General features: G+C 43.9%; 1 protein-coding gene and 1 long non-coding RNA gene across 7 annotated transcripts; both read left to right on the top strand.

The window, feature by feature from the left end:
* The first annotated feature begins 1,142 nt into the window (after positions 1-1,142).
* On the top strand, positions 1,143-45,132 carry stk35 (serine/threonine kinase 35). 6 transcript variants are annotated; one of them, XM_078950051.1, is made up of 3 exons: positions 1,143-3,091; positions 4,293-5,119; positions 44,413-45,132. In XM_078950051.1, exons 1-2 carry the CDS (start codon positions 2,599-2,601, stop codon positions 5,033-5,035), a joined length of 1,236 nt encoding a protein of 411 aa, XP_078806177.1. In that variant the 5' UTR covers positions 1,143-2,598; the 3' UTR covers positions 5,036-5,119; positions 44,413-45,132. The 6 variants fall into 6 exon arrangements, with proteins under 6 accessions (XP_078806177.1, XP_004086386.1, XP_011471280.1 ...); XM_004086338.5 differs by lacking the exon at positions 44,413-45,132 and adding an exon at positions 15,617-17,905; XM_011472978.4 differs by lacking the exon at positions 44,413-45,132 and adding an exon at positions 15,614-17,905.
* Positions 45,133-55,980: 10,848 nt separating this feature from the next.
* LOC111947631 (uncharacterized) lies at positions 55,981-56,769 on the top strand. The gene is made up of 3 exons (XR_002873490.2): positions 55,981-56,111; positions 56,410-56,472; positions 56,663-56,769. It is a non-coding gene; the product is annotated as an uncharacterized LOC111947631 (long non-coding RNA).
* The last annotated feature ends 4,179 nt before the right edge of the window (positions 56,770-60,948 follow it).

Genomic DNA, 60,948 nt, shown 5'->3' with positions numbered 1-60,948 from the left:
CTTCTGCTGGGTTCCTGCTGGTGGGAGGGCAGAGGCCTCACCCCGAACCAATGCTCCTTTTGATCACATCCACAAATACGGCTTTAGCGGCCACTGGGCTGCAACAATGGGCATGTCGGCTCTGTGAATCCAGCCAGACTGGTATGTGGGGCCTTGAATGCAGCCCAGCATGCACTGGTACAAAAGAAGAGCCTGTTTTTCTCTGTCACTGCTGGCTTTTAGCACTGCTGGCAAACGACATAGAGCTCCATCCAGGACAAGCTCAACACTGACAACTCTATATGCCTGATTGTGGAAAACCCCAGACAGACAGATTAGCAGATGTCCCAGTGATTCTGAATGACAGCTTTGTTATCCTGCTTTTACCTTTAAGCTGATGCGGAAAACAATTATTCTGAGGCCTAAAAGGGAATGGGAGCTGAAATGAACCTCATCATGCATCAGTGTCAATCATTGTTTTTTTTAATACATTTTCTATTCTATTTGTTTGTTTGATCTTCACAGCTAAGCTAAATAAATTGGAGTGAAAATGCTAGATTTTTTTTTATTTTTAACAGCAGGAACACGCAGGTTAATTCTGCTGAAATTAGATGAAGATCAGCTCTAATGCGGGAGGAAGATCACCTTTACAGCCAGAGAGCCTGTAAAGGCTGTGAAAACAGTGGAAGGTCCGCTCTTTCTTTCTGTTTTTGTACTTGGATTGTTTTGGTCCTGCGTCTGCTACCACGCGCTCCTGCTTATTTGTGTAACGATCCACAGGAATAGTATTTGTGTAGTTTAGAAAAATTAATTCAAAACGTTTTTTAAAGAGATTCTTTTACATTTTTTTAAATAGCTGGGGTTGAAAGATGCATAACAAGTTTCCTTATCTCGAATAGGCTAGTTTGATTCAAGCATTACAAATAAATAAATAAATAAATAAATAAATAAATAAACAAACGAACAAACAAGCTACATTGTAACATAAATGCGCGTGACGCATGCGTCCTGCAGAATAGTGAACGAATGGAGTTTTTTACAGCAGAACGATCCGCGGAAGCTGAGAAAAAAACACCGCTTTTTAAATGGCCTTCCTGTCGTAGCCTGTGTTAAGGTTTTTTGCTTTTATGCTTTGTTTTTATTTATTCTTTTTTCTTACACACTTTAAAAGTCGTAATTATTGATCAGTGATTTGAAGACTAACGCATCATGACACGAGCGTCTGTGCGCCAAATCTGCTTTTGCGTGATATGATGGAATAGGCTTATTGTGTTGTGTTGTTCTTAAGAACAAAACTAAAAATGAGGAGAGCAGCTGAACATTTCCACATCAGGAGAACTTGAGAGACAATAGTTTAAGGGAACAAAGATGTTCTTTTTCTTTAGAATTTAAAAACAAATGAACTGCGGTTAACTAAGTTAAAAAGCTCCAATCGAATCGAAATTCGTTCAGAATGTGAAGTTTTGTGCTGATGATGCAATTAAAAAAAACCTCAACCGGGATTTTAATCTCTTTGTTCATCAGAGAATCACGTAGAAACGGAGGCTCTCTCTCTCTGTGCAGGCTAATCTTTGCTGACAATTTGCAGCAAATACGTAAAAGTTAAAAAAAAAAAATAAAGAACAGAAAGTGGCTGGTTGTACTCTGTCTTTTTTATTTCTAAATTCGATCCATGCGGCGAATTTATGGGGGAAAAAAAGTTTTTGATTGGCCTTAGATTCTGGAGGTTTGTGCCCAGATTGTGATGACAAACATGGAAAAAGACTAACATCAAAATCAACTGCCAGATGAAATTATTTAAAAGTAAAGATTAAACTTTGATTTATTCCCAAACAAGAGGACTTCTAATTATTTATTATGGCTGTTATTTATGATTCTGGTTTGTTCAGTCAGGTAAATAAATCAACAATCGGTAGGTAACAATTATATTTAATAAATGAATGAAAAACAGATGCAATTGAACAATAATATTTAGACACACACACACTAGTTTTGCTTTGGCTGACAGATGAAAACAATAAAAAAACAAATGTAGTTATTATTAAACTGCGCTTTAAAAATCCCTCAACGAACATCTCTGTCTTCCTCGTTAAACGTGTTTGGTTTTCCATGACTTAAAGGCTGTACCCCTGTTCCTTCAGGGGGCGTGGTCTGCATGTTGATACTGAGTCAGCCGAGGCGTGCCAGCACGCACGTGCTCCCAGCGGAACTGCTGCGGATTTACCGGATGCCAGGAAGTCTCGCGCACGTTGCCTCGCGCCTTATCACGGAACTCCGTTAACAGATACTTTGCGGAGTCAAAAGCTCGGACGAACCGTCGCTCGCTCGCTTTCTTCGACGGGCAGAACCCCGCGAGCCGTTTCCCTCTCCGCCAATCAGCGCGCCTCGGAGCGGCAACAAAAGCCACGCCCTCTGTTCTCTGCGCGAGCTGGAACATTTTGTTTATGACTCCAAAATAGTTGTTGCAGCGGCATCACTTTCCGTGCGGCGCCCTAACGTTTAACGGCAGCGAACACGGCCAGGCAGGCGAAGACACGTCGAACTTCAACAGTCACGAGCTTAAGTAATGACAGAAAAACACGGCCTCGCTTCGTGCTTTCGCTCGATAAAAAAGAAGTTATGGATATTTGCCACGGAAAGAAGAGAAGAAGAAAGGTAGGCGGCGGCAGCCGCACCGTGACCGCGAGGATGAAGCGGGAAGCGGCCAGAGTCCTCCGCTCTCTCGCGGCGAAGAACAACGGCCGCATGGAGGACGAGGACGACGACGACGGCTTCGCCATCGGCTTCCTCCGCTCCGGGGCCTCTCTGGTCGGCTCCCCGCGGTACAGCCTGCTGCGGGAGGTGGGTCGCGGAAGCTACGGGGTGGTGTACGAGGCCGTGGCCCGGAAAACGGGGGCCAGAGTTGCTGTGAAGAGGCTCCAGTGCGACGCCCCGGAAAACGTAGAACTAGCTCTGGCCGAGTTTTGGGCCCTAACTAGCTTGGAGAACCGGCACCAGAACGTGGTCCAGCTGGAGGAGTGCGTGCTGCAGAGGAACGGCCTGGCCCAGAAGATGAGCCACGGAAACAAAAGGTCCCGGCAGTACCTGCGCCTGGTGGAGATGTCCCTCAAAGGTACAGCTATTAGCAGAGCAGCTTCACGACTGAAAAGGAGCTTTACGGCAAAGGCTACACATGCTGTGACTGCACACCTTCAGCATGACACCATCTGATTTACCTTCAGCGTGACACTGATTTAAGACGTGAATGTTTCTGCAGAGTCATGTCTTCTGGCCTGCGTGCAGCAGGCGGCGAGGCCCAGCCTCTGAGGCCTGCTGTGAGGCTTTAAAGTGGCACAGATTTCCTGTCTGTGTCTGACAGCCACAGCACCTTCAGGAGGCGCAGAGCTTCCTCAGCCCATGAAAGAACATTGTGTTCTACACAGCTGCGTGCCACATCAACCTCCTTGCATGCACCTGTCCTCACATGGAAATGCCAGCAGTGCTTCCACCAGATGCACGTCTGTGTGTTCAGCAGTAGAGGGATGAGCTGGTTGTAACCTGCAGACGGTCTAACTGGGCCAGACCACCCTGCTTCTTTTCCTTTAATAGACAGTCAGTTGCATAACTGTCACCCTCTGACTATAGGTAAATTATGCATCTCTGAGCAACACACGGTTTCAGTCTCACTCAAAGGCTGCAGGTTTGAGCTACAATGCAGAAGACTTGCTGCTATTTATATGTTGTCTCAGCTTTAGTCTCAGTTCATTTAACCCAGTTTCAGGGAGCAGAGTGACGCAGTTTGTTGCTGTGGCACGACAGTGATTACCAGGGCAGGTCAGTGCGGGCAAATGACGCCACAATGCCCATATCCTTTAATGTTCTAAAAGGCGTTCATGTTAATAAAATGACTGCTGCAGCTTCAGCCTCATTTGGACAGAATTTGTGTTTTAAGTTTGCCATGTTTGCTGTGCAGTGTCTGTTTACTTGTTTACTCAGCCTGATTGCTGATGGATTCATTAGTTTGGCTGTGAGTTGCTCATAAACAGGAATTCACTGTTTTAAAAGCTGAATTACCAAATGAATGTTGACTCCCCTGGCAGTCTGACCCCAGAAAAGCAAAGATGAACAGACTGTAGTGTGACACAGTGCTGGTGGCATGTTCACGCAAAGGTGTGGGGGGGCCTAGCATGGTGAGCATCGTGTCACACGACGGTCTGTACTCAATAGACCACGTAACACCCTTTGAGTCACCCTGGGATGGGGAGGCCAGGAGCTCTGAGACATGTGTTGGTACCGAATGCTTCTAACTTCTGTTCTTTGCCTGGAATCTGCAGGAGAGCGCGTCCTTGGTTACCCGGAGGAGCCATGTTACCTCTGGTTCGTCATGGAGTTTTGCGAGGCCGGAGACCTCAACCAGTACATCTTGTCTCGGCGGCCCGACCCTCAGACCAACAAGAGCTTCATGCGTCAGTTGACAAGTGCTATTGCTTTCCTGCACAAGAACAACATCGTCCACCGAGACCTGAAACCAGACAACATTCTTATCTCACAGAAGTCGGGTACTCCTGTGCTCAAAGTCGCCGACTTTGGCCTCAGTAAAGTTTGCGCTGGCTTGAACACCAAGAGCAATGAGGAACACCCCATGGTAGTGTCTGGCAGCAAAGGAAGCAACCAGAACAACACTGTCAACATCAACAAGTTCTGGTTGTCCTCAGCTTGTGGGTCAGACTTTTACATGGCTCCTGAAGTTTGGGAGGGTCACTACACGGCTAAGGCGGACATTTTTGCCCTAGGTATCATTATCTGGGCCATGATAGAGCGGATTACTTTCATCGATGCGGAGTCAAAGCGTGAACTGCTGGGCACCTACATCCGGCAGGGCTCAGAGATCGTACCGGTAGGGGAAGCTCTGCTGGAGAACCCCAAGATGGTCCTCCACATCCCCCAGAGGGCCCGGAGCTCCATGTCTGAGGGGGTGAGGAACCTGCTGCAGGACATGCTGGCAGTCAACCCTCAGGACCGACCAGACGCTTTCCAGCTGGAGATGCGGATGGACCAAGTCACGTGTGCGGCGTGACGGACTCCTTCACCCCCACACTCCCCACCCTATCTTTTTGTTTTTTACCCCAAGCAGTCCAAGAAGGAACCCTTTCTTTTCCAGGTAAGAAGATCCCATTCCTTCATTACTTCTAGTTTTTTTATCCATATTCTTTGGCTAACCAGCTGCAGCTAAAGAAAGTGTTTGGTTATTTATTCTTTTTCTTTTTAAATCAGAAAGTCTCATAGGGCGGGGGGGTCAAAGGAATGAACTGCAGCTTCTGTTGCTGCATTGTTTAAAGAGGAATGCGCTCTGAGACGGCGCTCACTACCAGGTTAACTGGGAACCTGCTAATCTCTTCTGACGCAGCTCGTCTTTCTTGTCCTGATCAATGTCTGGAAGGTTTCTGAGTGAGACTGCAGTTGGTTTCCGTTTCCTGCTCTGTTTTGCATGATTCAGCGGTTCAAAGCTCCACCTTAAGGAGGAATGCCAGATTGTGTCGGCTCCAGCGGTCAGACTGGTCAGGACAAATCAGGGTAAAGTCTGAGATAAGAAGCTCTGTCCTTTTCCGTGACTCAGTGATAGACAGGACTCACACTTGTGATCACTCAGTCCATTGTGAGCCCATTTTGTTTCATGTTTTCTCAAAGAAGAGGACAGGGCCATGAAGCTAAGGAAAAATATCACCAGTTTTTTTCAAGTTTTCATTGTAAATAAAAGTAGATGGAAGGGCAGATTTACTTTGATTTATGCAAAATAGATTAAAAACAAGTACTGGTGGCAAATGACCCATTCTGCTGCTGCTTTTTATCTGTTCGTGTTAAGTTGAAGGAGATCATCAGCATTTCCAAACCAATAATGCTTTTGGAGTTCATGCTGGAGTTGAATACTTTCAGGAAATGGACAAAACCCAGATGTTCTCAGTATTTTCACAACCCCTAGAGCCGGTTGATGCAAATGCATGTCAAACCACTTCAATTAACTATCTTAACTCAGTTAAACATCTACTTGAAAGCAAAAACATGAGTGAAAATTTATTTTTATAATTTGTAATAAATTCAGGCTTTAAGGGGGTTAAATGTGACTCATGGCAGCGTTAGTTCTTCCAGTGTTGTTCTGTAGTGTTGCCTGTGCTTTTGCCCTGTTTGGGGGGATTGTCCATCTTCATACTCCATACTTTCAAATCTTAAATCCTTTCCAAATCGCTGATCAAAGCTTCTCTGCTCAACCACATCACCATCTTGGTTGGTTATCTGTTCAATTCAATTTTATTTGTAGAGCCCAAAATCCCTGCACGGTGGCGCAGTGGTTATCGCTCTTGCCTCACAGCAAGAAGGCCCCTGGTTCAAGTCCCGGCTGTGGGACATGAAAAACAACATCAACGGGGGACCTTTCTGTGTGGAGTTTGCATGTTCTCCCCGTGTACGCGTGGGTTCTCTCCGGGATCTTCGGCTTCCTCCCACCGTCCAAAAACATGCTTCATAGGTTGATTGGCAACTCTAAATTGACCAGAGTGTGAGAGTGAGAGTGAATGGATGTGTGATTGAGGATATTCTACCCTGCAACAGACTGGCGACCTGTCTAGGGCATCCCTTGCCTTCGCCCAAGTGCCCGGGATAGGCTCCGGCAACCCCGTGACCCCGAAAGGGAATAAACGGTATGGAAAAAAAAATGAATGAATAGACCAAAATCCCAACAGTCGTCTCCGTGGGTTTTGTACCGGTAATTGTAAAGCAAATGTAAAATCAAAAGGATCATAAATGCATATAATTCAATAAGAAGATTCTAAACTAAACTGAACAGACTAAACTAAACTGGCATCCTCCCCCTTAGACCCTCCTTCCCTGTAATGAAAAATTACAAAAAAGAAAAAACAGATTCAGGAAATAAAGAAGAAACCTCAGGGGTGTCAACATGAAGGAGGGATCCTCCCCCAGGACGGACAGGCGACATACCAGAACTCTTAGATAGAATTAGCTTATCTAAATCTACAACTACACGTTTGAAAAGTCCAGCTGTTGAGCTTCATCCAGATGGAGTAGGGGGGCAGCTGGGGGCGTGAGACGAGCCGGAGGCAGGATCCACGGCCAAGTGTAGGAGCATAGGAGCGCTGTATATGAAGAGAAGATCCAAAATGAGCTGGGCAGCACATTTCATGTCATAATGGAACCTCACAGTTCAAGTCTTAAAACTTGATTCTTTTGGTTTGTTTTTCTGCATAAACCACAGATGGAGCTCTTGCTCCGAGTTTTCTGCTTCACAAGGCAATTTGATCACTTTGGTAGCACCTACTCGGAGCTCACCTGTTTCTCCTCCTGGTTTATCTGTGTCATGGTGGAGGTAAATACACTGGCTCAAGAAAAACCAAGTCAGTTCGGGCATTGGAGTTCAATGCCAAACAAGCCAAACTCATCTGCTCTCCATGACCCAACAAAGGTGGGACTGGCATTGACAGCAGCTGTGTAATCAGAGGGGAGGAGGCCCTCTAGGCTGGTACTGGGAACCAAGCAGGGTACAGCAGGGCCCTGAGGGCAAACCGCCTGACTTTGGTTAGATGCACAGTGGATGTGTGTGTGTGCGCATGTGCGGGCGTGCATGAAGCACAGAACAAGTTTCAGAGATACAGAAACTGAGCAGGCAGGTTCTGTGGCACAAAGCTAGGTTCACATTAATGCCATGCAGGGTGATGGAGTCCCAGACTCCCAGCTGCTTCCCTCCAGCCCTGCTTCTGTTTTTCCCTGCGTGGGCTGGTGTTCTGCTGCAGGAACCATACAGCGTTCTTTGGGTTAGCACAAGGAAGAAAACAGTTTTTAGGATTCTGTGTTCAAATTTTCTCCACGTTAAACTAAAACACCTGGGCTGCAGACCTGTACTGGTCCGTGGGACGGTCGCTACTTGGCTTTAGAGAAAAATAAAACGTTTTCTCCGTTTTATTTCTAATCTGATTGTGAAGGAAGTTTTATTTTAGAAAACCACTGAATCATCTCCACCACATCAGACTTGTTCTTGAAGCATGTATAGTTGTTGGGTCGCGTTTCCACGTGCACCGTTTACTAAAACCCCCACGCTAGCAAAGTTAACACAAAGAAAATATGTTTGGAAAGTTTCTTTTCATAAAAAGTCAGTGTGGAAACTGAACAAGAGTCCTCAACTTTAAAGAAAAACTAAATCTGCATTTAACAGAAAAACCAGGAGTTTTTACTCCACATATGGAATTATTGTGACAGTTGTTCCCACAGACCATAATAATAATGAATAACATTCAGTAACTGGTGGTCTAATGTTACGACGCTGCTAATAAAGTTGTTCAAACAATGGGTCCCATTTATGCTTATATTCAGAACTTTTTAGTTTCATTTGATAATTGTGCTTTTTAAACCGAGAATTCCTCTTTTAGTAACCATTGAATTTTTTGTATTTATCCGTTGCACCAGTCAGGCAAGTCGGTAGTTGGGGTCCTTTCTTATTTTTATTTTACCTTCCACTTTGACAGTAATGAGGAAAATCTAGTAATGAGGAAAATGAGAATATAAACGTGGATCTGTTTTCCTCTCATTTGGAGCGCATTCCTTTCCCGAACTCGTCCAACCCTGATGAACTGGTTTCTTTTTATAATAACAGCCTTTTAGATGGTCTTAACAATTTCGCTCCTGTAAAAACATGGTCTGTTTCGTTTGTTAAATCTTCCCCACTGGTTCTCCCCTGAACTCCATAAAATGAAAGCCAAATGCCGCCAGTTGGAACGGCTCTGCAAAATAACTGGCTCTCCCCTTCATAAGGAAATCTACAATGAACTTATTCTACAATACAAGGACTTGGTTTCTAACACTAAAACACGAACTACTTCACTCAACTGATTGATGCAAATAAGGGAAATTCCAAAATGTTGTTTTCTCTAATGGATAATGTCTTTCAACCCCGTAACAGTTTTCCCCCTCATTTTTATTCAGATGAGCACTGTAATTCTCTTCAGTTATTCTTTAACCAGAAAATTCTAGATATCAAACAGCATCTCCATTCCTCCACCTCTCCTCCCACCCAGTCTGACTCATTTTCTGTAACTCATATATTCACTTCCTTTCTCCTCCCAGATCCCAGTGAAATTTCCCGCCTCATCCATAAGTCCAAACCATCCACATGTTTGCTCAATCCCCTTCCAATATCCCTGGTTAAATCCTGCCTTCCTTCTCTTCTTCCCTTCATTTGTGCCATTATCCACTCCTCATTGACATCAGGTATTGTCCTCTCACTCCTCAAGATCGCTGCCGTCAGACCCATCCTAAAAAAACCCGGCTCAGACCCTAATTCCTTTCATAATCTTCGTCCTATTTCCAACCTCCCCTTCATCTCAAAAATTCTTGAAAAAATAGTCGCCTCCCAACTTTCCCATCATCTCACCCAAAATGATCTTTTTGAACCTTTTCAATCTGGTTTCCGTCCCCTTCATAGCACAGAAACTGCCCTACTAAAAATCACCAATGACCTTCTCCTTGCAGCTGATTCTGGACTCATCACCATCCTCATCCTCCTCGACTTGAGCGCAGCATTTGACACCATATCTCACTCCATCCTTCTCCACAGACTTTCAGCCCTCGGTATCGAGTCCACCCCCCTCCGCTGGTTTCATTCTTATTTTTCAAGCCGCACTCAGTTTACTCAACTGAATTCTTTTAAATCCCAACCCTCACTCATTTCATCTGGTGTTCCTCAAGGTTCTGTTCTCGGTCCCCTCCTCTTCATTACCTACCTGCTATCCCATGGCAATATATTTCGTAAATTCAATATTGATTTTCATTGTTTCGCGGATGACACTCAGCTCTATCTGTCCAGTAAACCCAACTCTTTTATTCCACCTGCCTCCCTCTCCTCCTGCCTGTCTGAAATAAAAACCTGGTTCACCCTAAACTTCCTCAAACTTAACAGTGATAAAACCGAATTACTCCTCGTAGGTTCCAAATCCACCCTTTCCAAAGTTTCTAATTTAACCCTTTCCATCGATTCCTCTCCAGTTTTCCCCTCCCCTCAAGTAAAGAGTCTGGGTGTCATCCTTGACAGTACATTATCATTTCAATCCCACATCAATAGCATTACTCGGTCAGCCTACTTTCATCTACGCAATATTAATCGACTCCGCCCCTCCCTCACCATCCACTCCGCCTCCATTTTAGTTCATAGTCTGGTCACTTCTCGTCTCGACTATTGTAATGCTCTTCTCTATGGTCTTCCCAACAAAACTCTAAATAAGCTTCAGTTGGTCCAGAATTCAGCTGCCCGCATCATCACCAGAACCCCCTCCTTCCATCACATCCCTCCCGTTCTCCAGCAGCTGCACTGGCTTCCAGTAGCCTTTAGGATTAAGTTCAAACTCCTTCTCTGCACTTTCAAAGCCCTCCATAGCCTGGCTCCCTCCTATCTCTCTAATCTCCTCCATGTTAACACTCCCTCTCGCTCTCTTCGGTCTTCTTCCTCCCTTCAGCTCTCTGTCCCTTCCGACCGTATGGTCACCATGGGGAGCCGTGCCTTCAGTCGCTCTGCTCCCCAACTCTGGAACCCCCCCCCAACCTCCGTAACACTGACTCCTTTTTGATCTTTAAATCCAGACTAAAAACCTATCTGTTTAAGCTTGCATTTCCGGAACACAATTTCACATTTTCTGTCAGCTGATTTTACTAATGAATCCAATTTATTTATTGTTTTTAACATGTTGTGATTTTATTGTGTTTTACCTCTAACTTTGTACGGTGACCTTGGGTGTTTTGAAAGGCGCTTTTAAATAAAATGTATTATTATTATTATTATTATTATTATTATTATTATTATTCAGATTCTAATGGTTCCTACATGAAATCCAGAGTACAACTCATGTTTAAAGCAGCTGCAGATATTTTAGAGGATAAAGATAAACTTTACCCCTCAAGGATTATGGAAACTGGAGGCTAAAAAATCAGATGGCCATTTGAGCTTTGTACAGACTGGTCTTTTTATGTCCATGGCCTGAAATGGGTTGGGGACCACAGGTCTAAAACATGAAAGGGGGTTGGCTGTGTCAGGTACACAGGTGTGGCGTCACACCTGTAGACGTGGATCATGTGGCCTGTGGATGTTAACAGCATTGGTTTCGCCTCCGTACATTTAATCAGTGCTGCGGTTCTGTCCCTCTGGGAACTGAGTAGAACGGTATTGGTCCTCTCAAAAGCTGGATACTCGTCCAGTCGGCTGTAGCCAGAATCCGCCGCAAACCCAGATGAGAGCAGAGAAGAAAAAACGTCTTTCTGATCCTCCACCCAGCTTCACCTCCTTGAACGGCCTTAATGGAGGCGTTTGTGTTGAAGATTGTTGACAGACTCGGACAAATGTGACAAATGTCTTTGAGTGCCGCTCATGGTGGGGAGGGTGGGGTCTAAAGTGCACCCCCCGTTCCAACACAACCAAGTACAGATGGAAATAAAATTCTGTTTATGAACCTTGGTACAAGAAGGTTAATTGCAGACAAGAGTGTTTGGTTGGTGGGAATTGAACACAAAAAATGAAAACATGTCTTAGAAAATACAAAATGATGTAGATGGAATATAGAATTGGATTCCTACAAAATAAAACTATTGTTTTATTTAATGATACAACAACATGACTACATGTAACAATAAAAAGCTTTGTTTTGATGTTAGTGAAGTAGCCTATTTTTTAAAATTTAACAATTTTAGTCATTCCAAAATATATTCTGATATATTTTTAAATTCTAAATTTATTTTTACAATTAAAGATACAAATTAAGAAGGCAAATTTTATTAGCATCTTGTTTTTTTTGTTTATTATTTAATAATGGGCACCTTTAAAAAAAAAAAGTTTTAAAAAATGTAAATATTTTTTCATTATTGTTAATGTTAAAAACTTTCAAGATAAAACTCATGTCAGTGTGGTTATTGTGTATGAAAGACGCATTTCTAGTTTAGTTTGCTGAGTATTTTAGTTCACAAAATGCAATTTACTATTCATTCAAAAATGAATGGTTGGTTGTACAATTTAATTTTTAGTTTTATTTTTAGATGTAGAAGAAAGTATGAAATTGTAGGAACATTATTAGAGGTGCTAGAAATAAATGAGTTTTTTAGTGATACATTTCATTTCCTGTAATGTTACTCTGAGGGGACAAACGATTCATCTGCAGGCCGACTTTTTCATTCTTTTTCTTTCTTCAGTCACAAATGTTAGGAATAAATCTTCTGAGCAGTGAGTAACTCCATATATCCCCAGAGAGTGTTTTTGGAATCTGAAAGCGGGTTTTTCTGCGTTTGGTTTGGTATTTGGGGCGTAAACTCCTTCAAAGAGCGGCTCAGTGACCCGAGTCGCCCGGCGTCATCTGCCTCAAGCGGGCCTGAGCGCCGCAGCAGTGGTCTATTCACGCCACAATCGCCCCTCCGTTCGCCGTCCTTTGTCATCCTCTGCCGCAGTGACATAACACCCAGCTGTGGGGGGGCATGTTGGCCTGGTTCTCAGAGCACGAAGGGATAGAACGTTATGCAACAGGCCCACAGGCCGGCGGCGGCTCAGCAGAAGAACCCGAAGGATTAGTGACCATCAGCACGGTGGGGGGGCGACGTATGCACTTGTCTGCAGTTCAAGAGCTGCTGCTGATGGATGAAACACTGGATTTGTGTTGGTAAACTAATGTGTGTGTGGGTGTGTGTGTGTGTGTGAGGGGGGTGTGTGCGTGATCCTCAGTCTCTGGAAGAGTTTGGAGCTTCAGAAGGACAGAACCAGTTCAGGGACCAGACGTCTTCCATCTCCATGGTTTCAAACTCCTGTTACCAAAATAAAAGATTTGTTTTGGTGAAAACATTTGTGTGTGTGTTGGTGTATGTGTTGGTGCCGGCATCTGGGGGCAGATGCAGTGATGCACATTAGACAACAGCCTGAATGAAGTCTTATGTAACCCGATCAAAAAGAGAGGTACTGCTCTGTAAATTCAGAGGTTGTGTTGAAATGAAAGGCATTTACTGTATGAAATAGCTGACCGTGCTTCATGCACCATGCGCTCAGCGTCCGTCATCCTCATGTAGTGGGTTAGCAGCAGAAGAGCCCCGACCTTTGAATTTTCTGAGAGCTAGCGTACGTTTGAAACTAAGATCATCACGATGGCTAGAAGAGCGGTTCAAACACTTTAGACTGAACGTTTATTTTTAATAGTCTTTTCAAAACTCAGGATTTAATGTTGGCATAAAAACAACTGACAGACTTTAATTCACCTGGGTTAATATTTTAGGAAAAAGTAAAACCTCTAATAAAGGCTCCAGAAACACTTTACAACAGACCGCCTTCCTAACTGAACTACTGTGGCAGCTTTTCTGCAGAATTTCACAGTAAAAGCATAACAAACAAAAGAAAATACAGGTTTTCCTGGAAACGCCACATTAACCATTACTTCTCTAGAGTTTGAATCCCACATGACAAAAGTCAGCAGTTCAGCATTTATGTTGATAGTTTAAGGAATGGTTGTGGTGAGTCAATGGAAGAATCACAACAAATTCTGTGTTCACTGGATTTTTGTGAAAACTGCAACTAAAGCTTTACACCCCCCCCCCCCCCCCCCAGCTGGACACTAGCAGTTCTGCTGCTGCGGTTCAGGGCTTACAGAGGCTTTGGTCAGGAACATTTTGTCCTCCCCCCTGTGCCAGCCATGTGCCGCCTCTGCCTGAAGCAGGCTGGGGCTCTGTAAGCTGCAGCCCTCCCCATGTGCTCACTTCAGTCCTTTTCCAGTAATTTTTTGGTTTTTGGACAGCGTCGGGTATCTTTCTGCAAACTGTGGAAGTTTGAGGGTTCTGTTACAACTCTGCTCGGCCCAGTTCAGAAGCCATGAAATGCTGGGGGACTGAATTCATAAGACTTGGTACATTATGTTCTGTAGCAGCTCAGTCAGCGGGGGTATACGGAGCAATGGGACCACCTCGCTCCCATCCTGGAAGAAGGGGGCGTGGCCTCAGCGTTTTGTAACAGGCCCATAAAAGTCAGCTTTCAGTCAGAAGCTTGTAAATATTTCCTCTGGGCCCCGGGGTTCAGAGCCGTAAAAACAAGTTGTTACGTAAATCTGCAGAACACCTCAGTGAGGGAACAGCCAACCAGAGAGGAAGAGCGCCCGTCACACGCCCCCCTGTCCAGAAAAGCCGCCACAGCACTTTAGAAAAACATGGCTTCATCCTCCTCGTTCATGTCGTCTAACAGGTTTACACGGTGGTAATCTGCTGCGGCTCAGCGCTGCTGTGTGCCGCTTTTTCAGTCACAGCATCATATTGAGGAGAAAGCAAGCTGAAGAGCTTCTTCCTGAAGTGTAAATAATGAATGGAAGGAGGCGTGGTCAGCATTTGACACAGGAAGCCATGTTTGACAGCAAAAACAAAGGAGGATCCTCTAATCCATCTTTGAATTGGAGGAGTCTTCTGCTGCGTTCACAGCAAACGCCATTCAGGCGGTGAAGTCACGTCTGCTGCCTCAAATCTGCTGCTGAAGGCTGGTCCAAAAATGTGAACTCTCTAGGCGCGTGTGGGAGGAGCTACTGGTTTGGCCTCATCACTACATAGAAGCATTTACTGTACATCTCGATCAGATTCATGTCACCGACATGTCGTGGGCCAGATTGGTCCCCGGTTGGTTGACACAACACATCTTCTTTTCTGCGACGCCTACAACAGGCCATATCACTGCACTCAGAGGGCACCGCATGACCACTGATGGCGTCTTTACGTTGACTTAGCATTAAGACTGGATGACCCACGAATGGATGCCACACGAATCGCGTTCGGTGTGAATGCAGCTCAAAAAAGACACGATTGGGACATATTTTCAATTTAATGAAAGTTAGTTCTGGTGTCAATGACTAACACTGTCACTGCGACACCGCTCCCCCTGCTGGTTCATCACGGCGGTGAACAAAAATCCCACACAGTCACAGCTCTATTTGACACATTAATATGCAGCCGTTTCTGGTTTTGGTTCCTTTTGTGTTTGTGCTCAGTCCAGACTGCAGCAGTGATGATTGTCCTGGTGTGTTCAGTGGGTCTGATGCTTTCAAACCACCTGACTTGAGTGCTTGGTGCTTGATATCTTCCTGTAAACCTCACTGCTGCTGCTCCTCGCTGTTGCTGCTGCTCCTCAGTCACTCCGAGCATCCAGGGTCATCCTTTTGTATTTTTGCTGTTTTCAGAGCAGTAAAATAATCCACATGGTCCTAAATGTTGTTAGACGTCTGAGAAGCCCGTTTTTCAATCGGCAGGTTAATCTTTACTCAGAAGTGCATTCTGGGTAAGCATGTACAGTGCATGTGTGGAGGAAGCTCCTGCTCCTCATTCATGCTTCCAGGCTTCGTGCCTCCTGCTAAGCTTGTTCAGGTCATGTTATGCAACTAATGAAAGCGGAACAAAGCACAGCCCGACTGAGCCGTAGCGTGCAGCCGCTTGGCTATTATTAGAGCCAGCTCCAAACTGTAGCTGCACGGTTCCTGGACTCAGACACTGCTGCACTTGGTTTGAGGATCTGCAGTTGTGCTCCTGTCTGTCACCTGTGGTTGTTGTTGTGGAGGTTTGGTTGTGTGTCAGTTGTTGACCTGCCCGTCTCTTTGTGTGTCAGCAGGTTCCTCCGTGCGGTTGTGGACTCTGAGGAAAAAGGGACTCCAGTGAAATGAACTGTGAAGATGCTGAACCTGCACATTATTCCAGACATCAACCGGACTGCAGCAAAGCCCCCCCCCTTCAGCGACTGTGTGTGGGCGGGGCCTCGGTGCTGCTGATGTTTTGGTTTTGACCCGCTCTTCCTTCCGTGTGCATGTACTCCACTGTGATTGGTGCAGACTGAACTGCACCACTGCATGGCTGCCTGTCTGTGCCCCCCAACGCCTCGTGCCTTAACCCCCCCCCCCCCCCCCCCCAACACACACCAAGTGCGATCGGGTCCTTCTGTGAAAGGGTTCTGTTGGTCATGGAAAGGATGCGTGAACTGTGCAGAACCCAGAAAAAGTCCCTTCTGTCTTTAGCTTTGAATATGCACCTTTTCATGGAGCGGCCATGATGTCACAGAGAATGTTTGAGCCCCCACTGTCCTCACAGACACACAACAGCATCGGCTTCTGTGGAAGCACGTAGTTTACCGTTGGGTGCCATATTTCAGTGGTGGGGGTGACTTGAACAGGTCTAATTTCTGGAGGTTAGAACTTAAACCTGACCCCCCCACCCCCCAACCAAACAATGTGAGCGTGTGGACCAGTCCTGCTGGACGTTCGTTCCTGCTGATTCCAAAGAGTGCTTGTAGAACCGTGAGCGAGCGAGTGGTCGTCACGGAAGAGCGACGACGGCAGAGCAGTTTAGGTGCTTTGAATGTTTACCCAGGTTTGAGGTCAAGCCCATGACCTTTTAGAAGCTGCAGCCATCAGGAGACCCTAGAGCGTCATGCTGCTGGTTGGGCTCAGGGTTAGCAGAGAAGCAGGTGGTGCAGCTGCACCACACCACAGCAGGATTGACACAGGAAATGAAGAGGTTGACCATCTGGAAATCAGCCACCGTCTGCCTCCTCTTCCCTCCTTCTTCACTGCCGTACTCTGAGCTGTTCAGTGCTGAGACGTCTGTAAAGTCAAATTCTGGGCTGAAAAACCTCCCAGGAAAAAGGCAGAATGGAGGGGTTGAGGTAGTTTTCTGGTGCTTCAGCCCAGACTTTGGTTTTGTCAGCTCCTCAGGGTAGTAGCTGTAGATTTAGAGGCGTGTTTGTTTGCTCTGCACTCGCACATCTTTAGAAAGTTTCCTCCTAGTTTCTGATAGCAGGAGCCCTTCACCCAGACGGGAAAGACTCTTACCTCAGGCCCCGTCTTGGTTTAAACAAACCTCGAACAGCCATAGCTTTTCGTTTTGGGTGTTAAAGCTTGATGTCTGCTTTTTTCATTGACGCGTGCAGTGTCCTCTCCTTTAACTGTCGCATCCAGCCAGACCCCCGAGGGTGTCCAAAGCCGGGAGCTTCTCACTTTTCGTTTTTGATGCCATCCGGTGGCACAAAGACTGAGTTGCAACAAATGGAATAGCCTCCATCTGCCACCAGAACATAGGGCTGCTGTCCAGAACAGACTCAGTTCTTCAACTCAAATGCTTGTTTGCTTTTTCAAAAAGATGATGCAATATTTAATTTTGTGCAATTCTTGACAAGGGAAAGAAAGTCTTGAAAATGAAAACCTTTAAAAAGTCTCTTTGACTGTATTCCTTTAGATGTTTCTTTATTATTTCAAAGGGTGAATTGGTGACATTTTTCACAGACAGACGGGTTTTCTCATGTTTGGAAGCTTCTGAAAAAGCTGCTGTTTGACAATCGGTCTGTTTCAGTTCAAGTTGGACCAAACGCGTTAAACGAAGTTGACTTGAAGGTTCACGACGGTTGCCTCCCTTCTGAATTCAGCCAAAGCTTGGGAGGGAAAAGGTTGAGCTGCAGATGCTGGCTGCTGCCGGCCGGCCTTTCAAATGTGATGGTGTGCTCTCAGGAGAAGCTGTTCTCCTTCAGGATGTGCTCAGCGCTGCTTCTGTCTTCCCCACCTGCAGAAAGCTCCCCTTAGATCACTCTCACTCCACGCTTCCCCTCCTGCTGTGTTTCTAGGAGCCAGTTGATGTAGCTGTTGTCAGTCTGTCGATGTTTCCACTTGAACACTTTATGCAACAGAAGGTTCACGCTTCACCGTGAGCGCTGCACAGAACCACAGCATTCTTTCTCCACTCGTTGGCATTTCTTTGACTCTTCGTGCATAATTCCAGTGTGGACAGAAATGTCTTTCTGTAAATGTTTTTGTTCTTAAAGCTGACGGGAGCCAGTCGATGTTTGACAAGCATCAACTTTACTGTAAATATGTTTGACAACTTTTCTTGGAATAAATGAAAAAAAGAAAAAAAACCTGTCTCGATTGAATTTTGTTCAAGATTGAAATTGATTTTTGACACTTTGAACTCTGGATTTAGTCTTCTCTTTTAATGCAGTGATAGTCGTGTTTTACTGTAGTTTTGCACCACCAGGTCATTGTCCGTCTCAAATTCCTGATATTAAATCATCACTTCAGTTTTTTGACAGTCTACCAATTCAGATGCTTAGCCGTGTGGTGCTGATGGTTTTCCACTCAGGAATTGAGCTCTGAACAGACAGAAAATCAAAGGAACTGTTTGATCTTCACTTCCTGATTGTTGTTATCCATGAAAACACAGTAATGGGTCAAAAAGGCGCTTCTTCTTCAGCCTGTTTATCATTTCCTCACACGTTTACTGATTATCTTATCATTTGTCATTTGAATGATTTGTTGAGGATGAGCGCTGGTTCTGATTGGACAAACCCACAGAATTTTGTCTTTAGAACTTCAGAACCACAAATAAAGGGCTCAGATTTGTCCCCAGTGCTGCTGGGAGCAGTAGTCCATCATTTCTCTGTGCAGGCTAACTGACTGCTGTGCTTTTCGGGTCTGTTGTTGCCAGTAGACTGTACTCAGGCTAAAATGAAGATGTTTGTTTTAGCGTGTCTGTGGCTCATCACAGTTTGTTCAGGAAAGACGAGGGAAAAGCTGTTTCCCACCGTTTGCCTGTAATCTCCTGGACCGTGGATGAATTCATCCGCAGGCTTTGCTTGTTCTGCATGTTTCAGGCTTCATCTGCTGCTCACTTTTCCATTCTGTTCTGGAAAATGCTGAAGCAGAGGAGAAACAGACAGTCATCGCTGAATCAATCATCTGGGTTTCTGATGTAAAAACAATATGGAACTAAGTTAAGAAAAATATGAGCAGTGATGCTTATGGATCCCCATCAATCCCATAGAAACAATGGAAAATATGGAAAAATAATGAAATAGAAAACACAAAGCTGATGTCAAACAGACATCTGAAGGGGAATAAATGCAGAAAGGGTTTCCATCCATCTTCCTCCGCTTATCCAGGACCGGGTCGCGGGGGCAGCAGTCTAAGCAGAGATGCCCAAACTTCTCTCTCCCCAGCCACTTCCTCCAGCTCCTCTGGGGAGACCCCAAGGCGTTCCCAGACCAGCAGAGAGACGTAGTCTCTCCAGCGTGTCCTGGTTCTTCCCCAGGGTCTTCCGCCCAGTGGGGAAGGGGACTCGATGCCCGAGCCACCTCAACTGGCTCCTCTGGATCTGGAGGAGCAGCGGTTGTACTTCAAGCTCTCTGCAGATAACCAAGCTCCTCCCACTTTCTCTAAGGGAGCCCCCAGCCACCCTACAGAGGAAATTCATTTCAGCCGCTTGTATCCAGGACCTGGTTCTTTGGGTTATGACCCATAGCTCATGACCATAGGTGAGTAATGGAAAGAAGATCAACCAGTAAATTGAGAGCTTTGCTGAAAAGGATTTCTATTGCAGCATTTTAATAAATGAATGCTGTTTTATCAGATTTTTTTGTTCTTAATAAACAACCAAACATCAACCGTCACACATTTTAGATATAATAATCAAGAATTTCCTTGATTTCATGTGACTTAATCACACGTTATCTACCAGCAGAAAGTGTCATTCTTCCTGCTGTAACCATTTCAGTTTCTTTCAACCAATCTTCTGTTTAGTGGACTGAATGATTTCTTTGTAATATCATTTAGAACAGTTTTACCTGATGGAGCGACTCCAGTTATGATGCTTATATTGATATAAAGGACAATGTGGACTGTTTCACACATCAATTGATGGATTGTTGACATTTTGTTGATCAGATCAAACCTGACTGATCTTTCAAATAGAAAACCAGAGCCCCCTCACCCACATCACCCAGGGCCACCTCGGACCTAGAAATGGTTCTGCTTTGGTATTTGAAACTCACTTTTTCTGGCCTGAAGGTCCATTTCAATGCTTTTCTGAGAAGAACTGAATTTGAGTGGACTCTGTGCTGCAGCATCAACGATGGTAGAAGAAGGAAACATCCGTGAGAAGAGGTGTGCACCCCTAAGCTGATCAGCTTCTCCAGAACTGAAGGTTCACTGTTTGTGCAAAAGCTACAGTCAGTCAGTGACGTGAAGCTTTCTGCAACACTTGAGATCAAATCTGAGGAGAGAACACCAACTCCTTCCTTCACAGACGTTAACGTGCAGCATGCTTCGTCTGTCCCGTTTGAACAGGTCTTCCTCTGGTGCTTCACTGAGCCTCGGTGGCCCCACTGTGTCCTCAGGCTGGAGAAGCCTCGGCCTCAGTGGAGCGGAAGTTCACAGGAATGTGGGAACCAGAGCAGCTCTCTCTCACGGCACGACGTGAAACAAAGCTGATAGACACGGTTTGTTGTTCTGTCACTCAGCTCCTATTTCCTCTACATTATGCAAAAAAATGTATATGTGTGGATGTGTGTGTGTGTGTAGTTGTGTGTTTATCTGTGTGTATCCGTGTGTGTGTAGTTGTTTCAGTACATCTGTGTGTGTCTGTAGTTGTGTGTGTGTGGGTATGTGTGTGTGTGAATGTTTTTGTGTGTGTGTAGTTGTGTGTTTATCTGTGTGTATCCGTGTGTGTGTAGTTGTTTCAGTGCATCTGTGTGTGTGTGTAGTTGTGTGTGTGTGGGTATGTGTGTGTGTGAATGTTTTTGTGTGTGTGTAGTTGTTTCGGTGCGTGTCTGTGTGTGTGTGTGTGTGTTTGTGTGCATCTTTGTGTGTGTGTGTGTGTTGTTGTGTATTTATTCACATCTAGGGGGAATTGGACTTTAAATATCTGATTGGTCAACTATACATTAGGACTTAAACACTGTCCACATAACCTAACCTGACAGAATCAAATTTAAAGGATTTATGCTAAAGTAACAAGCAAACATATGTTTTCTATGCAACTGGAATTGTCATTTTAAAAGGTTAGAATAAATAAATAAATGAGTTATTTAACATTAAGGAGTAGTTACATTTATTTTTCATTACAGTTATTTACATGTATAAGTTACCTCTGGCCCTTTGAGGACAGCCACTATGCTGATGTGGCCCTCAGTGAAAATGAGTTGGACGCCCCTGGTGTAGAACATCTCCATTGTGGGTTCAGTGAGACAGCAGTGAAAGTTCAGCAGTTCTGCTGTCCTGATGTTAAAGCACCTCAAAGCCTCTTTCTGTTTTTTAATTGCTCAACTTTTTCTTGATATTCTACATTTGTCTGTGCTGCTTGGAATCCTTTTTTTCTGCAGTTGTGTTTGTTGATTCTGTGTGACTCCGGTTCTCTGGTCATTGTGTAGACTGGCTGTTTGTGTAGTTTTCAGCCTAGTCGGTTTTTGATCAGGGGCTTTAAAGGTTTTGTCTGACCGAGTCACGCTTTGCTCCATTCTTACATCTGTTCCGAATCCCTGAATGTCTGTCCTCAGTTTGTTTGCCCTGCATCTTTTTCTCACCCTTTGTAGTTTCTTTATTTTGTTTTTCATTGTTTCGTTTTTTCTCCGTCTGTTTGTTGGTTCAGGAGTTCTCGTCGACCCACCTGGTGTTATTTTCTGCCTGGATAAACTCTAAATCGGGTTTGACAAACCAGTGAGCATTCGCTGGAATCATTTTGACAGATCATTTGTTTTGCAAATATTTGAACACGTTCAAAATTGCAGCAACACTAGGATAAAGCTGAGCGATCGACTCACGCCAAACCCTGAAGACTCCTGAGAACTCGCATGAACACTGTTCACATTGGACTCTGGGAGCAGGTCCAGAATGGGTTTGTCCGGATCCAGATCCAGCTCATGTAGTGGGAGCAGACACTGAGGTCCAGCAGGGTGGGGCCGTCATGGTGGGGGGCTGATGGGGACATGTGCACGTCTGGGGGTCAGTCTCGCTCTTAGAAGCCCCTTCAGGGAAGTCGCCTGGGTAGATTATGTGTTGGGGGGATGTACACGTGAACACAGGACACAACAATGTTCTGCTTTCTTTGTGTTCAGCTGGATGGTACATACTGTCCTGAGAGCTGAGGGATGGGGGGGGGGCTCAGAGGGGAGGGAGGGGCTGCTATGCTCAGTGAAATGGCGTTAATGTCGGGACAGCTGCAGGGGTGGGGTGAGTGGTCTGAAGATGGTAACAGCTGTGACATGAGCACAAAGCAACCAACCAGGGCCGGAGCAGCATCAGGGCGAGACGCTGGAATTTTTATTATTGATGAAGGTTTCCTCTCCAGCTCCACACGTTTCAGCGGGAACAGCGCGTTCTGACCTCTGTGCTAAATGGTATTGACGGTACTGACTCATATATTTTTACTACTGTCTTAGAAGACCCAAAAGTGAGTAAATGAAAGTCACAATCACACACATTCACACACTGATGGCTCTGCTGCCAAACACCGGCAACACCAACCAGAGGCAATGTGGGGTTCGGTGTCTTGCCCAAGGACACTTCAACACATGGGTGGACAAGGCAGGAACTGAACCTGCAATGTTTCAATTAGAGGTCAGCCGCTCTCCCTCTTCACCACCTCTCCAACATGGCCGCCCCACTATAGCTGTATCACCTCTGATGGTCAAACCTGGCTCTTCCTACTCATCAATTATCCCAGTGATCAATTATGAGCATCATGCATCTGCACGAGGGAACAGTTTTCAGCTTCTTTTGATTTCTGTTTTTCCTAAACCCTTTATTTTATATTTTATTTTATTTTTACCACAAAACCAACTACTAAAATAAAGTAAAATTTAAAAAAAACAAACAAACAAGAACAGCCTATGGTAAGATGAATAAAAGAAGGATCAAAACTTTTGAGTAAAAAGTATTTTTCATGTAAAAATAAGACATTCATTTTAATTATCCACATTTGTTCTTTGTGTTTGGCTCGTTGTAGCTTTGTAGGAAGTAAAAAGTGACTTTACTTAAATAGCTCAAATGTTACTCCTGAGGATACTTTTGCTTTTACTCTTCCTCATGTAGACTTGTCATGAAAAACCAAGTCTTCATTCCAGCTCCAATGGCCTGTGCTGTGTTCTGTGTATTTAGTTACTCTTGTTTAGAATGTTCAATTGCTTCTATATGTACTTTTTTTAGCATTTATATATGTTTTTTTATGTTTTGTGTTTAAATTTGTATGAATGAAGACAAATAATGACATAAACACATGATAGTCAGTCAGTGGAAAGATTTCTGCCGTGCACCCCTCAACAGTTCAAGCTTTGTACAACCACAGCGCAGGCATCAGTGCAGAATGAAAATGAAAAAATAAACCAGGCGCATCGCAGTAGACCTTCGCTCTCTCAGCTAAGCGACTGCTTCATTCTGTAACCCTTGTGCTATCCAAGGCACTTTAACTTTGGGAGTGGGGTCATCTGGACCCCATAAAATAGCAAAAGGGTTAAAAGCCTTTAGGTGTACAAGCAGCTTTTTCATGACCCGTGGGTTATTTTGCAAGTGAGTTGGACCTTTGTGCCTTTCTTGAGCTGATTTAAGCTAAAGAGCTAAAGACAAATGTAAAGCTGAATGGAAACAAGCGTTGTTTTCTACTGGAAGCCCAGCCTGAATACAGTGTCTGCTTGGAGCACCTGAAGCTCAAAACCACCTGTTTGAATCGAGGGAGAGGATCACAGGTACCTCACGGTAAAACATAGAACAAAGCTTGGTGACAATCACTGGGAAGTAAAAATGCTTTGTCACTCACCTTAAGAACTCACAAGCTGTTTTAAGACTAATAACATTTATAAACTCCCCCGTGAACCGCCACCTTAACGTGGTGGGGGAGTTTGAGAGCTCGAGTGATCCTAGGAGCTAAGCTGTCTGGGTCTTAAGCCCCTGGTAGGGTCTCCCATGGCAGACAGGTCCTGGGTGACGAGTCAGACAAAGAGCAGTTCACAAGCTTCTGATGACAAGTAAAACCAAGGACCCAATTATGTCACCTGGATTGGCGTCACCGGGGCCCCTCTCTGGAGCCAGGCCTCGGGTTGGGGCTTGCAGGGGAGCGCCTGGTGACCAGGGCTCTTCCCACAGGCCCTGGCCCGAAGAAGCGATATGGGATCGCTCTCTCATGAGCCAACCACCCGTAAGAGACCTCAAAAGGGACCGGTGCAATGTGGTTTGGGTGGCAGTCAAAGGCGGGTGCCTCGGTGGCCCAAACCCCAGTCATGGAGCTTGGCTTTTGGGACATAGAACGTTACCTCTCTGGAAGGGAAGGAGCCTGAGCTGGTGCCTCCACACAGAGCCTGGGCTCTGAAACTGGTGTGGGCTTACTTGTGAGCCCCCATCTCAGCCGCCAAGTGTTGGAGTTCACCCCGGTGGGGGACAGGTCTCTGACTGTGGTTTTGGCTTATGGGCCGAACAGCATTTTGTAGTACCCAGCGTTCTTGGTGTCTCTCGAAGGGATACTGGAAAGTGCCCCAACGGGGGACTCTATTGTCCTCCTGGGGGAATTCAATGCCCCGTGGGCAATGACAGTGGCACCTGGAGGGTCGTGATTGGTAGGAATGGCCTCCCTGATGTGAACCCCAGCAGTGTTCTGTTATTGGACTTCTGTGCTCCTCCTAGTTTGTCCATAACGAAGACCATGTTCGAGCACAAGGGTGTCCATCAGTAAATGTCGCATCAGGACACCCTAGGCAGGAGGTCAATGACAGACTCTGTAGTTGTTTCAGGCGACCTTTGGCCTTGTGTCTTGGACACTCTGGTAAAGAGCGGGGCAGAGCTGTGAACCGATCACTACCTGGTAGTGAGTTGAATTTGCTGGCAGGGAAGGAGGCCGGAAAACTTGGAAGACCCAAACGCACTGTGAGGGTCTGCTGGGAATGCCTGGCTGAGCCCTCCATTAGGGAAGTCTTTAAGAACGAGGTCCCAAATCCAAGCGGCCAAAATGAGCTTCCTCCGTAGGGTGGCTGGGCTCTCCCTTAGAGATAGGGTGAGAAGCTCGGTCACCGACAGAGAGCTCGGAGTGGAACCGTTCTCCTCCACATTGAAAGAACCCAGTTGAGGTGGCTCGCGCATCTAGTCCGGATCCCTCCTGGACGCCTCCCTGGGGAGGTGTTCCGGGCATGTCCCACTAGGCGAAGGCTCCGGGAAAGACCCAGGACACGGCTGGCCTGGGAACGTCTCAGGGTCCCCCCAGAGGAGCTGGAGGAAGTGGCTGAGGAGAGAGAAGTCTGGGCATCTCTGCTTAGACTGCTGCCCCCGTGACCCGGTCCCAGATGAATAGAAGATGGATGGATGGATGGAACATTTATAAATGCTAAATATTTTTTGTGACTCAAATCGTTCATATCTATTAAAAGTGTAATGCTTAATTGATTAATAGATACATCGATTTATCCAACCAAATCTATCTGTCTGAGGCAAGTTGTTAGTTGAAATGAAGTAAATTGATTACATCGATTGTGGAAAATATCATCTGGATTGAGACATAGTAAGTTTATTTAACTACAACATTAAAAACAACACTGACTTATAATTGAGCAAAGTCATGTGACCATCCAGTGTCTAGAAATTTCTAAGAATATTCCCCTTGGATTCTTTGGATGTGGAGAAACAACAGTGGTGAACTTTAGGAAACTAACATGTGAATGGATTTGACATTCATTCTAGTTTACTGGTTTGTTTGGACACAGATTTCATTTACACTTGATGATCTGGAAGAAATCCAAGAATCTGGAAAAGTTTACCTTGATTTTAGGTCAGTTATTCGGGTTGTTCAAAATGAACCAATATTGAGCACGAATCAGATCACCAACCACAAATTATGATATGAATTGAATGGTTGGTAAAATGAATCCTTACGCCACTAATATAGAAAGCTTTATCTTCTGTTGGTCTGTGTTTCATGTAATGCCTCCTTCCTGCTGACACATGGTGTCCTCTGATTAACTTCTCAGAGAACTGCCTGGTCTATATTTAGCTTACGGGTAAGAGGCGGGGCATCTGTCCGTGGTCACAGAAACAGGGAGAGGCGGGGAGAGATGTTAAACACAGACAAAGGATGTCAGGTGGATTTTTCTGCTGTTTCAGGTGAAACCGTTTCACCACATCTCTCATCACGGATCACAGTGAAGTCAGCTGTGCATATCAGAAGTCTGAAGTAGATTCAAAACAGCATCGAAACTAAATACACTGGTCTTCCACATCATTACACCAAGATTCAAGCTGACAAAGTTGTTACAGACACAGACACGACACACAATGTCTCATCATTTTTCAGCGTACTCCTGACAAGTTTAAACACTTCCTGTTTTAAGAAACAGCTTTGTGGTAAATCATCAAAACGTCCATCATTAAATAAATGGTCTATTGGTAAAGGGTTTTTCCACTTACTGGTACTCCAGGCACTTTTACACTGCCTCTCTCTGTAAAAAAAAATAAACTGCGTCCACTGCTGCTGTCCATAGGGTACAGGAAGTGGTTCAGCTGCCAGTCATTGACAAAAATATTCTTTTTCGTAATTTTGGCAAAAAAGCAAGAAGTCATGATTTACCTGCTTCTGAACAGTACAGCAGACTCATTTATGAGTTTCAGACCAGGACTGCCGGGAAAAGAAACCCTGTTGCTCCCCCCCGTTGCAATCTCCTCCCATCAGGGCTTCATAACACCCTCCAGAAGATACATGAGGTGTGGGGCTGGGGATCAACTGTAGCAGTCATATTGAGGAACACGATGATTTGGGATGCCGACCTTTTCACCCTGTTTGTTGTGAATATTTAAATCTATAGTGAGATCTTTAACTCAAAAAGGTCGGGATATGTTTCTTTCAGGCTTTTATCCACATAAAGAGAACTGCTAAGCAATGGTCTGATAAAGAGTACACGTTCAAATCTATCTGTGAGCAGCTTTTTCATATTTGTCTCCATTATTCCATTAGGATTTGTCCTTTCAGCTGTCAGCTCTCTAGTGTGACGAGACGTTTTGATCTTTGTGCGTACTGTGGACATCTTTAGAAACAAAAATAATGAGCTCACTCCTCTGTTTGATACTGTTAATGATTAATGAACCTAATGGCTTCTCTCTTTCTCTTCAGACTTCAGCTCATCATAAAAGAAGTATTGATTTGCATCAGCGCCTTTGTGCATCTTCAGACAGAGCGTGACGCACTCTGACAGCAAAAAAGGGCCTCAAGTATGTTTCATGAGTGATTTTGTGAAAGGAAGAGGGTCCAGGAGGTGGCTGATGCCATTTGATGGGCTTGTTTGCAGCCTCTCAGTTGCTCCATTAGACACAGCTTTGTCTTGTCTTGTCTTGTGTCCGAACACATTGAGGTTATGGCCAGCATAATAAAACACAGCGTGTCATTCAAAGACGCTGTCAGCATTTAACACTATTTTGAGATAAAACATTGAAACAGATTTTGATTAGGGATTCATTTTTAGCACAAAGTCAACAAAAAGGTGGTATAATGTTCATGTATATTTCATGCTTTGAATGTTCCAGGATTATTTTCATTTTTCATTTCATTTTCATTTATTTCATTTATCACTCATCCAAAACAAAGTAAATAAAAACAGAATTTACGACAATGCTGGATGTGATGGATGGTTGCCAAAAACCCACAAGGGGCTTAACATGTGGCAACCCCCATAATACGTCTATAAGCTAAAAAAACAACAACACCGTAAAGTTAAAACAATACATATAAAATAAATACATATTCAATTCATGCACTTACACACTAATATCAAACCAAAAAAGACGTGCCATATGGAAAAGTACCATTATTAACCCTTGTGCTATCTTAGATGACCCCCCCTTCCATTGAGGTGTTCTCCCTACCATGACAAAGGTGGATAAAGGTGGAAAGATTTCATGTCATCCATGGACACCAGTGAAGATCACAAATCATTGAAGAAAAAATGTTCAGAGCACTGTCTAGTGGGTCTAGATGACCCCACTCCCAATGTTAAAGTGCCTAGGATAGCACAAGGGTTAAACCGACTTTGTGAAAGTTCTTTGAAAAGAGAAAGGAAGACTGTTCCAAATTTTACATACTTTGTATAAGAGACTAAACTGTGACTAAGTTATGCAAGAGAAAGGTGCTCTGATGAGACAGCTACCCCGAGTCGGGTAGTAATGAAATTCATTAATAAGAATTCAACATGTTGGTGAAATGTTGAGGAAGAGGTTTTCCAATAGAATTGAAAACAAACTGACCAGTTTGAAGTTGGCTAACTTGATAGACACTCAGGACACTGGCCGGACAAAACAAAGGTTGAGATGAATGTCGACGTTCTACATTAAATAATATTCTCAGAGCTCGTTTTTGTAGATGCAGAATAGGTTAAAGTTGAGTTTGGTGTGTGCTAGCCCAAGCAATATTACAGTGACTAATATATGGATATATCATTGAATAGTACAACATAATTGCAACCTTTGTATTCATCAAATGACGGGTTTTACCTAGGATACCCACAAGTTTGGCAATTTTTGTACTAATAAAACTAACATGAGATTTCCAGGACAAGGATTCATCCACTAGTACACCAAGGAAACGAACACGGCTAACATTCTTAATTGGAATATTATCAATTTGTATTCTAAAAGAGAAATTCATGGCATTTGATTTTAGACAGAGCAATATAAAGTGTGGTTTGTTTATATTGAGTGTTAAGAATGATTAGAAACAGAATAGTTAGACACTCCCTTTTGCATTTTATTAAACTAACTTTTACCTTTTATTACATTAATGGCTTAACCTCGATTTACAATGTATTATCATCTCAAAATTATATTACACTCCAGACAGAGCACAACCAAGACTATTGTCTCGCAACATTCCTTTAACATCCTCCCTTTTTCATCTTTGTGTGTCCTGGTGTATGCGTTCTGGCAAATGTCTGCAAGAGATCTGACACTTTAGGTGCTCTGACCTTCGAGCATCTAGCCTGCAACAGTCTGTGGGTGTGTTTTTCACACCATGATCCATCGAATGAGGTTCTGAATATGCAAATGCAAGGTATATATGCCAGGCCTTTTGCTGAACCCCTTTGTTCAGACTTTGAATGCACTTTGTTCATCTGTCTGTAACCCTGCGTACAAATCTGTGCTGTTTTGTGCGGAGTAAATCTACATTGAAGCTAAGTAACCGTCTCTGAGTCATTATTCATTTCTGTGTGCTGGAAACTGAAAAGGGAAACGAACCAACCTAATAATATTTTTATTAATACAGTCCTTTCTAGAAAATCCAGTTTCCTCACATTGAGTGACAATTTGTTTAGCTTTAAACCAAGTAGTTATCTTGTCAAGTTCATCATTTACCATATTTTTAACCCTTGTGCTATCTTAGGCACTTTAACATTAGGAGTTGGGTCATCTAGACCCACTAGACAGTGCTCTGAACCTTTTTTCTTCAATGATTTGTGATCTTCACTGGTGTCCATGGATTACATGAAATCTTTCCACCTTTATCCACCTTTGTCATGGTAGGGAGAACACGTCAATGGAAGGGGGGGGTCATCTAAAATAGCACAAATGTTAAGAGTATCTAAATCCTTATAGGAATCTAATACACTGGTGTCATCTGCAAATAACATTTTAGAAAGTTTAACTGATGCGTTGGGTAGATCATTGACATATAATGAAAATGACAGAGGACCCAAAATGGAACCTTGAGGTAAACCACATTGTAGAGGAAGGAGTGAGTCCATTGTAGTTTACGGTTTGATATCGATCAGCTAAATAACTTGTAAACCAAAGTAAAGAGTTGTTTTTGATTCCAAGAAGTGCAAGCTTATCCAAAAGAATAGTATGGTTAACGGTGTCAAATGCCTTTGACAAATCTAAAAAGATACCAACTGTGTTCTCGTATCTATTTTTTGCCTTATAGATTTCAGTAATTGAATACACCAGTACCATGAAAGTGGAATGTTTTTTCCTAAAACCATACTGGTAAGGGTATAATATGTTATTGTTTTTAAGATGATCCATTAATCTTTGATAGACAATTTTTTCAAGAATTTTAGAAACAGCTGGTAAGACAGAAACTGGTCTATTATTATTGAAGTGGGTTGGATCATCATCTTTTCAAACTGGAATAATTTTTGCTCTCAGTAGCTCAATGGGTACAATGGCTTTGACCAGAGAGAGATTAAAAACACATGTCAGTGGTTTAATAATAAAGAGATAAATTGATTTTAACAAATCACTGTCAATATTGTCATAACCAGGTGAACTGTCTTTTAAGTTAAGAATAATATATCTTACTTTATTTTCAGTTGTTAGTGATAAGTGAAATTCCTTAGTAATGGAATAGTTTATGCTCCAATGGTCCCCGTTGACTAGGTGGGATCCTTGAGGCCAGAGTAGGGCCTATCTCAGAAAAAAAGGAGTTAAATTTTGCGGCAGGGTCTGAAACAAAACGATCATAAATCTGAAAATTATTACGTGGATTAAGGCCACACAAGATCTGTTGCTGCCTCTCGGCTGGAGCTCCGGATCAGAAGGTTGTCTGACTTCAGGTGGTTTAACAGGAAGAGCCCCTCTTTCATCAGGTGCTGCCACAGTAAGAAGGTTCTTCCTGGTTTCACTCAACACTCAGCCTGAAACATCTCACTGCCGTGTTATCAAGCAGCATTCCACCAGTGGCATGCCAGCAGGCGGGAAAATGCATGATAAATCACATTGCTGATCATCCTTGAGCAAATCTTATAAACGTGTATCAATCCAAATGGACCAATCCTACTTGGGGTGCAATTATACAAGATGGTTACCCGGCTGAAAATGGTTATATGGAACTGCTTTCCTGCAGACTCTACACTCTTCCTTTGTAATCTCAGTGAAAGAGAAAGGCTTCCAGATTTTGCTCCTTTTTCCCATCTCACTTATTATCTTTACGTTTTGTGTTGATGTAGTTTGTTGTTGTGACACTTGGCACTCTCTCTGTCTCCATCATACTCGGTTCACGTAATGCAGCTGCTACTGCGTGTGTACCCCCCACACATACACTCCGGGGCTCAGAACAAACCATAGTCTGTGTCTCTGTCTGGCTGCCAGCTTGTCTCCTGGGACCCGCCATAATGATCTGGATCGCTCCAGCTCCTTGAGTCCTGCGACAGACTGTCCAGGGTGTACCCGCCTCGCCTTCAGCCAACAGAACCATTCCTGGCTACAATTGCTGTTTAAATCGCGGCGCACCAGCGCAGGACCTTAGATCTCGTCTGTACCATTGACGTAATATTGAAACTGGCCGCCTCTGGCGCGCGAATCGCTAACCTAACCCTAAACTTAACCCTTCTTTTGAGTCTGTGAGGCCAAGAAAAAAGTTTCTGAGGCCACTGTATTTTGCAAAATTGCGAATAGTCACTTTCTTTCTGCAGTTTGATTTTATTTGCTGTGCAAGGTAATTCAACAAACTGCATGTGCTAGCATCACATCCATTCTTAGCCACAGCCAAGGCTGCTTAGGGTTCGGTGTCCTAATTACAATGTAATTCAAAGCCTTTTTCATGGACTTATCAAAATACTTTTAATTGTTTTATTTTATTAAATAGGAGGGTCTCGTACACATTCATTCAGTCGTTCTGCACATTGTTCAAAAAGTGTCGACATTGGAGCCAAAAATATGTCACTTCTCCCCATTTTTTTATGGCTTAAGAGAAACTTTGGAGAATACAGACTGTCACTCGGTGTCGTTTGTGCCCCCCCCTTGTGTCAAGCTCTTCACTCATGCAAGACACATGCAGAAAGGGGGGGGTCGAGGGCGGGGCTAACTAGCTCAGCACCAACAGCCACGCCCATGTAGAGGAGATTTTGGAATCCGAGCCTTCAGATAAGCACGAAATATGGCTTTTTAAGACATTTAGGTCGAGGGATTTCTGTTAAAATCGTCCTAATCATTATTACAACACCATTGGTAATGTTTTTACAAATAAAAAAATGGTAATGGGGGGATTTTAAAGAGTATTAGAGTTTTGTTCATGATAAAGAGTTTTTTTTATCCAGAGTACTAAACTGTACTGTAAGCATACTTTATAACATTGGGAGCGTCTCTCTGTGCCTTAAAACCAGGAGCCCATTCTTCCTCCCTCATCAGTTTAGTGCGAGAGGTTCTGCAGCGTAATTTGAGTGTCGGGAACGGCCTGTCAGTCCGGAGGGGAAACTAATTCTGGCAGGGGAAATATATCTTGGCACAACACAAGTTTCATCCATCATTCATTCATCCAGATGATGATTATTCTCGACAATTATCTTCCTTTAGCGGATGTTTTCCAGCTGCTTCTGAGTCAGCTGATGCCATTTCTCCATGCCGGGGCTGAACTTTGGTCATAGCGATTCAGGAACCGGTGAAAACTAGCTGGCAAGGAAGCCGACGGGCCGGCTTGCTCTTCATCTCCACCGCCCTCCTCAGAAATTCCCGCAGCACCTTCCTTGGATGCAAAAGTCTCATGTAACGCTTGTGCTATCCAATGACCCCACCCTTCCATTGACGTGTTCTACCCACCATGACAAAGGTGGATAAAGGTGGAAAGATGTCATGTAATCCATGGACACCAGTGAAGATCACAAATCATTGAAGAAAAAAGGTTCAGTGCACTGTCTAGTGGGTCTAGATGACCCAAGTCCCAATATTAAAATGCCTTGGATAGCACAAGGGTTAAGCGTCTTGAGTTGCCTGATCTTTTGTGATGAACCGGAAAATAATCTGCAAATGAGCGGGGGAACATTAGTAAATATATATGTCTATGGCGCAAACGTGTGCACTTGAAGAGAAAAAAAGAGGTTGACAGGAAGTTAACCAAAAGATAAAAGAAGAGGCTTTTGTCTTCTCTCAGAGCTGTTTCATTCACGACCGACCCATCACTAATATTTAGCTGGGGTTTTTGTCCTGCGGTGATATAATTGAACAATAGATGCCAGTGTTTGAATTCATTACTTTAAATTTAAATTCTCACTTTTAGTATATTTAAAATGTTTCATGTTTGCTATGTATTTTATGTACTTGAATTGCACTTGGGACACGTAAAGCAGACCGGACCGGTTGATTGGTTTCAGGGACGCTGAACAGAGGAACCTCTCTGACTCTTTCCTTAAGCAGCGTTGTGTGAGGCTGCTGTTGTGCAGTGGAACAGGAGCTTTTCCTCTTTGTGTTGCTCTGAAGCTCATCAGGAAAAGTCTGTCTGAAGGAGGTCTGCTGCCAAAACAATTGTGGGACATCTTCATGTGAACTGCATGTGAACTCGGTGTGAACTCTTTATGAAGCCTGTGAACTCTGAGTGAACTCCCGTTCAGGGATTCAGCGGCATAAGCAGCTACTGGCTGCTCTAATGTAAACTGTGACACAGATCTGAAGGAAAAAGCGGAATCTTTACAACAGAAGCTTCTGTCTCAGTCAGCAAAGGCAACAGTTTACAGAGAATTACTTAGAACCAAATGAAAAGTGAGGAGAGACTGATAAAAACTGTTTCTTTTGATGGCTGTTCTGTTTTCACGTTTATGATATTCTGAGATGGAAGCATTTTGTGACAAAGGGAAATGACAAATAAAGCTAAACATGCATAGAAAGGTTCAGGAGCTTAACACAGAGGTTAAACCCAAACAAACAAGCTGCTCTGAGCTGCTGTCTCTCAGTCCTGCTCAGACCAGACTGACCCACTTCTACTCTGGTGCTGCCCTGTTCCAGAGCGGCACGTGGCACCCACAACTGCCTCGCCCCCACGTACACATCCACACACACGTGCACACACACACGACCACAAAAGCATTGCTGTGTATTCAATTCAATTCAGTTTTATTTGTATAGCCCAAAATCACAACAACAGTCGTCTCGATGGGCTTCGAAGTAAAACATGAACTCAAAAGGATCACGAATACAAAGAGTTCAATAGAAAAATACTAAAATGAACTAACAAACTGACTAAGCTGTACTGGCATCCCTGCCCTTAGACCCCCCTTCGCGGTAAGGAAAAACTCCTAAAATAACGGATTCCAGAAAAAACGGAGAAATCTCAGGGGTGCCCACATGAAGGAGGGATCCTCCCCCAGGACGGACAGGCGATTTACCAGAACTCATGGAGAAGAATTAACTTATCTAACTCTAAAACTACATATATAAAGTCCAGCAGACGAGCTTCATACAGACGGAGTTGGGGGGACAGTCAGGGGCGCGAGTCGAGCCTGAGACAGGAACCACAGCCAGGTGTAGGAGCAGGAGCAGAGACGAGGTACTCGGTCAGGAACTGGAGCACGGATGAGCCAACTGGAATCTGGAAGCACTCCCACTCACCTGGAAAGGAGAGGGAAAGAGGGAGAGTACCTGAATCGCACTGCACCAAACAGAGGCATGGAGAACTAAATGATAAATGATGATCAAGAATAGAGGAGAGGAAGGGTAGAAGTAGATGAGAAAAGAGGACAGAACCCCAGAGCACCATAGTTACCCCAGCTTCAACTTCTAGCAGCCTTTTAAAACAAATAGTTACTATTAAGTTTGATTTAAACACATTAACATTAAGTTAAATAATCTCAGAATACTAGCTAGTCTGATAATAAGCCTGTCCAAAGAGGAATGTTTTCAGTCTAACTTTGAATGTAGAAACTGAGTCGGCCTCTCTTACATGAGCTGGGAGTTTATTCCATAAGACGGGGGCTTGGTGGCTAAACGCTCTACCTCCAACTGTACTTTTACTAATTCTAGGAACCACAAGCAGTCCTGCATTTTGCGAGTGAAGTGTTCTTATTGGATGGTAAGGGACTATGAGGTCCTTAATACAGGACGGGGCCATTCCATGTAAGGCCTTATAGGTTAACAGGAGGATCTTGAACTTGATTCTGGAATCAACTGGGATCCAGTGAAGTGAAACCAACACAGGAGTGATGTGATCTCTTCTGCTAATTCCTGCTAACAATCTAGCTGCTGCGTTCTGAACAAGCTGGAGACTTCTTAAGGAACTCTTAGGACACGCTGCTAACAAGGAGTTACAGTAATCCAGCCTCGACGTAACAAATGCATGGATGAGTTTTTCTGCATCACTCTTAAGGCCTGTTCACACCGGGACGAATTTCGCCGGCGATTTTCGCCGACGTTTAACGCCTCGTGACTAAACAAAGGGCACCAACGAGAGTGTGCACACCGACGCGAAAAAACGCCACGCGTTAAAGCGTCAAAAAAAACAAACGCCTCGGGTTCGTTTTTTTTTTCGACGCCTCGCGTTGAAATCTACTCGACCAATGAGAATGGCGCTTTTGCTCACGTGTCTGGAGCTTCTGAAGTTACAGTAAAACACAACTTGGGTGCGCTCAAACACAAAACTGCCTTGCTGAGCACACATACCAGCGAAGAAGATAGACGCCAAGTAGCGTCTACACAGCCGCGAAGCAATAATGACGGACATTCTAAAATATCCCCGACCCAGAGCACCAGTTGGAGCTACTGGTGCTTGAAATATTCATGTTTTCTTTGTTTGATTCTGACAAGCGTGTAAATACTTGCTCTCTTCTTCTGAGTGAAAAGCGACTTTAAGAAGCGTAAAGTTGCGCAGCGCCACCTTGTGTACAGGAGTATTTCTGTTTACATTAAGCGCCATCTAATGTCAGGGAATGAAATTGCATGTTCACTCCACTCATCGTCAGCGAAAATCGCCTGGGTGTGAACACAAAAAACGTGGCGAATAACGCCTGGCGAATATTCGTCCCGGTGTGTACGGGCCTTTAGAAAGTATATTTCTGATCTTAGCAATATTCCGCAGGTGAAAAAGGCAGTTCTACACGCCTGAGATATGTGAGCCTTAAATGATAAATCCTGGTCAAGTAAAACCCCAAGGTTTCTAACTGTGGAATTGGGGGCTATACTTATGCCATCCAGGGAGACTATCTGAGCAGACAGAGCATCTCTGAGGTTTGTAAGGAGGGGGGGGGGGTCATCTAAGATAGCACAAGGGTTAAACAGGACCTCCCTCAGTGGTGCAGGTGCAGAGGTTGAGTGTTTGTTGGTTGATCAGCTCAGATCTTCATTTTCTGCTGTGCTTAACTGTTTGGGCAGGAAGACGTTAAAACTGAACAGCCATCCAGTTGTATACCGTACAGCAGAGACTGGCTTTTCAGCTGTGATGAGAAATCTTGCACTCATGTAGATACAAACTGAACAACTGTGAGGGGACCTTTGTGTGACAGCTGTGCAGTCGCCTGTAAGTGTTCTGAAAGGAGCACAGGACGTCCTAGAACATCTACAGCTGTGGGTCCTTGGAGATGAAGGCTGAATGGAGGTCTGTACAGCAGTGTGTGCCCTCTCGCTGCCAGTGCTGCTTCTCCTGGGAATAAGGGAACTCCATGGAAAGGATATGCTCTGTTGAGGATGCAGAAGACAGGGTTAGACAGAGGAAGCTGATTGGCTGTGACAACCCTTGAAGAGAAAAGATCAAAGGAAAGAAGAAGGAGAGGAAAAACGAAAAGTCATACCGGAAATCATTTTCATTTTGTAAAATTGTGGAGGATATATTCAATTCAACAAGATTGCCACTTTGTTGCCTTTTATTGAATTATAATTCTGTGGAATGTAAAAACAACCCAGACAAGTTTGTGACGTCATGGAATCCGAAATGAAACATTCACATGACCTCCCCGGTTTGATCAGAGCTTTCAAAACAGAAGCTTCACTTGAGATTCAAAACGTTTCGGAGCACGAGCTCCATTTCACCATCACTACTTTCCTTCACCTGGTTCACTCCAGAGCAAAACCTCCACAAACCCAACTTACTCTAATAGGACACCTACAGGATGCAGGAATATCACTTGATGTGAATCTGAAGTGTGCTGCATTTAGCAGAAAGACTGTGAATAGAACTCAGCAAAAAAGATGCAAAACATCTATTTTGTTGTATTCTGTGAAAATATATATTGCAGTCAGACAACTCATTCAGTAAAAAAATATTTATTTTCACATTCTTTTAGTTTTGGCATTCACATTCTTTAAGGCATTCACATTCTTTTCATTTGGCATAAGGCTCCGTACAATTCCATGAGATAAGATTTCCATAAAACTTTTGGGTAATAACGGAGCTCACAGGGGGAAGCCGGGGAGGAGGGTGGGGGGACGAACGAAGCGCTTGCGGTAAAGAAAGAGAGTAACCAACTGCTCACCTGGACTTAAATAGGACGCTGAACAGGTGAGTTGATTAACTGGACCGGCATAGGGGAGTAATCGAGTAAAACACTGCTGAGTAATCTACCTGAAGGTCGCTCATAAATGAGCAACAAAGGAGAAGTATGTGAAGAGAAGTTATTTAATAAAACCGTTGACCTCTGATCAGAACATCGCAGGTTCACTTCCCGCATTGCCCGCCTATGCATGTGTCGAAGTGTCCTTGGGCAAGACACTGAACCCCTCCCTGCCTCTGGTGGTTACAGGTTGGCGTCAGAGTTCAGCAGCGGTGCCGCCATCAGTGTGTGAATGGGACTGGGACTGTAAAGCGCTTTGGGCCTTCTAATAAGGTACTAAAGCACTAAATGCATATTGTATTTACAAATGAAAACAAAAATAAATGACTAAAACAAACTTTAGCCAGGAAGAGGAAATGAGATTTTAAATTGACTGCATATTAAAAGCAATAAGCATGGATGAGTGTTCTGCAGTACGGTAGATCTACGAGCAGAACAACCACACTGCAGAGGAAGCTGGGTTAACTTTGTGAACTCAAATCCTTTCCTTCTAACCTCTCTCTGCCACCTTTTTAAAGAACATTTTATAAGAATAGTTTTATCCAGTTGAACATAAAAAGCATGTAAAAACACAGGCAATGAGCCCACATAAAGAACTATTTTGAGTCTTCTGAAAGTAGTCAAGTCCTGAGTTTTCATGGATCTTCAGAGTCTTATGACCTTGGAAAAGGATTTTTTCTTATTTTTTTGGTCATAATCAAATAGTCCAGCTGCTTTTGGAAAATGATCCTCTTCATCTCTACATTTTATTTATTGAAACAATTATGTCATTTAGTTTTCCTACCCACATTCAGTATTTGTCTTTTGTTTGTTAAATAGGAACAACAATAATGGTGGACCATGTCAGATTCTGTCCCTCTGGATTTTCAGTGACAGACCAACCACAGATAGAGCATTGTTGGATGTCGATGAGGTTCAAGGTTTCTGTTGGGCATCAGTTTGAGAGGACTTTGTGCTCGAAAGGATCAGAGAGTCTCTGCTGACCGTCAGGACAGTTCCCACATGGATCCTGACCCGGGCTCAGACTGCAGCGAGTCATTTTGTGGGTTTTCAATGAAGATGACTTTCTGTGAGTGCTGGGATGAGGGGGCTCTGCGTGGTCAAACACTGCCCCCTGCTGGAGGGCCACAAAAAAGGGCTGACGGCCTCCAGCAAGGCAGACCGGGACGGGATGAGAAGAATCGGTTTAATTTGGATCATCTCAGCTACTGGCGGAGTGCTGCTTGGTTTCAAACAACCCTTCAGGACATGAAAAATCCTTTCATTGCAATAAACCTGTTACTTCAGGTGCAAAAGGGTTAAACTATCGATGAGCTGCAGGCGTTTTAAGGATCAGCAGAGTCAGGGGGGGTTTATTAATGAGCTAGGCTGGAGCCAGCCAACCAGTTCATTACTGATGCGCCTGTGTCGAGTCTTTCCTCTGACCCTTCAAAGAGACATTGAGCGGCAGTTCTCCAGAACTTCTTGAAGAAATTACTTCTCTTATTCACATTTATCAGCCTTTTTCCCTTGTTTTAGTCCAACTTGTGTAGCTAACATATTTTGTGGATATGAAATTCTTTATGAACTTCGTTGGGAGGGAGAGAGCACAGCTCCTTCCCTGTGTTAGCTCATACGTGACTGAACAAGCAGAGAAAACAGCTGACGGAAATGACCAAGTCTGGGGAACTTTTTTGTCAGTAGCAAGAAAATTGGGCGACTCAAAGGAAGAACTGATTGGTCCTTGAACTTTTGTTCAGTGAAGTTCTACAAATTCACCTCATGTCACAAGAAACAAGTCAGCTTTTCTGCCTTGTACTGCGGTTGGTTCACATTAGGAGGTAAAACTGGTTTTTATGGAGTTGGGAAATATGTTTCACATACCATGATAAACGATGTTGACGTTTCACTTGGGCTGCTGCTGTCAGGCTGCCTCACTGGAGCCCAGATCTTTCTGGACATCATTTACAGTGTGCACGCAGTGAAAGAGAATCGGGAAGCACATTTTATAGACGTGCATAAATTGAACAGAGCCGTGTCTTCCTGCTCTAATCCCATGTATATTGGCCTTTATCTCCAGAACACATAAAATGGTGCTTTAAACTCATCTGGGGAGCATGTGATCCTATTTGATTTAGGATCTGGCTAATATCTGCAGCTCCCACACATGGGTCACCGTTTTCCCCAGGCCAAGAGAAGAAATGAATCTGACAAACAGATGCAATTCAAAGAAAGCATGCCCTCTTTCACTTTTATGATTTGAAATATAAGGACAATACGTTTAAATCCTTTGTTTTTTTGTTTTGTTTACTGAATAAAAACATTATAGCACAATTTGAATATTATAATAGATGCTCATAAATGCTTAGAATCCAAAAAGACTTCATTATCTCTGTAAATCCGTGATCCCTGCATGCTTTGCTGCTGATTACTTAGAGCAGGTGTGATTGGTCAGAACAGGAGACAGCTGAGTCAGCTGATCAGCAGAACCTTAAAGTATGCTGGCCGGTAGATCTGGAGGACCTGGGTTGGGCAGTGCTCCATTAAACTTTTTGTGGTGGGGAGTTGTCAGACATTAAAACAGTTTTTTTTAATGTTTTAATGTCAAAAGTAATCATTTTGTTAATGAAAGTTCTACCTTTGTTAGGTCCAGAGGACTAGCAATGTAAAAAGTGATTTTTCATAACCAAAAATGGGTTTTTAATTGAGACAAAGCTATGCGGTATTGAATCTGATTGATTCTGGCAGTGATACTCAGATCTTGCTGCAGCCAAAAGCTTCAGATGAAACTGATCATCAGTGGATGTGAACAGGTCCTTTAAAAAGATATCACTGTCTGGCATTGCAGGGTGGTATATCACACAGGTTACTGATGACAACAAACAAATAGTGATAATGGCGGTGGAAGAGAGAGGCCCTTCATCTGCAAAAATGATGAAGACTGGGGGAAAAAAGCCTTTCCAAAAATGCATATGAGTTGAAGAGGTGACATTTCTGTTTCAGCTGTGTTCCAGCTACTACCCTCTGGCCAGCGCTACAGGCATTACAGACTGAAAGACAGTTTTTCCCCAGAACTGTCAACCTACTAAACAAAATTAAGAACTCTGAAAACCTCTGTGTATCATTACCAACATGTGCAGTATTTGCTTCAATAACACTTTCCAATATCCAAAAAGGAATATTCTTATACTTCTGTACTTAGAATAGACCTTTCTGGGTCCTCCTGTAAGAACCCGTCACATGTTCTGTGCCTTACACAATCTTCATTCCTCGTGTCTCTCCAGAGACGCCACATTTATGACTGCATTTTCAAGCTGCATTTCTCTGTCAGTCTTTTCACAGGCATTCTGGAAAAAAGACTGCATTTCAACTCCAAGACTTAACTGCTCAGCAGGATTAAGATCTATCTTATTGATGCAGCAAGACCACAAACACTGCACCTGACAGGTCTGTTGCAGGAGGGGCCAAAACAGAAGACAGAGACTTCAGTTGTCTAGCTGAAATACAGCTGACTTTCACCTTCAATTTTCTCTATAAGTCTGTTTGGACTTACTTGGTTTACACAGGTTTAGTTGTTTTTCAATAGTGTATCTTTGAATATATTATCGATGAATATAATATAATTTGAACATTATTTTTCTCTCACATAGGTAAATCTGTTTGCTCTGTCTGTTCAATGTCTGCTTTCTGTCTGCTCTGTGTCTGCGTTCTGTTTCCTCTGTGCCTGCTAGTTCAGCTTCGTGTCTGCTCTGTCTGCTCTTTGTCTGCGTTCTGTTTGCTCTGTGCCTGCTTTGTGTCTGACCTTTGTCTACTCTGTGTCTGCTTTGTGTCTGCTCTTGGCCTGCTTTGTGTCAGCTCTGTGTCTGCTCTGTTTGCTCTGTGTCTTCTTTCTGGCTGCTCTGTGTCTGCTTTGTGTCTTCTCCGTGTCTGCTCTTTGTCTGCTCTGTGTCTGCTTTGTGTCTGCTCTTGGCCTGCTTTCTGTCTACTCTGTGTCTGCTTTTTGTCTGTTCTGTCTGCTTTGTGTCTGCTCTGTTTCTGCTTTCTGTCTGCTCTGTGTCTGATCTTTGTCTGGTATGTGTCTGCTTTGTTAAGGTACACAATATTGTTGCAGTTATGAGTTGAATCTATTATAGCAGATGTTCCAGTTTCTTTGTCTTTGTCAGTGTCTTTCCTGTCCTTTCTCACCCAAACCAATGATAGAAGATGCTTCCCCTCTGATCTAGTCTGGTTCTGATGGCGTTATTATCCCAATTTCCTTTGAACTGTTCTCATGGAAGCACATTTCACTTCTTTTCTGTGATGGTTTGATGTTGTCTGTAAGTGTGGAACTGTGGAACAGCGTGAAAAGACAAACTCGTGTTTGTGTCAGTTTGTTCTGATGCAGAAGACTCCTCATCACCCCTTTAACCTTTGCTAACGAGTTTGTCACATCTAACAGAGGAGGTTATCTCTGCCAATTAACTCAGGGAAACGTCCTCTGTTCTTGCTTTTGCTGGTCGTCGTCTCAGCTATGAGCTGGACCAGCATCTAATCAGCTGAGCAGCGCCGGGCATGAAAGAATCTTCCGGAAGCGAAAAAGAGTGTTACAACAAAGCTGCACTGACTGAGATGATTGCAGCAGGAAGAAAAGAATGGGACTGATGGATCTGTTTCTAGCTGACCCAAAACTGAATAGCAGTGAAAGAGGTTGGTGATTAGGAATGAAATCCACTCACTGATAGTTTTCTCTACAACCCTTGAACCAAACGGAGATAAGAGAGCCTGTCATGAAACGAGCCGTTGCTCCTAATTAGGTTCTACTATTTAATAGGGGGAGGCTGACATGTTGTTTTTTAGGTTCCTTCTGTAAAATTAACAAAAGAAGTGATGCAAAAGCAGTGGTGTCTGCTGAAAAACCAACATGCCCTTCATTAGAGTGAAAAATTTAAGAACTTCAGTTTTTCTGAACAAAGAAATATTCACAAATGGACTTCTAAGCCTAATGTTCTTTATAAATATCCTCCATTGTGAGAAAAATGCCACGAGTTCAAGTTAAAAACACCATAAACACATTTTTCATGGGACTGTGCATTTAACACATCAACATTTGTTCCAATTAGAGGCATTCTTTTCTACTACCAGCAGTTGTTGCTGCTTTAGGGTCTTGTTTTTTGGCTTCTGACCCCCTGTAGCAGGACCTTGTGTGCATGACCCCAGAGATGGTGATCAGTAGCTGTGAATAGTCAGACTTCTACAGCACGTTTATACATTTTGTCTTTTAACGTCTTTTCTTTTTCCCTCTCATGAGCAGTGACATAAAAACTCTGGGATCAGCTTGGTCATGCTGTTGTTGCCAGAGCGACCAACTAAACCAAACTGGATGTCTTAGTATTGCAGGCAAAGAACAGAATGCCACCCTGAAGCAGTGTGTGACCAGCAGGCCAGCATCATGAGGAGGAGCCTGACTGTGGTGACAATGCATGCTTCCACCAAACTCTACTGGAGTTCCATCCAACCCTCCGTCCATCCGTCCATCAATGCGTGTACCCATTCAGGGTCACAGGGATGCTGAAGCTTACCCAGTGTCTGTTGGGCATAGATGGACCCTGGCATTGCAAAGCCTGTTAAGGCTCCTGGTTAATAAACAGTTAAATGACCAAAATGTCTTGTTTTTTTCAAACTTAAGTTATCTGTATTTTTTGGCACTTGTGCTGCGTTTATTACGTAAATCGAGTGAAGTCACAAAAGCTGCAGGTACTGATGCACCAACATCAAAAATGCTCTGCTTTGCAGCTTACCGCCCAATCGGAATCCTCGCCATTCCTCTATTTTCAGTAACTAGATTCCGGCGTTTGGTGGGCGTTCTGCTGTCCGGCAGCCTTTATTTTTAGCCATTTCTTCTTCCTCGATCCGTCTGTCAGACAATTGCAAGCTTTCTGTCTTATCGGCAGATCATGTGAGGAGTTTGTCAGTGAGCTTTCACAGGTTATTCATGGTCGGATTCTCTCATCAAACATTTTAAAGTAAAGAAGCTGGGTTGCTTTTATTTATCTTGTGCAATTTATCATCCATGTCATCCCAATCAGTTCTTCACAGGGACATTTGGACGGGGTGGTCGTTCAAGATGCTTCATATCAGTCTGTTTTTCAGACTTATTCATTTTACGACCCACAGCCCACATGCCTCTGCTGATTTATGTTTAGGTGTTGAGCGGGAGATGAGCCTGCGTTTGTCATGTCAGAGCAAAAGACTCTACAAACACTCCTGCAGTTAGACTGATGGGACGGCTGCACATTGTTGAGGTCTTTTGGAGAGGTATTGTTTTAACGTAACTAAAGCTGAACAGATGAGCAAGGAGCATTTTTAATACATTTTCCTTCTGTAACCCTTGTGCTATCCTAGGCCCTTTACGATTGGGAGTTGGGTCATCTAGACCCACTAGACAGTGCTCTGAACCTTTTTTCTTCAATGATTAGTGATCTTCACTGGTGTCCATGGATTACATGAAATCTTTCCACCTTTATCCACCTTTGTCATGGTAGGGAGAACACGTCAATGTGAGGGGGGGGTCATCTAAGATAGCACAAGGGTTAAATACCTTTAATTCTTTTTCCTAAATGTCTTGTACAAAGGATTCAGTAAAGGGGCTAAAAAAGTCTCCACGTTTATTAAATTGAAAAGTGCTGAATTTGTGATCAAACATGATTTTGTGCACAAATATCTGAACAGCAGCTGGTATCTAATCTTGTGGTTGTTCAGTCATGGAGGCTGGTTTCAGAAGGAATCTCTAGTCCCAGTGACTCCCAAAGTCAAACATCTCCCCCTAAAATAGATATGTGCAAAGCATGGGGGCAAAAACATGAAACATCTTTTACTTTATTTTGTATTCAAGTAAAATCTTGGATGGTTTGGAAGTTGGGAAGAAAATGGTGCTTTTGGGGTTTTTAACATGTTCTCGTGGCATTTTTCTGATGATGGTGGACAAATCAAATTTAAGATTAAAACTGTGTTTCTGAGTAATTCGTTATTCAAATTGTGTTGGATTAGGAGCAGATGAAAACACGCCGTTTGAAATGGCCCTAGTTGTCACGCAGTCACTGAAATAGGTGGGCCACAAGCTTCCTGCTCTGCCCCATTCTGATCATCCACTGTCAGGCAAACAGATCCATGAACGTCTTTGTTTTCCTCATCTGAGCTGGAATCTGGATCAAGACTGTACGGATGGATAGCTCGATATTGCTCGCCATTTTGTTGCACAATTAACCCTTGTGCTATCCTAGGCGTTTCAACGTTGGGAGTTGGGCCATCTTTGACTGACTGGCGGGGCGTGCACACTCAGCAGCTCCTCTCTCCCTAATCTTCGGTGTGTCCTGTGTTTTTGGGTTTTATGTTTTGGGGTTTAACTGGGTTTTAATTTCTTTTAACAGAATGTGCACACACACCCGCGAGGTTCGGCTCGCCATCGGCGGAACCACTGTTTTGGACCATTTTCTGAGGAATGTGCCAGTTGAGCTACGTGAATGCGGTCCGCTTCAGACAGAGTGGAGGCGCCACAGGGGGTGCATGAGGAAGCTAAAGAGGGGGAAGCGTGGAGGCATCCGTGCTAGACTAGTCCTCACCGACCAGCTATCCCAACAATCACGCTGGCCAACGTACGATCTCTGGACAATTAACTGGACCATGCATATCGTCCGAGACTGCAAGTGAGTGCTGTGTCTTTGTCTTTGTGGAAACGTGGCTAACAGACAATATCCCGGGTTAGCATGCTTCTGGGCCGACAGGATGCTCGTCGAGGGGGGTAAGACCCGCCCGCGGTAGAGGACTGTGTTGTTACATCAGCGATGCCTGGTGCCGGAATGTCAGAGTGGTCTATAAACACTGCTCCCCACTGGCAGAGTTTATGAATGTTACATGCCGGCTATTCTACCTGCCTAGAGAATTTAGGTCCATACTGCTGGTAGCAGCATACATCCCTCCCAGCTCCACCACCAACAGGAGTGAGGCTCTGTATGAACTACACCAGCACATCAGTGAGCAGCAGACGGCACACCCTGATGCCTTCCTCATCCTGGCTGAGGACTTCAACCATCCAAACCCCAAGAGTGTGTTTCCACAACTACATGGACATTTCAACTTCCCCACAAGAGGTAAAAACATCTTGGAGCTGATCAGCTGCTTCTGGGGGTACCGAGGTCCAGACGGAAGCTCAGAGGGGACAGGGCTTTTGCTGTCGCTGCTCCAAAGCTTTGGAACTCTCTGCCACTGTCCATAAGAAAAGCTCCATCACTGCCCATTTTTAAAACCCGCCTGAAAAACCATTTTTATGCTCTGGCTTTTAATTCAACATGAGACTTCTGTTATTGCTGTCTTGCTGTACTGGTTTTATTGTTTTTATCTCTCTATTTTTAATCTTGTGTTTTAAGATGTTTTAGTGTTTGTTTTTCTTCATTTCTCGTGTTCAGCACTTTGTGTCGGCTGCTGTTGATTGAGGGTGCTATATAAATAAAGATGAGTTGAGTTGGACACTGTTTACACCCCACACAAATGGAGGCTACAAAGCCCTCTCCCTCCCCCACCTGGGTGCCCTAGACCACACCACTGTCATGCTAATGCCAGCATACAGGCCAAAGGTCAAAGCCATCAGACCAGCTAAAAAGGTGGTTCGGGTGTGGCCTGAGGGATCTACTGAGGCTCTACAGGACTGCTTTGCAACCACTTTCTCTTTCGGCTTTTCCCATCAGGGGTCGCCACAGCAAATCATCCTTTTCCACCTCACTCTATCATGGACATCTTCTACCCTAACATTAGCCAACTTCATGTCCTCTGTTAAGACATCCATGTATCTCCTCTTTGGCCGTCCTCTCGCCCTCCTGCCAGGCAGCTCCATCTCCAACATCCTTCTACCAATAAATCCACTATCCCTCCTCTGAACATGTCCAAACCATCTCAGTCTGGCTTCTCTGACTTTGTCGCTGACACAGGCAACATGAGCCGTCCCTCTGATGTATTCGTTCCTTATCCTGTCTAACCTGGTCACTCCTAAGGAGAACCTCAACATCTTCATCTCCGCTACCTCCATCTCAGCCTCTTGTCTCTGTCTCACTGCTACCGTCTCTAACCCATAGAGCAGAGCTGGTCTCACCACTGTCTTGTACACCTTTCCTTTGAGTCTTGCTGACACTCTTCTGTCACACAACACTCCTGACACTTTCCTCCACCCGCTCCAACCTGCCTGCACTCGCCTCTTCACCTCTTTTCCACACTCCCCATCACACTGAACTGTTGACCCCAAGTACTTAAACTCCTGCACCTTCTTCACCTCAGTCCCCTGTAACCTAACGCTTCTACCTTGATCCCTCTCGTTCAGACGCATGTATTCTGTCTTACTACGACTGACCTTCATGCCTCTTCTTTCCAGAGCAAACCTCCACCTCTCTAGCTGTTCCTCCACCTGCTCTCTACTCTCACTGCAAATTACAATGTCATCCGCAAACATCATTGTCCAGGGAGATTCCTGTCTTACCTCGTCTGTCAGCCTGTCCATCAGCATAGCAAACAAAAAAGGACTCAAAGCTGATCCTTGGTGTAGTCCCACCTCCACCTTGAACTCCTCTGTCTGACCTACAGCACATCTCACCACCGTCATACTTCTCTCATACATGTCCTGAACTACTCTGACATACTTCTCTGCCACTCCAGACGACCTCATACAGTACCACAGCTCCTCCCTCGGCACCCTGTCATACGCCTTCTCTAAATCTACGAACACACAATGCAGCTCCTTCTGACCTTCTCTGTACTTTTCCATCAACATTCTCAAAGCAAAAATGGCATCAGTGGTGCTCTTACGGGGCATGAAACCATACTGCTGCTCACAGATCTCCACCTTCTTCCTAAGCCTGGCTTCCACTACTCTTTCCCACAGCTTCATTGTGTGGCTCATCAACTTTATTCCTCTATAGTTGCTGCAGTTCTGCGTGTCACCCTTGTTCTTAAAGATCGGAACCAGAACGCTTCTCCTCCATTCCTCAGGCATCTTCTCACTCTCTAAAATCCTATTGAACAACCTCGTTAGAAATTCCACTGCTGTCTCTCCTAAGCACTTCCATACCTCCACAGGTACGTCATCAGGACCAACGGCCTTTCCGCTCTTCATCCTTTTCAGAGCCTTCCTAACCTCATCCTTTCCAATCTCTGCTACTTCCTGCTCCACAACAACCAGATCTTCCTCCCTTCTTTCCCTGTCATTTTCCACGTTCATCAGCTCCTCAAAATACTCCTTCCATCTTTTCTGTACACTCTCCTGAGTTGTTAGCACCTTTCCATCTCTGTCCTTAATCACCCTTATCTGTTGCACGTCCTTCCCATCTCTGTCTCTCTGTCTGGCTAGCCTGTACAAGTCCTTTTCTCCTTCCTTTGTGTCTAACCTGTCATATAGCTCATCGTAAGCTTTCTGTTTGGCCTTTGCCACCTCTCTCTTCACTCTACGCTGCGCTTCCTTGTACTCCTGTCTACCTTCCTCAGTCCTTTCTACATCCCACTTCCTTTTAGCCAACCTCTTCCTCTGGACGCAGTCCTGTACTTCCTCATTCCACCACCAAGTGTCTTTACCGTCTTTCCTCTTTCCAGATGACACACCTAGCACCTTCCTACCTGTTTCCCTGATAATCTCTGCTGTAGTTTCCCAGTCCTCTGGAAGCTCATCCTGACCACCCAGGACCTGCCTCAACTTCTGCCTAAATTCCTCACAAGTTTCTTCATTCTGTAGCTTCCACCACTTGGTCTTCTTTTCTGTTTTCCCTCTCTTTTTCTTCCTGACCTCCAGAGTCATCTTACACACCACCATGCGGTGCTGTCTGGCTACACTCTCTCCTAACACCACTTTGCAGTCAATAACCTCTCTCAAATGACCTCGTCTACATAGGATGTAGTCCACCTGAGTACTCCTACCTCCACTTCTGTATGTCACTCTATGTTCCTCTCTCTTCTGGAAGTAAGTGTTGACTACAGCCATTTCCATCCCCTTCGCAAAGTCCACCACCATCTGTCCCTCCAGATTCCTTTCCTTCACACCAAACCTGCCCATCACCTCCTCATCACCTCTGTTGCCCTCACCAACATGCCCATTAAAGTCTGCTCCAATAACAACTCTCTCTCCTCTGGGGATACTCTCTATGACCTCATCCAACTCACTCCAGAATCTCTCCTTCACTTCTAACTCACAGCCAACCTGTGGCGCATACCCACTGACTACATTCACCATCACCCCTTCGATTTCTAACTTTAGGCTCATCATCCTGTCTGAGACTCTTTTCACCTCTAGAACGCTGTTTACAAACTCCCCCTTCAGAATCACACCTACCCCGTTTCTCTTCCTATCAACACCATGATAGAACAGTTTGTATCCTCCTCCAATACTACGTGCCTTGCTGCCCTTCCACCTTGTCTCCTGCACACACAGTACATCTACCTTCCTTCTCTCCATCATGTCTGCCAGCTCTCTGCCTTTCCCTGTCATTGTGCCAACGTTAAGAGTCCCTATTCTCAAACCTATGTTCCTGCCTTTTCCCTTCTCTCTCTGGCCACGGACCCTTCTGCCTCCCCTCTTTCTTCCACCAACAGTAGTCAAATTTCCACCGACACCCTGTAGGTTAACAGCATCGGTGGCGGTCGTTGTTAACCCGGGCCTCGACCAACGGTATGTCTAAAGTGTTGTGGATGATTCGCATGGTTATTTTGGCAATTTTTACGCCGGATGCCCTTCCTGACGCAACCCTCTCTATCTATCCGGGCTTGGGACTGGCACAGAGGCAACTGGCTTGCAACCCCTGTGGCTAGATTGCAACCCCTGTGGCTAGATTACAACCCCTGTGGCTAGATTACTGCTTTGCAACCACTGACTAGAGTATATTCAAACAAGCAGCCACCTATAATGACATCACTGATCACCAGGAGTACACAGAGACTGTCACATCCTACATGAGGAAGTGCATGGATGACGTCACAGTCACCAAAAGCATCACCCTTTGAGCCAACCAAAAGCCATGGCTGACAGGAGACGTCCACAGACTCTGGAGGGAACGGAACGCAGCCTTCAGAGCTGGGAATGAAGCTGGTCTACAGTCCCTCACAAAAGTCTTGTCGCTTATCCATTTTGTAGAAACAAAAGCGTATAACCTCATCCATTGGTTTTAGAAATGTCGCATATGAAAGCTAGAACCCCCCCAAATTATGTTCAATATACTAAAATAAAATTGCTTCACTGAAGAAAGATTGATCATTTAATGAACACAGAAAGGTCACATTTTGGCAAGACAAAAGTTTTGTCGCCTACAGAGAGTAATGTGAAAATTTAACAAATAATTTACTTCATAAACTAAAATATGTTGCATAATATCAGTGAATTAAGTGGTGCTACTGTGAGATCCATATTTAATATCTTGTAGGACTTCCAGGAGCTTGAAGGACAGCATCCATGTGGTTTGACAATGATTCATACAATTTATCGATGAAGTCATCAGGAATAGCAAAGAAAGCAGTCTTCCATGCCTCCCAGAGTTCATCAAGATTCTTTGGTTTCGTCCTCCATGCTTCCTCTTTCATTCTACCCCAGACATGCTCAATGATGTTCATGTCTGGTGACTGGGCTGGCCAGTCCTGGAGCACCTTGATCTTCTTGGCCTTGAGGAACTTTGATGTAGAGATGGAAGTATGCGATGGAGCACCATCCTGCTGCAGAATTTGACCCCTTTTATGGTTGGGAATGTGAGAGGTAGCTAATACTTCTTGATATTTTAGGCTATTGATATTGCCTTCCACCCTGCAAATGTTTCGCACACCCCCATACTGGATGTAACCCCAGACATGATTTTTCCGCCACCAAACTTAACTGTTTTCTGGGTGAATCTTGGGTCCATGTGGGCTCCAGTTGGTCTCCTGCAATATTTGCGGCGGCTGTGATGTAATTCAACTGAAGACTCATCTGAGAAATCCACCTTCTGCCACTTTTCCAGCGTCCATCCTTTTAGCAGGCTGTGGGCCTTGGCAAATGCCACACGTTTTTTCAATTGCCTTTTGTTTAGTGCTGGTTTCTGGGCACTGATTGGACCATGGAGGCCATTTTCAGACAGAACTCTACAAACTGTTCTGGTTGACACAGGGACTTGAGATGACCAGGCCTGGTGGAGCTCTGCTGCAGTGGAAAAGGGGCTGGCCTTGGATTTTCCAACCAACAAACGGTCCTCCCGAGCAGTTGTCTTGCTGGGTCTGCCGGATCTGGGCTTGTCAAAAACATCTCCAGTCTCTTCAAATCTTTTTCTTATTCTTTGTACTTGACGCTGAGACACATTGAAGGTGTCAGCCACCTCAGCAGTGGATCTGGTCTTCAGCCTCTTGATAATCAACGCTTTGGTCTCAGGGTGAATCTTAGGCATGTTGTCAGAGGTCAAGTTGCAGTTGACGTGAAGGCCTGGTGTGCTGGGGTTCTTTTTAAACACACCCACTAATTGATTGATCAGTAATTGATCACAGGTGAGGCTGTAATCTAGGATTGGGTGCATCATATGCATGGCCGGCCCTCCCTATACGCGAATTACGCAGCCGCGTAGGGCCCCCGTCACCACCAGGGCCCCGAAGTGGTGAAAAAAAAATAAAATAAAAAAAAGACCCAAATCTGGCAACCCATTTCATAGCACGTCCGTACCAACATGCTGTTGTTGTTGTGCAAAAGTTTCCAAGATGAGGTCGGACATGTCATGACCTTCCAAAACAGCGGAGAGCAGAGAAAAGTAAATAATAATGGTATAATGGCTGAAATTTATTTTAACTCACGTTATCGTATTGTTTCATTCTTTTGCTATACATATTTAGTGCCTTCTGCATTTTCCGGTTTTATGTCAGTATAGAAACTGATGTTTATCTGTCATAGACAGTCAGTTAGTCTGACTTTTTCAACAATGAGTGTGTCTAAAATCTTGCATTGGCATGAAATATGGAGAATGAAAACTGCCAAATACAAAATAGGATATAAATGTTCTCATTTATAAATGACAAACAAAATTAAAGCTACAAGTAGCATTTAGCGGGCCCGAGCACGTGCCACCGCCTGGCACGAGCGACCGCCCCGTGAGCAACGCCCTGCTCGAGCCATTCTCGTCGTTTTTTCTTGTCCATTCTGGAGCTCCAAGCTAATGTTAATATGACAGCAGCCTGTGGGGGGGGGGGACTATAATCTGTTGCCTTAAAGGACAAAGACTTTTGCATATAGCATGAAAAAAATTCTTAAATCTAAGCCTCGTTTAGACCTGCTCATTTTCTCATCAAGTAGAAGAAGGTTTTTATCAGATTAAGAAACAAGCAATGATGATAATTGCTATCACTGTCCCTAAGGATGAGAACAATAGAACTCATTCAATTTTCACTACAATGTCTAGATGAGTGTCAGCTATGTCTGATAACTTGGCCAATTAGCTGGACCGGGATCTTACAAAGTGCAGGTGGTTTAACGTCCAGTGTGATGAGTCTGTGGACGGCAACAGTTCAGCATAGCTTTTGGTTTCCACAAGAGAAGAATTCCTGACACATCTGCCCTAACAGACAACTACAAGAGGAGTTGAAATGTATAACACGATGAAGGAGTTTTTGTGCAGAAAAAGGTACCATTAGAAAAGCTGGTAGCCATACCTGCAGACGGGGCTCCTGCTATGATTGACCGACAAACAGGTTTCATCACTCACTGTAAAGCTGACCAAGACTTTCCAAAATGTCTGCATTACTGCTGCTTCTTTCACCAGTAGGCCTTATGTGCAGAAGTGATTGGCTCTGGACATATAATGACTCCTATTGTGAAAATCATAAAAAACCTCAGCTGCAAAGCAAAACAGAACAGGATTTTTAAGGTGCTATTGGTGGAGATATCTGCTGAATATGGTGAATCTGAACTTGTATTCTTGACTGACATTACTGGAAAACTAAACCACTTGATCTGCGAGTTGCAAGACATTGGCAAAACTATATTTTTTTATTGACCAGCCTGCCTGAGCCAGTGTTTTTCTTGTGGGGATCTTTTCTGCCAGGGCTTGCCAGCTTGGTCAGTGGATGTTGCTGCAGTTGTCTCCCTTGCTGGGACAGCTGGAGTTAAACACAGCAGCCTCACGGCTGTGAAGTGGACCCCGTTGCTGTCCCAGTCTGGATGGGCACTGTGGTGATGTTCCAATGTTCAGGCTGGCTCCTGGTATGAAGAGATTCCCAAGTACCATTTCCTAACCGCAGAGCCAAGGATGTGTTTACATGTTTAGGTCAAAAATGTGATGGACAGCTTCATGTTGTCTATTGATGTAAGTTTAAACCTAAACATGTTTCCCTGTTACTAATCCAGTTGATATGGTTCTCCATCTGTGTCTAGGTGATAGAAAAGCATTTTTTTATATTTAGAGCTCCAAGCAAACAAACAGTTGTCTATATAAGAGCTTTTACAATTGTGGACTTTTAGCAGGTCTCTGAATACATGTGACCAATGTATGGTGGATTTTCACAGACTTTGTGTAAAACTGAAGGTGACAGAGACTTTGGAGAAGTGGCTACATTATTCTGGACTTCTTTGTTTCATCCACAGAAGAGTAAAATATGTGATTGATTTTGAAAAGCTGCTGAAAAATGTATCTTTTTAAAATTGCAATTTCTAATTTGGGTTTTACATTTTGTGTTCCATTTTTTGTGATTGTATTAGAAAGATTTGTTATTTATTTGGTGTTTAAAGGTGGTACATAATGTATATACACAATCTTCTTAGAGACATTTGCTATATGTTGTGTTTGTTGTCGTTGTAGTTTAATTTCTTTGGATGTATTGAAAGGAAATGAAAAGAAGTTGCAGCATTGATTAAAAAAGCATAAAAGAGACATTTACTGTCTGATGTTACATCTGTAGGAGTGTACTGAGGCTGGGTTTTGTTTTGGAGCACATTCATATATTTTGTTTGTAAAAAAAAAAAAGATAAAATATAAAGTTAATTGTATTTTGGATGAATAAAAAAGCAATGATTAGTGCTAAGGATGTATAAAAGACAAACAAAACAAAGGAAATTGCTGTATTTTAGTGTTGAACTAGGCTTTCTAACTGTTCTACTTTCTCTCTGCCACTCCTGGCTAATTTACATGTGAGCACACAGCCGGGGGGGGGGCTAACTCCACTCCTGCAGCAGGGGAGACTGATGAAAAGCTTGAGGATGTAAGATTGAATAAATAAAATCCTAGAGTTGACCAGTTCATTTTATAAATGTAAATATTTTTTATTTTGGTGCTGATAAACTAAACAGAAGTTATGTTAAAAATATTTGCTTGAGTCAAAATGTCCAAAAATTTGCTTTCAGCACAATAGGGTGATTAAGGTGGTTAAATGTTTCTCGTACGTATAGTGCTGCTTTTCAAACGTGGAGCTTTGTAAGACGCATCTAATTCTGAAATCTCAGCTTCCTGAGACAAACGGCTGATTTCCTATGAAGCTTGATTATATGATCATGCTTCATGATCATTTATGAACATATATAGCTCGTCCAAAATTGTCATATCCATGGGTTCAGAATGGAAGTTTCATCAAATCTATTTAATTTCAGTGAGATCAGACAAGGAATGTGAACGTGAGAGCAACATTTGTGCATGGCGAGATACCCAACTTCGCTGCTCTGTCATGACCACACCCCCGCGTTGAAAGATTTGTTTTTCATCAGAGTAAACTTCAATGGTTTTTCAACAGGTGGACGTCATTTTGAGGTGTGTTTGCTCATCCTACTTGGAGCAGTGATGCTCCAAGTAAAACATGTCATTTCCTGTTGCCAACAGGTGGCGCTACACCTGTTTCGGATTTTTCCACTGCAGATGTGTTCAAAGTCAGACTACAATCATGCACAACAAATTTGGATCAGATTAGATTATTTATGGCTGAGTAATGGCCATTTTTCTTTTCATGGCGTGATTTCGAAACGACCTCAAATTTTGACGCGCCGCCACGGTCACAAACAACCGTAAAAACTTAAAAGCTTCGCAATTTAAGATCGGACATGTGTTTAGTGTACAAAACCAAAGTTTGGAGTCATTGTTCAAAAATCTCTAGGAGGAGTTCGTTCTAGAACGAGGCCTGCAAAGGACCAAAATAGAGCAAAACTGACATATTGACATCAATATAGCAGACTTCCTGTGCAACTGACAGCTTGGTCCCAAGAGACTTTTTTGTAGGTTTCCATCTGATGAACATGTCCTGTAAATATCAAGCTTGTATGTTAAAGAACATGGCGGGGCTCTCAAAAACAAACATGGTAGGTGGCGCTATTGAGCCGTTTTTTGTTCACCCATGCAAGTGCTGTGTATCTAAGTTGGAGATATGTAAAAGGCCTCTCATTCTGAAATCTCAGCGTCGTGATACAAACGGCTGATTTTTTATGAATTTTTAATTATCTGACTGCAACGCAATCAACCACTTCCTGTTTGGTGGTGGCTTGCGCAGGCACCGTCAGGTGTACACCCATGAAACTTTACACAATGAGAGAAGACCCTTATGAGTATCTCCTGCTGTAATTTTTAGAATGTCGGACAAAGCACAGAGAAAAGATAGGTCAGAATGTGACATAAAATGTATTTGTCAATATCTAGGTGGCGTTATGGAGTTCGTCCAAGATTGTCATATCCATTGGTTCAGAATGGAAGCCTCATCACCTCTATTGAATTTCAGTGAGATTGGACAAGGAATGTGCACGTGAGAGCAACTTTTCTGTGCATGGCGAGACGCCCAACTTCACCGCTCTGTCACGACCACACCCCCGCATTGAAAGTTATGGCTTTTTATCAGAGTAAACTTCAATGGCTTTTCAACAGGTGGACATCATTTTGAGGTGTGTCGGCTCATCCTACTCGGAGCAGTGATGCTCCAAGTAAAACATGTCATTTCCTTTTGCCAGCAGGTGGCGCTACACCTGTTCTGGATTTTTCCACCTCTGATGTGTTCAGAGTCAGACTACAATCATGCATATCAATTTTGGATCAGATTGGATTTTGCATGGCTGAGTAATGGCCATTTTTCTTTTCATGGCGTGTTTTCAAAATGACCTCCATTTTCGACGCGCCGCCACGGTCACAAACATCCGTAAAAACTTAAAAGCTTCGCAATTTAACATCGGACATGTGTTTAGTTTACAAAACCAAAGTTTGGAGTCATTACTCCAAAATCTCTAGGAGGAGTTCGTTCTAGAGCGAGGCCTGCAAATGTCCAAAATGAAGCAAAAATGACATATTGACCTCAATATATCAGACTTCCTGTGCGAGTGACAGGTGGGTCCTTTCAGACTTTTTTGTAGGTCTCCATCTGAAGAACATGCCCTGTAAAAATCAAGCTTGTACGTTAAAGCGTATGCGGGGCGTCGGGACAAAAGTCACTGTAGGTGGCGCTATCGAGCCGTTTTTGTGCGCCCATGCCAATCTCCTATAAAATACGAAATTTTTCGCGACTCCTGATGTGTGTGCCAAATTTGGTGAGTTTTGGGGTATGTTAAAGGCCTCAAAAAGGCGACTCTTCCGGTAGAATAATAATAATAATAATAATAAACATTCGAATTACAATAGGGTCCTTGCACTCCGTGCTCGGGCCCTAATAATAAACCTAACAGATACAATAGGGTCCTTGCACTCCGTGCTCGGGCCCTAATAAACCTAACAGATACAATAGGGTCCTTGCACTCCGTGCTCGGGCCCTAATAATAATAATAAACCTAACAGATACAATAGGGTCCTTGCACTCCGTGCTCGGGCCCTAATAATAATAACAACTCTAACAGATACAATAGGGTCCTTGCACTCCGTGCTCGGGCCCTAATAAAATGTACTAATTCTAAAATTATGAACATACAAAATTATAGATAAAGAAGTGTATAAATGCTTATATTTCCACTTATACTCAAATTATTGTTCAAATTTATTATTTATAAATGGGTACATTTATTTATTATTTGTATTTTGCAGTTTTAGTTTTACATAATAATGATGTTTTGCACAGTTTCTTCTGCTCTCAACAAGTATTGGAGGTGGTGCAGCGTCCACATCCCGAAATGTTCCTGACATCACTGAAGATGGAATCTAAGGTCATTTTAAAAGCTTGTAAAGTAATTTTAAAAAACAGTGTCTGCATAAACCCTTTTTTCATAAACAGCTGAAGAGTATGGAGCCCCAAACAGTTCCTAATTAAATAAATAAATATGATCTTCTGCAAATATACAATAAAAAAACCCCGTCTCTCATAAATATATAAAAAGATCATGCAATTGTGAAAAACCTGCACACAGATTTTAAATGAGCCATTATATTATTATCAGTATTTTGCTATAGTTTTTATTAGGTTTATCATTGATTATTGTATAATAATAGTTCTTGTTTTTTTAGCTGCAGAAGAAACTCCTGTCACCACATCTTCTGTAGAAAGAGAAAATGTTGATGCTGCCGCTGGTAAGTTCAAAATGATTGTTTCATTATTACTTGAAAAATAGTCATACATGTGCGCGCACGCACACAAAAGTGAAGCCACTTCTTTCCAATATTCTGCTTTCAGCATCACTGCAACTGTTATGTAGATTTGATTGGACTGTTTGACTTTTGCTTGTTTGCTTTTGTTGAAGTCATGTATCTTATGTTCCAGAGGCTCCAAGAGAGGCGTGTATGGAAGAGGAGCCTACTGGATCCAAAATTCCACCAACCTCAAATCCTATTGGTCCAGCTGAATGGCCAACCACACTCTCTGATCCAGTAAGAATGGATTTGGTGCAAAGAGGTCCTTTTCAGACTGATGAAGACATTGACTTTCCAAAATCCCCCTCATTGAGCTGTTGCGTTCTTTATTTTGGATTGTTTTATTAATATTTGATTTGCTATTAAGTTGCTGTTTTTAATAAGTTGAAGTTTGGTGAATGTCATTTGCTGAGTGCCCAATGTTATTTAAAAATATATATATCTATATACATTTTTCATTCATATTTTTTTTTCACTTTTAAAATTGGTTTGGCATCACTAAATCTGCATCCAACATGCAGGCAATAAATATACTGTATTAAATTCTTCAGCAGCAACAATAATACATTCACAAAATGTTTTAATAGAGAGATCTCATTTGTAATACAACAACAGTTGCGTTTTGTTGGTGCTGCTGATCAGTTAGAGGGCCCACAAATTACATTTCGCTTAAGGCCCCCGGAAGACCAGGGCCGGCCCTGATCATATGACAAGGCGACAAAACTTTTGTCTTGCCAAAATGTGACCTTTCTGTGTTCATTAAATGATCAATCTTTCTTGAGTGAAGCAATTTTATTTTAGTATATTGAACATAATTTGGGGGGGTTTTAGCTTTCATATGAAACATTTCTAAAACCAGTGGATTCATTAAAAGTGAGGTTATACGCTTTTGTTTCTACAAAATGGAGAAGCGACAAGATTTTCGTCAGGGACTGTAAGATTAGCCAGGGCCAACCTGTCACGAGGCATCAGGGTGGCCAAGAGGGAGCACTCCAGGAGGATGGCTGCCCGCTTCAGTGACAGTGGTGACACCAGGAACCTGTGGCGGGGCATTCAGATCATCACAGATTACAAGCCCATCCCACAGGCCTGCGACAACTCAACCCCTCTGCTGGAGCAGCTAAACACCTTCTTTGCCAACTTTGAGGCAGACAACAGCACCCCAGCACATTAGACTCCTCCCCCTCCCAGCGGCCTGGTGCTGACGCTATCACGTGACAGCGTGAGGAGCTCACTGGGAAGGATAAAGCCACAGAGACCCCCAGGACCTGACAACATTCCTGGCTGTGTCCTGAGGAACTGTGCTGATGAGCTCACAGATGTCATCACCGACATCTTCAACCTCTCACTGAGCCAGGCTGTTGTCCCTGCATGCTTCAAAGGCACCACCATCATCCTGGTCCCAAAGAAGTCCTCTCCCTCCTGCTACAATGACTACCGCCCGAACGCTCTCACCCCCATTCTCATGAAGTGCTTTGAGCGGTTAGTCATGCATCACATCAATTCTACCCTCTCCCCCACTCTGGACCCCTACCAGTTCGTATATCGGTCTAACCGATCGACCGATGATGCCATCTCCACAGCCCTCACCCACCTGGAAACTGTGGTGGTGAACAGGGGATCCATAATATTTTCTATGATCTTTTTATTATGCATTTAATGGATTCTATTCATGCATGTATATTGTATTGCAGAAATATGTTTGATTCCTGCCCTCAGTAGCAGATAACATGTGCTAAGGTCACCAGTAGGCCTGTTTCTGACTTTCTGACTCTGTTTTCTTTCTGTACTGGAATGTTTATGGAGCCACGACACCTAGAATGCAGACTAGACAAAAACACAGCAGTCTAATATCGTATTTTGTATGTTTACATCCGCCCTTACTGAATAACAGAAAAAGCCAGAGAGACAGAGAGAGGGGACAGCCACAGAGCGTAACAGGTCGTGTTTCTGCACGTCTCCCCTTTTGCAAAAGGTTTGAAAATTCATGCAGACTCTTGTGTGTCTTTTCATTTCCCAACTGCACATTTCATTTTTGGACGTCCTGAACCATCCGAATCTGCAAAGGCCGGACGAGACGTCAACAAAACAAAAGACTCTCATGTCAGAATGCTGTTCATTGACTTCAGCTCCACCTTCAATACCGTCACCCCCCAGCAGCTCATCAACAAGCTGGACCAACTTGGACTCAACACCTCCCTGTTTAACTGGCTGCTGGACTTTCTGACAGGGAGATCACAGGCATTTCGTGTCGGAAACAACACCTCCAGCACCATGACTATGAACACAGGGGTCCTCCAAGGATGTGTGCTGAGCCCCCCTTCTCTTCACTCTGCTGAATCACCACTGCACCCCAACATCAAGCTCCAACCTCTTCATCAAGTTTGTGGATGACACAACAGTGGTGGGTCTCATCAACAGCAATGTTGAGACCACCTACAGAAGCGAGGTGAACAGGCTGCTCTGTGGTGCAAAGATAATCTCCACCTGAATTTGGAGCAGACAAAGGAGATGGTTGTGGACTTCAGGAGAACTCCCACCCAGCACGCTCCACTGATCATCAATGGTGCTGCTGTGGAAAGGGTGAGCTGCACCAAGGTTCTGGGGGTGCACATCTCCGACGACCTGTCTTGGAACCACAACACTGCATCACTGACCAAGAAAGCCCACCAACGCCTGTACTTCCTCCGCAAACTGAAGAGGGCCAGAGCTCCTCCCCCCATCATGCAGACCTTCTACAGGGCTCCATCGACAGCATCCTGACCAGCTGCATCACCGTGTGGTACGGAGCCTGCACTGTGTCCTGCCGGAAGACTTTGCAGCACATTGTGAAAACAGCTGAGAAGATCGTTGGTGTCCCTCTCACTGGCCTCTCGGACATTTATCACTCCCGCCTCACCCGCAAAGCCATCAGGATTGCGAGGGACCCCTCCCACCCATCCCACAGTCACTTCCTCCTGCTGCCATCAGGGAGGAGACTGCAAAGTCTCCAGGCCAGGACCAGCAGACTCGAGGACAGTTTCTTCCACCAGGGGATAAGAAAACTCAACTCCCTCCCTGCCCTCCCCCCTCTGCCCCCTCCACTCCCTGCTACAAACTCACACTGAAAAACCTTCACACCTGCATCAGAACATCATCTTCACCAAACACTGCCATCACAGACTCATCTACTTACTGTTCTTAGCACTGTTGTCACTTTCAACTGCCACTTTAACCATAATCTCATTGCTCTTTTGCACTGTTTAGATTGCTGTTATTCTTCTTATTATAACTGTTATTTTATTATTTTATAAGCTGCTTGCACTGTGGGGCGAGAGGAAAGTTATTTAATCTGTGCTGTATGTCTTGTGTATGCAGCATTTTTGACAATAAAGCTGACTTTGACCTTGACTTGATAAAGACCCCACTAGACAGTGCGCTGGACCTTTTTTCTTCAATGATTTGTGATCTTCACTGGTTTCCATGGATTACATGAAATCTTTCCACCTTTATCCACCTTTGTCATGGTAGGGAGAACACGTCAATGGAAGGGGGGGGGGTCATCTAAGATAGCACAAGGGTTAATATTAGCTTGGGGTTAGGCTGTAAGCTAGCGGGAAAGTGTAAACAAAGGGATGATGGGAGGCGGAGGGGAGGGCTACTTCAGGCCAAGGGTCCTGCCCAAAACTCAGGGGAATTTCTAAAGATGTCCTAGAAAACTACAGATTTTTTTATTTGGGCTGAAAGCTTACATATTTATAATTTAAAAAAATCACTGGGAACACTTTGAAAATAGATCAGAAATATAGTGAAGTTTTAAAGAAAATTGATCAGTTTTTAAAATGTCTCGACATTTATCTAATTGAGAATTGCATAATTTTTTTGATTGGCAGGTGGACCCATGGTTGGGTTATAAAAAACTCACTTCACATAGTCCAACAATCTCCCAAAACCGGACTATGTTCGCGTGGGTGGGGCTAACTTTGCATGCTCCAACCATTTCAGGCTACATTTCATTTTTTAGAGGACTGTCGGTTCTGGACCCACACACTGGGTCATGCGGACCCGGATGCGGGTGCAGCTCTTGTAGTTTTAACCAACACATTCTCACTCCCAACTCATCACATATGGACAATGAGAGAGTGGTGATTTCCTGGTTTTTAATAGTGGCAATTTCTATTATGTTAACAAGTCTGTAGACATTGTCACCAGAGTGTCTGCCTTTGATAAATCCAGTTTGATCGAGGTGAATTATGTGAGGAGTGATTCTCTGTGTTTTGCAAATAATTTTAACGTCTGCATTGATTAAAGAAATGGGGCGCTAGCTTGAAGGACTAGTGGGATCTTTGTCTGGTTTTAGAAGAAGGATTATGTTGGCTGAGTTCATGTTAGATGGTAGTGATTGACTTTCATTGATAGATGTGACCGTTTTATAAA

This window comes from Oryzias latipes, chromosome 7, assembly GCF_053564925.1.
Source record: "Oryzias latipes strain Hd-rR chromosome 7, Olatipes_Hd-rR_3.1".
Classification (NCBI taxonomy): Eukaryota; Metazoa; Chordata; class Actinopteri; order Beloniformes; family Adrianichthyidae; genus Oryzias; species Oryzias latipes.
This window is presented reverse-complemented; position numbering and strand designations above follow the sequence as displayed.

Coding starts and splice junctions, on each gene's coding strand:
- stk35 (XM_078950051.1), top strand. CDS start 2,599: ATGGATATTTGCCACGGAAAGAAGAGAAGAAGAAAGGTAGGCGGCGGC. Junction 3,092..4,292: donor GGTGGAGATGTCCCTCAAAG/GTACAGCTATTA, acceptor TGGAATCTGCAG/GAGAGCGCGTCCTTGGTTAC.